Source organism: Catharus ustulatus, chromosome 23 (genome assembly GCF_009819885.2).
Source record: "Catharus ustulatus isolate bCatUst1 chromosome 23, bCatUst1.pri.v2, whole genome shotgun sequence".
Classification (NCBI taxonomy): domain Eukaryota; kingdom Metazoa; phylum Chordata; class Aves; order Passeriformes; family Turdidae; genus Catharus; species Catharus ustulatus.
The window spans coordinates 4,377,796-4,446,853 of NC_046243.1; the positions used below are offsets into that span (position 1 = coordinate 4,377,796).

General features: G+C 47.3%; 5 protein-coding genes across 5 annotated transcripts; all 5 read left to right on the forward strand.

Annotated features, from left to right (window-relative positions):
* Positions 1-860: 860 nt before the first annotated feature.
* Positions 861-3,523, forward strand: LOC117006611 (cathepsin G-like). The gene is made up of 5 exons (XM_033079146.1): positions 861-1,048; positions 1,470-1,635; positions 2,132-2,270; positions 2,388-2,645; positions 3,161-3,523. Exons 1-5 carry the CDS (start codon positions 994-996, stop codon positions 3,338-3,340), a joined length of 798 nt encoding a protein of 265 aa, XP_032935037.1. The 5' UTR covers positions 861-993; the 3' UTR covers positions 3,341-3,523.
* Positions 3,524-19,003: 15,480 nt separating this feature from the next.
* Positions 19,004-21,306, forward strand: LOC117006276 (cathepsin G-like). Its single transcript, XM_033078651.1, has 5 exons — positions 19,004-19,058; positions 19,479-19,644; positions 20,138-20,279; positions 20,401-20,658; positions 21,127-21,306. Exons 1-5 carry the CDS (start codon positions 19,004-19,006, stop codon positions 21,304-21,306), a joined length of 801 nt encoding a protein of 266 aa, XP_032934542.1.
* Positions 21,307-26,977: 5,671 nt separating this feature from the next.
* Positions 26,978-29,378, forward strand: LOC117006277 (mast cell protease 1A-like). The gene is made up of 5 exons (XM_033078652.1): positions 26,978-27,092; positions 27,511-27,676; positions 28,170-28,311; positions 28,429-28,686; positions 29,199-29,378. Exons 1-5 carry the CDS (start codon positions 27,038-27,040, stop codon positions 29,376-29,378), a joined length of 801 nt encoding a protein of 266 aa, XP_032934543.1. The 5' UTR covers positions 26,978-27,037.
* A 14,808-nt stretch (positions 29,379-44,186) lies between these two features.
* On the forward strand, positions 44,187-46,533 carry LOC117006278 (cathepsin G-like). Its single transcript, XM_033078654.1, has 5 exons — positions 44,187-44,241; positions 44,663-44,828; positions 45,325-45,463; positions 45,581-45,838; positions 46,354-46,533. The coding sequence occupies exons 1-5, from the start codon at positions 44,187-44,189 to the stop codon at positions 46,531-46,533; spliced, it is 798 nt and encodes a 265-aa protein (XP_032934545.1).
* Positions 46,534-61,322: 14,789 nt separating this feature from the next.
* On the forward strand, positions 61,323-63,666 carry LOC117006279 (cathepsin G-like). The gene is made up of 5 exons (XM_033078655.1): positions 61,323-61,377; positions 61,799-61,964; positions 62,458-62,599; positions 62,717-62,974; positions 63,487-63,666. The coding sequence occupies exons 1-5, from the start codon at positions 61,323-61,325 to the stop codon at positions 63,664-63,666; spliced, it is 801 nt and encodes a 266-aa protein (XP_032934546.1).
* Positions 63,667-69,058: the final 5,392 nt, after the last annotated feature.

Sequence of the window (69,058 nt, forward strand, 5' to 3'; positions counted from 1 at the left end):
ATGGGAGCTCCTCCTCTCCACCCTCAGCCCTTCCAGCAGACAGCTTTCAGGAGGATCCCCATACACCTACCACAGTCCATTGTCTTTTTACAGCACAGGGCCAGGGGCAATGCCAGCATGCTCTAGAGGATTTATTTGTGGGCTTTCTCTAGGCCAAAGCCATGTAAAACTGGGAACATCCATCCAGGTTTCACTGGCTGGGCTCATGGCCAAGGAGGGTCAGGGAAGCCAGGGCTGAGTCCCTTGCAGCTTGTAACTCTGGAGCCAGAGGTGCCAGGGAGGGCTCAGAGAGGCTCAGGCAGGGCTGCTCCCCTTCTCCTGCACACACTGACCCTGCTCCTCCTGGCCTGCACCTGGCCAGGGCACCTGCTGATCTGGACCTGGGCCCACAGGCTGCCTTCCCAGCTGGACCTCAGCCTTTCCCATCACCATGGACTTGTCAGATCATCGAGAACACCAGTGCTTGAGGCTGTGAGGCTCCCCATGGCCTTGTCCCTTAGCTCCTCTGATTGGTGATTTCTGATTTCCCAAGGACATATCTGATGGCAGTCAGCCCCTCTGGTAAGAACCAGGATCTTTGCCTGGCCCTGGCCAGCTCTCCCCCTTCCTATCAGTTGAAAAGCTAGGGAAACAAAAAGTAAAAACTACAGACAGAACCAGCCCACATGCAGGGTCCCAGGGGCTCTCTCCCAAGGTCTCTGATGGGATATGCACTCAACAGATCACCCATTGCTGTCCCTGTGCACTGTGGGTGCTCTGAACAAGCCCAGATCTCTCCAGCTTTCTGATAAGATTGTTTCAAAACTACAGAGAATGTAATGAAACACTCTCCAAGCCACAGTCTGGGCTTGTGAAATCAAAAGCAGCAAATGACATGGCTGCAGGCAGGCTGAGGTTTCCTGTTTCAGCTCCACACCACATTTATAGAGGTCATCATTCTGTACCTATCTCCTGCCTGGCCACATCAACTGGTCATCAGGACAGTGGCAGAAGATGCTGCTTCTCCTTCTGATCTCAAGTGCTTTTGTCCTGCCCTGGGCTGGGGCTGGTGAGTACACAGAGAGGGGACTTAGACAAGAACCTGCAAGGGCACAGATGGACACTGAGTAGTCAATCTCAGGCAAGGTTCCTGCCTTGCCTTCTCTCCTATCTCTACTCTCCTACTTTCCTCTCTCCTCTTATCTCTCAGCTCAGGGTGTGCCTGAAACCAGTGAGGCATCACAGGCAGCAGAGCTGTGCCCTTTGCTGGCATTTCAGTTATCCAGAGCCAGAGGTGTTCAGGCACCCCAGACAGTGCTGCTTGTCTTTCTCTCCATTGCAGCAGCAATGCTTTGCACAGCCCCAGGAAGGAGAGTTGCTGCTATCACTGGCACATGACACCAGAGGATGACCCTCTCCCTTCATGCAGCCCCAAACTTGTCAGGAAATAACTGCAAACATCATATTAACATTTCCCATCTCTCTTCCAGGAAGGATCATTGGTGGGAAGGAAGTTGTGCCCCACTCCAGACCCTACATGGCTTATTTAAAAATAAAAGTTAAAGATCAGTCTGGCTCAAAGCCTTCTTCCTGTGGAGGGTTCCTGATTCGCCCAGATGCAGTGCTCTCAGCAGCTCACTGTGTGCCTAAAAAAGGGTGAGACCCTGTGTTTGTTGTCCAGGTGATTTTTTTGAGTCTCACATTTTCCCAAAGGGCCTCAGCCCTGGTCTGGGCTGAAACAGCATCCTGTGTCTCTTCAGCCACAGCAGGGATCTCTGGAGCTGAGTGATCCCTGTGAGTTGCAGGAATTGTCTGGCAGGAGCTGAGTGTCCTTGGGGACAGGAATGCTCACAGTGGTCTCCAGGGTCATGGATCCTAGCATGGCTTACAGCTACTGCTGGACAAGAGGGTCCAGTGTCTCCCCTGCCCTGCCTCCCTTTGCCTTCAGCAGGGGGCAGCTGCCACCCGTGTGAGTGTGGGGTGAGGGATCCTCAGCTGGGCTGTGGAAGGGAGCCAGGGACAGAGGACAACTTGCTGAGAGCTGCTCTCTGGGGAGGTTTATCCCAGCACCAGCTCCCTGCAGGCCCCTGCACTGGGGGCTGTGTTCCTGTGGCCAATGAAGCTGGAACATGTTGGTGTTTCCTGGCACTAGATTGAAAGTCACTGTGATTCTGGGAGCCCACAACATAAATGTCCAAGAATGGAGCCAGCAGAGGATCCATGTTACAGACTGGGTCATTCATCCCAACTATTCTTCTGCTAGTTTACAAAATGACATTGCGCTGCTGAAGGTATGGACCAACACATTCTTCCTTCCTGAGGGATCTCCCCCTGCTCACCTCCCCAAACCTCTGAAATTGTTCCTAATCCTTGGCTGGCACTAACCCTGTGTTCTCTCTGCCTGACAGCTGAGGTCAAGGGCCAGGATCAATGAGAATGTGACATTTATTTCCATACCCAGGAGTAATGAACATGTGAGAGTAGGAACTAGATGTAGGGTGGCTGGCTGGGGGGATACATCTGTGTACGGGAGCACAACTGATGTGATGATGGAGGTGGATCTGAAGGTGCAAAATGAGACACTATGTCAGCAGGAATTCCATGACTACCTGCGTCGGTCCATGATCTGTGTTGGTGATCAGAACAGTGGAAAGTCAACTTACGAAGTAAGTGTTGTTTTGGGCTGCAAGCTTTGGAGTAGGTTGGGACTGGAGATTCGACTTGGTTCTCTGGGGAAAGTAAAGGGATGCCAGAATAAACCAGGACTTTCAGAATGATGACCTGAAGTTCTGAAGATGATATGATCCCTGTATTGGGGTGCACTTTCCTAACTATCAACATCATTTGCCTCTTTGCTTACTTGGGGATCTTCTACACAGCCTAGCCAGTGCTACAGTGTGTAAATTATCTGTGATACCCTTGCTAGGATGGCTTAGACATTTCCCCATGTCTAAAGTAGGCCTATGTTCTTTTTGAGTTTTTGAATCTCAAAGAACCTCCAGCCTGAATTGTTTCATGGGTGGGCTCAGAGGAGTAGTGAGGCAGCTACAGACCCTGCAGAGCTGGAGGAGGGGGAGGTGGTTGGAACAGGAGGTTCTTCACATGGAGGGAGGGAAGAGGAAACTTGTTCCTTAAGGCAGGGAGAGCATGTCTGACCCCTCTCATTCCTTTCATGACACAGGGTGATTCTGGTGGCCCATTAGTCTGCAATAAGAAGGCTCATGGCATTGTTTCTTATGGACCTTCAGGCCGCCTCCTACCTTTGGTATTTACCAGAGTCTCCTATTTTGTGCCCTGGATACGTCAGCAGCTGAGGAGGTTTGCACTCCAAGAGCTGCCTGCCTCTCCATCCTCCCAATAAAATGCTCAGTGCCCCTTCTCCACAGTGCATCAAACACCTGCTGGTGCTCAGAAGCTCCCAGGGGCAGCTGAGCTGGGCTCAGAGAAGCCCCCGTGGTGCAGGCACAGGCTTTTGCAGCAAGGAGAGTCTCCGTGGCAAAGTGAAAATGCAGCTCCCAAGTCCACACAGCTTCCCATTGTTCCCTTTCTCCCATTGCTGCTCCAGCTCTGCTTTCTGGCATTCAATAAAAGCATCTTCAAACTTGCTCGTGTCTGCAGCCTTCTTGGGCACTGGATGCAAACCCTGAGGGTGAGAATGAGGAGATGACACTCCTTGGGAGAAGCTGGGTGAGACTGTAGGTGGGACAGTGCAGTACAGGTGTCAGTCCCCAGATGCTGCCAATGCTCCCCTTGCCTCCATCAGCCTCTTGCAGTCAAGGCAGCAGGTTGATCCAGCAGCCTGTACAGAACATTTATCCAGGCTGTCAGGAACAGAGGCATCTCCCCATGCAAGGGGAGATCAGGTGGTGTAAGAGCTGAAAGGAGGGATGTGGGACTTTAGACTGGCTTTTAAAATGCTGTTTATTGTATCCAGATGATTCAGCAATTCACAGGTTGTGGGTGACAAGAGCCCAGCTCACAGCCTGTCATCCTCAGCTGTGGGTTTGTCTGAAGCCAACTCTAATTCTGGTTACAATGCATTATTGTACTTTTCATTGCAGAGCATCTTAATAGATGACAACCCATCAATGCTTTTACTGTTACCTATAACCTGTCATAACTGCTAACATTACCATATTCATGTTACTATTCTCCAATCACATAAAGTTAGTATGTTACTGTTTAAGCTAGAAGTTGTCTTTCAGTTGTTTTGCAGTGGGAAATTCTGAGGCCTGTTTTTCTACTTTCAGCATGGCACTTTTTGTTTGCTTGTGAAATCTTTTTGCTTGGTTAAAATGTTTTCTTTTTCTGGAGCTGAAGTGGATTTATCCTTTGATTTGAGCTATGAAAACCCCTTCCAAATAATGTGCTGATTTATCCATTGGCTTCTCAGTAACCCAGTAATACTGGCTCAGGAATTCTTTTCGTCTATATCAAAACTTGCTGCCCTTTCTATTTCTTTTTCAGATTCTACATTCAAAGATCTTTCTGCTATACATACATATCTGTGAGACCTTCCTGTCAGATCCCTGTCTGTCCCAACCATGTTGGATTCCAGTACCAACTGGAAACCCTCTTAGGATGCTTAGCCAGACTAAAGACCAGCCTGTTCACACCCTGTCTCCCCTTCAATGTCCCTGAACTTCAGATGAAGCATTTTCTTTACAACTGTGAAATGCCTGTGGGTTGAACTGGAAACTTTCTCACTGATCTGGATCATCTGATCAGACCTGACTGGGCCAGGAGTGCCCTTGTGGTTTGGTGATGGGATAGAAAGTGTCAGATAAGGCTGAGGCAAAAGCAGTACTGCAGAGATCAGCCTGATCAGTTGGGGCAGGAAGAGTTGCATTACTTTTAGGGTTTTTTTTGGTTATCATTTATCTAAGAAGGCCTACAATATACCCTCAGCAAGTGTGCTGTTGTTGCAAAACAGGAGAAAGTGGGTGATACACCAGAAAGCTGTTGTGTCATTCAGTGGGACCATGAGAGGCCAGAGATTTGGGCAGAGAGAAACCTGCAGAGGTTCAACAAGGACAGGTGTGGGGTCCTGCACTGGGGGAAGAACAACCCCAAAGCCCAGGCTGGGGGCTGACCTACCAGAGAGCAGCTGTGCAGAGAAGGACCTGGGGGTTTTGGTGGGTGGAAGCTGAGCATGAGCTGGCAGTGTGCCCTCGGGGCCAGGAGGGCCAAAAGGATCCTGAGGTGCATCAGGCAGAGTGTGGCCAGCAGGTCCAGGAGGGGATTGTGCCCCCATCCTCAGCTCTGCTGAGGCACACTTGGGCTGCTGTGTCCAGGCCTGGTCTGCTCAGAACAGGAAAGAAAAGGAGCTGCTGGAGAGGGTCCAGCAGAGGCCACAAAATGATTGAGGGACTGGAGCATCTCTGATGGAAAAGACTGTGGGAGCTGGGCCTGTTCAGTCTGGGAAGGGAAGAATGAGAGGGAGTCTCCTAAATGCTTTTAAATATCTGAATTTGGTGTCAGAAGGATGTGGGCATGTCCAGAAGGGACCAAGTGATGCCCACAGTCTGGCACATGCCCCCTCCACACTTTCCATCCAGTCCTGCACCACATTGGCTTTGATCTGCCACTCAATAAAAGCTCTTTCCACCCAAATTCCACCTCCTAATACCTCTCCCTATGTGCACCACTTTCTTCTCTTTCATGCAGTCAATGTGTGCCAGGATGCCTTAGGGTTTTAACTTTTCTCTTTTTCAAATCTTGTACTGCATTAGTGTATAAATCTAAACACCATATACAGTGTGAGTTACTGTCTTCACATTCTGGTCTGACTAAACAATTTCTCAGGGTCTGATATCCAAGGACACTCTATAACCTTGAAAATTATAAACAAATGTGAGTTGGGGGGAGCAAACTGGAGGTAAATGACTTCATTTCCTGAAACTGTAATTGGAGGATTAATCCCTGAAATGCAAATGGACCAAACTGACAACTCTCTGAAAAATTTATGACCTTTGTCCATCTTGGGTGTGGCCTTGATAGACTAATCTTAAAGAAATTAGGATTTGAGTTAAAATTTAGAAGAAACTGGGCTTGAAATAGTTATATGAAACTTAAATACTTGATTGCCTGTCATTTTATGTTTGCTTAACTGTGCTTGCAATGGGAAAGGAGTGAAACTGGTAGGTAGGTCCAAAGAAGACAAAGAATTGAAACCAGAAACACATTCTTTGTAAAACTGGAGTTGCCCCAAAAGCCATTTGTATTGTCATTAATAGAAAATTTCAGGGCGAGGAAGACTCGCCTTACTTCCTCCATCTAAGACCCCTCCCCACAAAAACAACCCCCAATTAATTCAAGAAGCCAATTGCCAATGCTTAATAGCTATTCCAACTAATTGCCATAGGAAGTGAGCGACAGGAGGGACTGGTATAATGAATATGTATTTGTTTGAAGCTTTTGTCAATAAATAGACTCTGTGACCATCTGTAATTTCGCAGTGCATATTAGGGGGTTACCCCATGCAGCTGCCCAGCTCTGAATAAACATATGTTTTCTAACTTTAAATTGTTAGAGAGTCTTTTTTCCGTCAAAATTGAGTATCGGTATTAGACCAATACTCATATTTTGGTAAATCCATTGGAGAATATGCAGGGACTCTACTCTCTGGCCAAGGGGCCAGCAGGGTTCATGACCCTTCTAGTGTGCCCAGCTGGGATCTTCCAAGGAACAGGGCTCCTTTTCCTCACTGGCACCCTGGGGAGCAGTTCTAGATCTGCCAGAGGCACAGACAGAAAGTATTTTTAAAAATTAAAAATAGGTACCTTTAAGAGAGGCAGACTGGCAAGACGCTGCGAGACGTCGAGCGCAAACTGAAAGGCCTAAAGTGGATTTGTTTGCAAGTTTCTGTGGAATTTGGTAGTGGTTTGTGTTCCAGGTGAGGCTGGAACTCTTGCCCCATAGTGGGGGAGTAGCGGCGAGCCAGTAGCGGGCGCTGGGAGTAGAGCTCGCGTGGCACGGAGTCGGTGGAACTCGGGCAGCTGTAATAACAGTGTTTCCAGTACTGTTGTGGTACGGGAGCTGTGGTGGCTCCAGTTTTATTTGTAGTTTAAAGGCAGCACGGTGGTGATTTCCAGCTTGGGGCACTGGCTGTGGGCATTGGTGTGTGGTGACTGCATTTTTGGCTAGCAGAGTACAGTGATCACAGTTTGTGTGCACTGAATGTGTGTGTGTGTGTGTGTGTGTGTGTGTGTGTGTGTTTGTGCATGCAGCTTGTTTTTGTGAGGTTTCTGTGCTTAGACTGTGGATTAGTGGTGCGCTGTATGTGTTAGGGTTTGTGTGTTCTTGAGAGCGTGTTGGCAAACGTTTTTTACGTGTAGGTTGTGAAAGAATTTTAAGTTTAATGCCTGAGGAGTAGAAAAGATATTTACGCCTGAAAAAACGTAGTAATTTGGAACACTTGCCTTATGTGAATTGCGTGAGCTAGGCTGTGTGTGTGTAAGCAGCAGAATTGTGGACAATGTATTACTGAGTGAGAGCAGCAGTTGTGTGTGATTAAGCTGTTTGTTTTGTGTTTAAAAGAAGTGAGCGTTGCGAGGCGGTCTAAAAATTATGTCCAGCACAGTCCAGCGTAATCCCGACAAAAGACACTGGTGGAGTGATCCAAGCTTTTTCATGGACAACGTCTCTGTTTCTGCTCAACCTTGAAAAGTTTTAATTGTGGCGGTTTGTTTTAATTTGTGGGAAAAAAAATACAGTACTTTTACGATTATAAGCCGCACCATTTTGACTAAAGTTTGGGTCCATATCCGGAAGTGCAGCTTGAATTCCGGAGCGGCTTTTGTATGAACGATTTTCAGAAATTTTCAAACCCAGAAGGGAAAACCTGCAGCAGCAACGAGCCGAGCAGGAGCCCACGTGGCCCCGGGGACAGGGAGGCGCTGCCAATCTGAGCCTGTGATATTTCTCTGTATTTTTTTTCAGTGTTTTCAGTCTTGTGCGGCTGAGTTGCTGCCTGGCTCTCCACCCACCCAAGCGGCTGAGCGGCTCTCCGCCCACCCAAGTGGCTGCCCGGGTCGCCGCCCACCCCAGTGTCTGCCCTGCTCTCCACTCGCCCAAGCAGCTGCCTACTCTCCTCTTGCCCGAGTGGCTGCCCGGCTGTGAGGCTGAGTGGCTGTTTAAAGGCAACGCGATCCATTGGAAATGCTTGTAAAACGACCACACGATTGTTCGTATCTTTTTCTGCTTGTAAATAAAACCTGCAGGGTACACTGCCGCAGCTGTTGCCTGTATCTTTTTTCACTTGGAAATAATGTTTCCAAGGTCGGCACCTGCCAGTAAACCCCATGATCCTGCGATTCTGTTACTAATTGGCAACTTTGTGGATGTTGCATGGGGATCCTTGCTGCAAACAAAAGTGCGGCTTACAATCCGGTGCGGCTTGTATATGGAGGAAAAACGAAACGTTGCCAACACCCCGGAAGTGCAGCTTATAATCAGTGTGGCTTGTAATCGTGAAATTACTGTAGTTAGTGTTTTGTGTACTTTTAGAATTGTTGGTGTAGGGGGTTAGTTTCTAAGTGACATGAGTCCAGAGTTGCTCCCCCCGCCACTGCAGAGAAATTGTGTCTTGACCAAAGTTTGAGAGATTTTTTGTGAATATTTAACTGAAGGTATAACGAGAGAGGCTTGGTTTACTAGTGACCAGTGATGAAGAGAAGAGAAAGTAAAGTTTTACTTTGTTATTTTGTGTAAGTTTTGTAAGTGAAGTGTTCGAGAGTGTTTGGTTGTGATATGAGCTCCCTTAGAGGTGAATAAAAAGGAGTTTCTCCTTACTTGTGCAGTGAGTGTGGTGAACATTTTGAAAAAAATCTATTGCCAATTTGTGTTGAAAAAAATAACCATTTGTCTTGGTCAGTGACTTGAGCTTTAGATGATTTGGTTCATTGGTTTTTACTGTTAACCCTTTATTTTGTCGGTTGCTTTTATTTCTTTCCCTTTCTTTTTGCTGATAAAATTATATGCGAAGGAATAGAAGGTTCAGGGAGGTAGATCCCAGGACAAAGGACCTTCCCTGTCCAAGCAGGAGCTGTGACTCTAAACCGTGAGTTGTGTTTCGTTGTGCAGTTTGTTGTGAATTTTAAGTCCAATAAATATAAAAGTAAAATATCTATAAAAATGGAATTTATAGTAAACACAAGGGCAACATATTTGATGTTAAATAAGGCCCTGATACCTATCATAAATAGTTATGTTATAATAAAGGGGAGAGTGGCCGATCTGAAAAAGCAAATTTTTGCAAACCATTAAAGAATAAATTGGAGAAACAGTGGGGAACTAATCGATTTTTGTATATGCCTGAATCTCCGTCTGCACTTTTGGACAGGGATCTGCTAGAGCAGCTGTAAGCAGAAATAATATTGAAAGATGGGGAAATTAGTTTGGAAGTAAAAGATCAACAATATGTGGAACTGTTAAGCTTAATGCTAATAAGCAAAAAAAATTGAAGTTAAAAATGAAGAAGAAATTCTTAAGAAAATAACAGATCAGATCTTCCCTAGGGTTTGGGTCTCTAATATACCAGGGAGAGCAAAGAATGCTCTACCAGTACAAATCTGGCTTAAAGAAGGAAAACAATCGGTAAGGGCCAAACAATATCCCTTAAAAAGGGAAGAGAGAGAAGGAATTAGCCCAATCATTGAGAACTTTTTGCAAATAGGAGTATTAACAGAATGTCAATCTGATTTTAATACTCCTATTTTGCCCGTGAAAAAGACTGATGGATCATACAGGTTAGTATGAGATTTAAGAGCTGTTAATAAGATAACTGAAGATTTATACCCAGTGGTTGCCAACCCCTACACCTTGTTAACTCGTTTAACACCTTGATTTACTGAAATATGTGTATTGGTCTAATACCAATACTCAGCTGTGACGCACAAAAGACTCTCTAACAATCTAAAGTTAGAGAGTGTATGTTTATTCAGCGTTTGGCAGCAGCGTGGGATAACCCCTAATACGCACTGCAAAATCACAGGTGATCACAGAATCCATTTATTGACAAAAGATTCAAACAAATACATATTCATAATACCAGCCCCTCCCATTGCCCCCTTCCTATGGTAAATAGCTTGAATAGCTATTAAGCATGCGTGGTTGGCTTCTTAAATTAAGTGGGGGTCGTTTTTGAGGGGAGATGTCTTAAAAGGAGGAAGTAAGGTGAGTCTTCCTCGCCCTGAACTCTCGACATTTTCTACCAATGGCAATACAAATGGCTTTTTGGGCAACTCCAATTCTGCAAAGAATGAGTTTCTGCTTGCAGTTATTTGTGTTCTTTGGACCTACCTACTAGTTTCATCTTTTCCCATTGCAAGCACAGTTAAGCAAGCATAAAATGACACGCAAGCAATTATTTAAGTTTCAGGTAACTATTACAAGTCCAGTTTCTTCTAACTTTTAACGCGAATCCTAATTTCTTTAAGATTAGTGTTTCACCCAACTATCTGATCTTGTTCCTAATCCTTGGCTGGCTCTCACCCCATGTTCTCTCTGCGTCACAGATGAAATGAAGGGCCAGGATCAATAAGAATGTGCAAATTATCTCCATACCCATCCGCAATGAATGCATGACAGCAGGAGCTAAATGTGAGGTGGTTGGCTGGGGCCAGAGGTCTTTGACAGGGCACTCCACTAATGTGATGATGGAGGTGGAACTGAAGGTGCAAAATGAGAAGCTATGTAAGCAGCAATCCGGTACCTACCAACATCAGTCCATGATGTGTGTTGGTGATGAGAACAGAGGAAAGTCAACTTACCATGTAAGTGTTGTTTTGGGCTTCAAGCTTGGGAGGAGGTTGGGACTGTAGAGTCATCTAGGTTCTCAGGTGAAGGTAAAAAAACAACAGAGTGAACCAGGACCTAGAGAATGATGAGCTGAAGCTCTGAAGCTGATGTGCACCCTGAATTGGAGTGCATTTTCCTAACTATTAACATAATTTGCTTTTTCACTAATTTGGGAATGTTCTACCCAGTCTAGCCAGTGCTTCGGTGTGTAAATTTTTTGTGATACCCTTGCTAGGATGGCTTAAATATTTCCCCATGTCTAAAGTCGGTCTATGTTCTTTTTGACCTTCTGAATCTCAAAGAACATCCAGCCTTAATTGTTTCATGGGTGGACTCAGAGTAGTACAGTAATTTCACGACTATAAGGTGCACCCATTTGACAAAAATTTTGGCCCAAACACGGAAATGAGTCTTATAGTCCAGTGCGCCTTATATAATGGACAAAGTTCGGAAATTTGCCAACCTGGAAGTGTGAGCTGCAAGCCGCGGGGGCAGCCGGCAGGGCCGCGGCTCCTGGGTGGAGGCGGTGCTGTGAGGCTGTGACTGCTGGGTGCCCGCGGGGCCGAGGCTGCTTGATAGCCGCAGAACCATGGGGCTACGGCTTCCAGGTGCCCGCTTGGCTGGGGCTACTGGGTGTATGCGGGGCTGGGGCTGCTGGCTGGATGCGGGGCCGCAGCAGCTGGGTTGAGGAGGGGCCTCGGCCAGCAATCGTGCGGGATGAGCTGGGGGCAGATCCTCACTGCAAAAAAAAAGTGCATCCTATAGTCCGGTGCGCCTTATGGTTGTGAAATTACTGTGGTGAGGCAGCTACAGACCCTGCAGAGCTGGAGGAGGGGGAGGTGGTTGGAACAGGAGGCTCTTCACATGGAGGGAGGGAAGAGGAAACTTGTTCCTTAAGGCAGGGAGAAGTTGTCTGACCCCTCTGACTCCTTTCATGACACAGGGTGATTCTGGTGGCCCATTTGTCTGCAATCAGAAGGCTCATGTCATTGATTCTTATGGACCTTCAGGCTGACTCTTCACTAAGGTATTCATGAGAGTCTTCTATTTTGAACCCTGCATACGTCAACAGCTGAGAGGTTTGCACTCCAAGAGCTGCCTGCCTCTCCATCCTCCCAATAAAATGCTCAGTACCCCTTCTCCACAATGCATCAAACACCTGCTGGTGCTCAGAAGCTCCCAGGGGCAGCTGAGCTGGGCTCAGAGAAGCCCCCGTGGTGCAGGCACAGGCTTTTGCAGCAAGGAGAGTCTCCGTGGCAAAGTGAAAATGCAGCTCCCAAGTCCACACAGCTTCCCATTGTTCCCTTTCTCCCACTGCTGCTCCAGCTCTGCTTTCTGGCATTCAATAAAAGCATCTTCAAACTTGCTCGTGTCTGCAGCCTTCTTGGGAACTGGATGCAAACCCTGAGGGTGAGAATGAGGAAATGACACTCCTTGGGAGAAGCTGGGTGAGACTGTAGGTGGGACAGTGCAGTACAGGTGTCAGTCCCCAGATGCTGCCAATGCTCCCCTTGCCTCCATCAGCCTCTTGCAGTCAAGGCAGCAGGTTGATCCAGCAGCCTGTACAGAACATTTATCCAGGCTGTCAGGAACTGAGGCATCTCCACATGCAAGGGGAGATCAGGTGGTGTAAGAGCTGAAAGGAGGGATGTGGGACTTCAGACTGGCTTTTTAAAATGCTGTTTATTGTATCCAGATGATTCAGCAATTCACAGGTTGTGGGTGACAAGAGCCCAGCCCACAACCTGTCATCCTCAGCTGTGGGTTTGTCTGAAGCCAACTCTAATTCTGGTTACAATGCCTTCTCAGTTATCCAGACTATAAGACTGAGTGAGCAAATCTTTTTTTCTATATCAAAACTTGCTGCCATTTCCATTTCTTCTTCAGATTCTACATTCAAAGATCTTTCCACTGCACATTAATATCCCTCAGAACTTCCTGTCAGATCCCTTTCCATCCCAACAATGTTGGTTTACCGTCCCAATCTGAAACCCTCTTAGGATGCTTAGCCAGACTAAAGACCAGCCTGTTCACACCCTGTCTCACCTTCAATGTCCCTGAACCTCAGATGAAACATTTTCTTTACAACTGGGCAATGCCTGTGGGTTGAACTGGAAACTTTCTCGCTTATCTGGATCATCTGATCAGACCTGACTGGACCAGGAGGTGCCCTTGTGGTTTGGTGATGGGATAGAAAGTGTCAGATAAGGCTGAGGTAAAAGCAGTACTGCAGAGATAAGCCTGAGCAGTTGTGGCAGGAAGAGTTGCATTACTTTTTGGCTTTTTATTTGTTATCATTTATCTAAGAAGGCCTACAATATACCCTCAGCAAGTGTGCCGTTATTGCAAAACAGGAGAAAGTGGGTGATACACCAGAAAGCTGTTGTGTCATTCAGTGGGACCTTGAGAGGCCACAGAGTTGGGCAGAGAGAAACCTGCAGAGGTTCAACAAGGACAGGTGTGGGGTCCTGCACTGGGGGAAGAACAATCCCAAAGTCCAGGCTGGGGGCTGACCTACCAGAGAGCAGCTGTGCAGAGAAGGACCTGGGGGTTTTGGTGGGTGGAAGCTGAGCATGAGCTGGCAGTGTGCCCTCGGGGCCAGGAGGGCCAAAAGGATCCTGAGGGGCATCAGGCAGAGTGTGGCCAGCAGGTCCAGGAGGGGATTGTGCCCCCATCCTCAACTCTGCTTAGGCACACTTGGGCTGCTGTGTCCAGGCCTGTTCTGCTCAGAACAGGAAAGAAAAGGAGCTGCTGCAGAGGGTCCAGTAGAATCCACAAAATGATTGAGGGACTGGAGCATCTCTGATGGGAAAGACTGTAGGAGCTGGGCTTGTTTGGTCTGGGAAGGGAAGAATGTGATGGAATCTCCTAAATGCATTTAAATATCTGAGTTGGGTGTCAGGAGGATGTGGGCATGTCCAGAAAGGACCAAGGGATGCCCACAATCTGGCACATGCCTTCTCCATACTTTCCATCCAGTCCTGCACCACACTGACTTAGATCTGCCACCCAATAATATCTTTTTCCATCCAAATTCCACCTCCTAATATCCCTCTCTATGTTCAGCACCTTCTTCTCTTTCATGTTGTCAATGTGTGCCATGATGCCTTAGGATTTTAGCTTTTCTATTTTTCAAACCTTGTACCTCATTAGTGTATAAATCTAAACTCCATATACAGTGTGAGTTACTGTCTTCACATTCTGGTCTGACTAAACAATTCCTCAGGGCCTGAGATCCAAGGACTCTCTACAGTCTCAAAAATTATAAATACAATTGAGTTGGGGGGAGCAATCTGGTGGCATATGCCTTCAATACCTGATACTGCAATTAGAGGATTTGCCCCTGATATGGAAATAGACCAAACTGACAATTGTCTGAAAAACTCATGACCTTTGTCCACCTTGGGTGTGGCCTCTGAGAGGCTTCTGACTGCCCAAACTATAGCTCTTGAAGGCCTTTAATAAATACCAGCTTTGTTATCTTAGTCTGGTCCAGTCTCTCTTCCAGGTAGCCACTCCAAGGCATCAGCCATGAGAGGAGTCAGCAGATTCAGTGACCATGTGGAAGATGGACAGGATCTGCCCAGGGCACGTTCCTGTGTTCCTGCCCAGGGGCTCCTTGTCCACACAGGTTCTGAGGCTGGGACTCACCAGAACCAAGCAGGTCTGGCACAGTGTCAGATGGTGAGGATGGAGAGTTGGGCAAGGCAAGAACCAAGGATCTGCCTGCCTGGGTAAAGACATGAGAAATGAGGAAAATTAAAAGTGCTCTTTCATGGGAGTGTTATGAATGACATTCTATTTGTCCAGTTTATCAAACAAGAAGATTAAATGTAGCAGCAGATTTGTTTAATAGTAAGAATTGTATATACAGTAATTTCACGATTACAAGCCGCACCTAGTTATAAGCTGCTCTGTTGTTCACAGCGAGGACACGCGTTCAACATAGTTGCCAATTAGTAACGCAAATGCAGGATCGCGGGGTTTACTGGCTCGGCTCGGGGCCGGTTGGTTTCGGCCTGCTTGGGGGTGCTGATGGGTCCGGGTGGCCCAGCTCAGCACTGGTGCTCCGCTCAGGGCTGGCCGCTGCTGCCGCCGCCACTGGGCTCATTTGCCCCAGCCCGGCACTGCCCTGTGATAGCAGGCTGGAACGGAGCCCGCCGGCATTTGAAGCAGTGGCAGCAGGCGGGGATGGAGCCCCCTGGCACCCATGGTCCCACGGCGGCAGGAGGGGAAGGAGCCCCCCCCACTCCCGCGGCTGCAGGCGGGGGCGAGAACCCCCTGCTTCCCCCCCATGGCTGTGGAGCTAGCAGGAGGGAGTCCCCCACCTTCCCCCTCATCTACGGGGCTGGCAGGAGGGAGCCCCTGCCTCCCCTCCCTGCGCTGCTTGGCATGGAGCCCACCTCCACCTGCTGCGCAACAGAGTAACCAATTTGTAACAATTCCGCAATCCCGGGTTTTACTGGCAGTTGCTCGGCTCGGCAGCCTGGCTGGCACCTCCGGGGTTGGAAATTTCCAAACTTTTTCACATATTAGCCACTCCTGAGTGCAAGCTGTATTTCCGGGGTGGGAGCAAAATTTTAGTCAAAATGGTGCGGCTTATAATCGTGAAATTACTGTAAATGTATGCAATCCAAATATATATTGGGTACATATGTTTAAGTATATACAAAATTTCGCATTGATTAATTTAGTGTAATTGAGGTTTGAATAAAGCATAAGCAAAACTGACAGGGGGTACAGGGAGGGGCTCGCCTGTACTGAACATTCAAGCTAAAAATCTCACTTATCTACTCTTTGATAATAAGTATTAATACAGAAATTTCTGGAAAGCTCCTCCCACTTTCTATTCCTTAGATCTACATCACTATGTTTTGTTGCTCTATCAGGAGTTAGAGGTCTCTCATCCTTTCGGGCTCTTATTTCTGAGGAAGGCTCCTTGTCTTCATCATGTCTGCTGTGTAATCTTGCAGGTAGCGCAGCTGCACTAGGCTTGGGGTTATGTACAGTAGTTTCACGAATACAAGCCGCACGGATTATAAGCCGCACCCCCGGTGCCTCGGCAATGTTGCTGTCTTTGTCAATAGATAAGCCGCACCCCGAATATTAGCCGCACTTTCGTTCGTCGCGAGAATCCGTGCGCAGCTTTCACAAATTGGCCAATTAGTAACAGGATCGCGGCATAGCGGGCTTTACTGGCTCGGGGCAGGGCCAGGAAGGCTCAGCCCGCTCATGGTTGCCGACGGGGCCGGGTGGCCCAGCTCAGCGCCACGGCTTGGCGGGGCTGGCCGGGTGGTACTGCCGCCGCCGCCGGGCTCGCTGGCCCCCCTCTCCCGTCAGCACCGCCCCGCTGCCGCGTTCGCTCGCCCGGCCGGCGGGCTGCCGCCGCCGCCGCCGGGCTCGCCGGCCGCGCCTGCGCTGCGTTCGCTAGCCCTGCCAGGCGGGCTGCCGCCGCCGCCGCCGGGCTCGCCGGCCGCCCCCTCCCGTCTGCACCGCCGCCACGTTTCCTCGCCCTGGCCGGCACTGCAGGCCCCCGCACCGCAGGGCTCCCCCACGCTGCTGGCCCCGATTCTGCTGGGCTTCCCCCGCTGCCAGGCAGCCCCACCCGCCGGCCTTCCTGCTTCTGCCATGCTCCCCTGCACTGCTAGCCCCAGTTCTCCCGGGCTCCCCCGCCCTGCTGGCTCAGGCTCTGCCGCCCGCCCCCCACACCGCTGACCCCGCCTCTGCCAGGCTTTCCCACCTCTGCCGGGGCCGACTGGGCTCCAGCTTGGCTTGGGGCTGCCGCGGGCTCTCACTTCCGTGTTGGCAGCTTTTAGAATTTTGTTAATGTATTAGCCGCCCCGGAATATTGGCCGCACTTCCGGGTTTCCACCAAAATTTTGGTCAAATTGGTGCGGCTTGTATTCGTGAAATTACTGTAATTAAGTACATGTTCCCACAATAAAACCTTATCCAAGTTCCTTGCCTGGAATCATCCCAACTTGGGCCTTTCCAAGGTAAACTTTTTATTTGTAGTTGTTGCTTATAAAACCTACACACTTCTACTACTACATCCTTCTAGTCCCACATTTGGAGGGTTCCATCTGCTTTGTCCCGTTTCCTTTTTCCTTTTTGCTTTGTACAGTAAAATCAAGTAAAATCTTGTTAATATTGTTAAAATTTAGTTAGCACAAATCATATTTATCACACCCCTCCTCAGGATTTCTCCAATTTGCTGATGATTTGTACCCTCCCCTTGAACCTCACCCATATTTCAGCTGTTGTACCCTCGCATTTTCTGTCTTTTGCCCCCAAATTCCCCAGTGCAATAAAACCATACCTCCTTTCTCCAAGGTACCCACAGTGCTGGAGGAAAGGGATGGCTGGCCCTGAAGGCCACATGTCCATTCACAGCACAGCTGAGGCCAGGCTGCAGCACTGAGGGTGTGGATTACAGACCATGGTTGGGACAGGCAGAGTCACCTGTGGTTGTGAGCCAATGTCTTGGGGTGACTTGATGATGCTTGTATCTCCAATTATCTGTTCTGTTGGTGCTGAATATTGAGTTCTGCAGCTTTAAAACTGGTTCCAGGAGTGAAGCGGGAGAGAAGAGGTGCAGAGTTTGTTATCGTGGATGGCACTTGCTGTCCCACATCCTTCACACAGACTGTGTTTTCTGCAGTGGGCAGCAGGAGAGAGCTTTCCTTTGCTTTTGGTTAGTTTTTCTGGCTAGCTGAAGCAAAGAACTTCCATGGTCTGTAATATTTTGTAGGATTTTTTTCCCTTTTCTTAAAATTGTTTGAACCTGCTCTGCACTGAAAACACAGAAGAACACCGGGAACTCACAGCTGAGGCCCACCAGGCCTGACATGGGCTGCGACATTTCCAAATGTCAAAAGAATTTAAATCAGACTGAGTGAGCTTGGCTGCAACCCACAAAAGGTACTCTGTGGAATTTGTCATCCCTTCAGTGCAATGAGAGGTTTTATTACTTAATAGGGTTCATTTTTGTACTGGGAAGTGCTTTGCCTGTTAAATAAACAGAGATTTTTCCCTACTTCTCTCTGAAGAAATATTATCCTGAACCAAGTGGTGGAGGGACTGCTTGAATCTGTTTCATAGAGGAATACCATTCAAAAATTTTCTCCCAAATTTGCCCAAAACCAGGAGAGCCAGGCACACTCAAACTCTGGAGGATTGCTGCCTCTGCTCTGCAAGCTTTCATGGGAGCTCCTCCTCTCCACCCTCAGCCCTTCCAGCAGACAGCTTTCAGGAGGATCCCCATACACCTACCACAGTCCATTGTCTTTTTACAACACAGGGCAAGGGGCAATGCCAGCATGCTCTACAGGATTTATTTGTGGGTTTTCTTTAGGCCAAAGCCATGCAAAACTGGGAACATCCTGGAGGTTCCACTGGCTGGGCTCATGGCCAAGGAGGGTCAGGGAAGCGAGGGCTGAGTCCCTTGCAGCTTGTGACTCTGGAGCCAGAGGTGCCAGGGAGGGCTCAGACAGGCTCAGGCAGGGCTGCTCCCCTTCTCCTGCACACACTGACCCTGCTCCTCCTGGCCTGCACCTGGCCAGGGCACCTGCTGATCTGGACCTGGGCCCACAGGCTGCCTTCCCAGCTGGACCTCAGCCTTTCCCATCACCATGGACTTGTCAGATCATCGAGAACACCAGTGCTTGAGGCTGTGAGGCTCCCACTGGCCTTGTCCCTTAGCTCCTCTGATTGGTGATTTCTGATTTCCCAAGGACATCTCTGATGGCAGTCAGCCCCTCTGATAAGAACCAGGATCTTTGCCTGGCCCTGGCCAGCTCTCCCCCTTCCTATCAGTTGAAAAGGGTGGAAACAAAAACAAAAACAAAAAACAAAACAAAAGCAAAACCAAAAAAGTATAGAAAGAACCAGCCTATATGCAGGGTCTAATGGGCTCTCTCTAAAGGTCTCTGATGGGATATGCACTCAACAGATCACCCATTGCTGTCCCTGTGTGCTGTGGGTGCACTGAACAAGCCCAAATCTCTCCAGCGTTTTTGAGAAGATTGTGACAAAAACACAGAGAATGTCATAAACCACTCTCCAAACCAAAGTCTGGGCTTGTGAAATCAAAAGTAGCAAATGACATGGCTGCAGGCAGGCTGAGGTTTCCTGTTTCAGCTCCACACCACATTTATAGAGGTTATCATTCTGTACCTATCTCCTGCCTGGCCACATCAACTGCTCATCAGGACAGTGGCAGAAGATGCTGCTTCTCCTTCTGATCTCAAGTGCTTTTGTCCTGCCCTGGGCTGGGGCTGGTGAGTACACAGAGAGGGGACTTAGACAAGAACCTGCAAGGGCACAGATGGACACTGGGTAGTCAATCTCAGGCAAGGTTCCTGCCTCTCCTTCTCTCCTATCTCTACTCTCCTACTTTCCTTTGTCCCCTATCTCTCAGCTCAGGGTGTGCCTGAAACCAGTGAGGCATCACAGGTAGCAGAGCTGTGCCCTTTGCTGGCATTTCAGTTATCCAGAGCCAGGGGTGTTCAGGCACCCCAGACAGTGCTGCTTGTCTTTCTCTCCATTGCAGCAGCAATGCTTTGGACAGCCCCAGGAAGGAGAGTTGCTGCTATCACTGGCACATGACAGCAGAGGATGACCCTCTCCCTTCATGCAGCCCCAAACTTGACAGGAAATAACTGCAAACATCATATTAACATTTCCCATCTCTCTTCCAGGAAGGATCATTGGTGGGAAGGAAGTTAAGCCCCACTCTAGACCCTACATGGCTTATTTAAAAATCCAAGTTACAAATAAGACTGCTACGGATCGTTATTCCTGTGGAGGGTTCCTGATTCGCCCAGATGCAGTGCTCTCAGCAGCTCACTGTGTGGATGAAAATGGGTTAGAGGCTGTCTTTCTTATACTGGAGAATTTTTTGAGTCTCACATTTTCCTATAGGACCTCAGCCCTGGTATTGTCTGAAACAGCGCCCTTTGTCTCTTCAGCCAGAGCAGGTATCTCTGGAGCTTAGTGATCCCTGTGAGTTGCAGGAATTGTCTGGCAGGAGCTGAGTGTCCTTGGGGACAGGAATGCTCACAGTGGTCTCCAGGGTCATGGATCCTTGCATGGCTTAGAGCTACTGCTGGACAAGAGGGTCCAGTGTCTCCCCTGCCCTACCTCCCTTTGCCTTCAGCATGGGGCAGCTGCCACCCGTGTGAGTGTGGGGTGAGGGATCCTCAGCTGGGCTGTGGAAGGGAGCCAGGGACAGAGGACAACTTGCTGAGAGCTGCTCTCTGGGGAGGTTTATCCCAGCACCAGCTCCCTGCAGGCCCCTGCACTGGGGGCTGTGTTCCTGTGGCCAGTGCAGCTGGAACATGTTGGTGTTTCCTGGCAGGACGGTGAAGGTCACTGTGATTCTGGGAGCCCACAACATCCACGACGAAGAACAGAGCCAGCAGAGGATCCGTGCCAAAAAGTGGGTCATCCATCCCAACTTTCATCGTGAAGGCCATGTAAATGACATTGTGCTGCTGAAGGTTTGGCCCAAGAAATCCTTCCTTCCTTCCTGAGGGATCTCCCACTGCTCACCTCCCCCAACCTCTGAACTTACTCCTAATCCTTGGCTGGCTCTCACCCCATGTTCTCTCTGCCTGACAGCTGGAGACAAATGCCACGATCAATGCGTATGTGCGAACAATCTCCTTACCCAGACACAATGAAGGTGTGCGAGTAGGAACTGAATGTGAGGTGGCGGGTTGGGGCCTGACGTCTTTGGAAAGGAGAAAGACTGATGTGATGATGAAGGTGGTTCTGGAGGTGCAAAATGACACGCTATGTAAGCCACGATTCCGTAAATACCAGCGTCAGTCCATGATGTGTGTTGGTGATGAGAGCAGGAGAAAGTCAACTTACAAGGTAAGTGTAGTTTTGGGCTGCAAGCTTGGGAGGAGGTTGGGACTGGGCCATCACCTTGGTTCTGAGGTGAAGATAAAAGGATGCCAGAGTGACCCTGGGCTTTCAGAATGATGAGCTGAAGCTCTGAAGCTGATGTGTTCCCTCAATTGGGGTGCCTTTTCCTACCTATCAAACTGACTTGATTTTACTTCCTTGGGGACGTTCTATCCAGTCTAGCTAGGGCTACGATGTGTAAATTCTTAAATTGATCTATGTTCTTTTGAGCTTTTGAATGTCAAAGAGCCTCCAGCCTGAATTGTTTCATGGGTTGGCTCAGAGGAGTAGTGAGGCAGCTAGAGATCCTGCAGAGCTGGAGGAGGGGGAGGTGGTTGGAACAGGAGGTTCTTCACATGGAAGGAGGGAAGAGGAAACTTGTTCCTTAAGGCAGGGAGAGCATGTCTGACCCCTCTCATTCCTTTCATGACACAGGGTGATTCTGGTGGCCCATTAGTCTGCAATAAGAAGGCTCATGGCATTGTTTCTCGTGCACGTAAAAGACACATCTTCCCTGAGGTATTTACCAGAGTCTCCTATTTTGAGCCCTGGATACATGACCAGCTGAGGAGGTTTGCACTCCAAGAGCTGCCTGCCTCTCCATCCTCCCAATAAAATGCTCAGTGCCCCTTCTCCACAATGCATCAAACACCTGCTGGTGCTCAGAAGCTCCCAGGGGCAGCTGAGCTGGGCTCAGAGAAGCCCCCGTGGTGCAGGCACAGGCTTTTGCAGCAAGGAGAGTCTCCGTGGCAAAGTGAAAATGCAGCTCCCAAGTCCACACAGCTTCCCATTGCTCCCTTTCTCCCACTGCTGCTCCAGCTCTGCTTTCTGGCATTCAATAAAAGCATCTTCAAACTTGCTCGTGTCTGCAGCCTTCTTGGGAACTGGATGCAAACCCTGAGTGTGAGAATGAGGATGTGACACTCCTTGGGAGAAGCTGGGTGAGACTGTAGGTGGGACAGTGCAGTACAGGTGTCAGTCCCCAGATGCTGCCAATGCTCCCCTTGCCTCCATCAGCCTGTTGCAGTCAAGGCAGCAGGTTGATCCAGCAGCCTGTACAGAACATTTATCCAGCCTGTCAGGAACTGAGGCATCTCCACATGCAAGGGGAGATCAGGTGGTGTAAGAGCTGAAAGGAGGGATGTGGGACTTCAGACTGGCTTTTTAAAATGCTGTTTATTGTATCCAGATGATTCAGCAATTCACAGGTTGCGGGTGACAAGAGCCCAGCCCACAACCTGTCAGCCTCAGCTGTGGGTTTGTCTGAAGCCAACTCTAATTCTGGTTACAATGCCTTCTCAGTTATCCAGACTATAAGACTGAGTGAGCAAATCTTTTTTTCTATATCAAAACTTGCTGCCATTTCCATTTCTTCTTCAGATTCTACATTCAAAGATCTTTCCACTGCACATTAATATCCCTCAGAACTTCCTGTCAGATCCCTGTCCATCCCAACCATGTTGGATTCCAGTACCAATTTGAAACCCTCTTAGGATGCTTAGCCAGACTAAAGACCAGCCTGTTCACACCCTGTCTCCCCTTCAATGTCCCTGAACATCAGATGAAATATTTTCTTTACAACTGTGAAATGCCTCTGGGTTGAACTGGAAACTTTCTCACTGATCTGGATCATCTGATCAGACCTGACTGGACCAGGAGTGCCCTTGTGGTTTGGTGATGGGATAGAAAGTGTCAGATAAGGCTGAGGCAAAAGCAGTACTGCAGAGATAAGCCTGATCAGTTGGGGTAGGAAGAATTGCATTACTTTTTGGCTTTTTTTTGGTTATCATTTTTCTAAGAAGGCCTACAATATACCCTCAGCAAGTGTGCTGTTGTTGCAAAACAGGAGAAAGTGGGTGATACACCAGAAAGCTGTTGTGTCATTCAGTGGGACCATGATAGACCACAGAGTTGGGCAGAGAGAAACCTGCAGAGGTTCAACAAGGACAGGTGTGGGGTCCTGCACTGGGGGAAGAACAACCCCAAAGCCCAGGCTGGGGGCTGACCTACCAGAGAGCAGCTGTGCAGAGAAGGACCTGGGGGTTTTGGTGGGTGGAAGCTGAGCATGAGCTGGCAGTGTGCCCTCGGGGTCAGGAGGACCAAAAGGATCCTGAGGTGCATCAGGCAGAGTGTGGCCAGCAGGTCCAGGAGGGGATTGTGCCCCCATCCTCAGCTCTGCTGAGGCACACTTGGGCTGCTGTGTCCAGGCCTGGTCTGCTCAGAACAGGAAAGAAAAGGAGCTGCTGCAGAGGGTCCAGCAGAGGCCACAAAATGATTGAGGGCCTGGAGCATCTCTGATGGAAAAGACTGTGGGAGCTGGGCCTGTTCAGTATGGAAAGGGAAGAATGAGAGGGAATCTCCTAAATGCATTTAAATATCTGAGTTGGGTGTCAGAAGGATGTGGGCATGTCCAGAAGGGACCAAGGGATGCCCACAATCTGGCACATGCCCCCTCCACACTTTCTATCCAGTCCTGCACCACACTTGCTTTGATCAACCACCCAATAACATCTTTTTCCATCCAAACTCCACCTCCTAATACTTATCTGTAGGTGCAAAATTTCTTCTCTTTCACAATGCCAATGTATGCCATGATGCCTTAGTGTTTTAGGTTTTCTATTTTCCAAATCTTGTACTGCATTAGTGTATAAATCTAAACTCCATATACAGTGTGAGTTACTGTCTTCACATTCTGGTCTGACTAAACAATTCCTCTGGGCCTGAGATCCATGGACATACTTCAGTCTTGAAAAATACAGAGAAAATTGAGTTGGGTGGAGCAAACTGGGGGCGTATGACTGCACTACCTGAAACTGTAATTGTAGGAATAAGCCCTGATATGGAAATGGACCAAGCTGACAATTGTCTGAAAAACTCATGACCTTTGTCCACCTTGGGTGTGGCCTCTGAGAGGCTTCTGACTGCCCAAGCTATAGCTCTTGAAGGCCTTTAATAAATACCAGCTTTGTTATCTTAGTCTGGTCCAGTCTCTCTTCCAGGTACCCACTCCAAGGCATCAGCCATGAGAGGAGTCAGCAGATTCAGTGACCATGTGGAAGATGGACAGGATCTGCCCAGGGCACGTTCCTGTGTTCCTGCCCAGGGGCTCCTTGTCCACACAGGTTCTGAGGGTGGGACTCACCAGAACCAAGCAGGTCTGGCACAGTGTCAGATGGTGAGGATGGAGAGATGGGCAAGGCAAGAACCAAGGAGCTGCCTGCCACGGTAAAGACATGAGAAAGGAAAATTAAAGGTGCTCTTTCATGGGATTGTTTTAAATGACATTCTATTTGTCCAGTTGATCAAAGAATAAGATCAAATTTAGGAGCAATTTTGTTTAATAGTAAGAATTCTATATAAATGGATGCAATCCAAATATATGTTAGATAGATATGTTTAAGTATATACAAAATTAAGCAGTGAGTGATTTAGTATAACTGAGGTTCTTATAAAGCATAGGCAAAACTGACCTTGTGTACGGGGAGGTGCTCGCCCATAACGAACTATCAAGGTAAAAATCTCACTTATCTACTGTTTGCAAATATGTATTAATACAGAATTTTCAGGAAAGCTCCTCCTAGTTTCTATTCCTAAAATCTATGTCACTATGTTGTGTTGCTCTATTAGTAGTTAGGGGTCTCTCATCCTTTCGGGGGTCTTATTTCTGAGGAAGGCTCCTTGTCTTCATCGTGTCAACTGTGGAACCCTGCAGGTAGTGTGAGTGCACTGGGATTGGGGTTATGTAATTAAGCACATGTTCCCACAAGAACGCCTTATCCTAGTTCCTTGCCTAGAATCATCCCAGTTTTGACCATTCCAAGTTCAAACTTTTTATTTCTAGATGTTGCTTATCAAACCTACAGATTCTACCTCTAAATCCTTCAAGTCCCACATTTGGAGGGTTCCATCTGCTTTGTCCTGTTTCCTTTTTCCTTTTTTGCTTTGTAACAATCAAGTACAATATTGCTAATATAGTTACAATTTAGTTAGCACAAATCACATTGATCACACCCATCCCTAGGAATTCTCCAATTTACAGTAATTTCACGATTCTAAACCGCACTGAGTATAAGCCGTACTTCTGGGTTTCAGCAACTTTTCGTTCTTTGTCCATATATAAGCCACATCTGATTATAAGCCTCACTTTCGGTTCGGACCAAAATTTTAGTCAAAATGGTGCGGCTTATAATCGTGAAGTTACTGTACTGATGATTTGTACCCTAGCTTTGAACCCCCCCATATTTCAACTGTTGTACCCTTGCATTTTCTCTCTTTTGCCCCCAAATTTCCCAGTGCAATAAAACCGTACCTCCTTTCTCCAGGGTACCCACAGTGCTGGAGGAAAGGGTTGGCTGGACCTGAGGGCCACATGTCCATTCACAGCACAGCTGAGGCCAGGTTGCAGCACTGAGGGTGTGGATTACAGACCATGACTGGGACAGGCAGAGTCACCTGTGGTTGTGAGCCAATGTCTTGGGGTGACTTGATGATGTTTGTATCTGCAATCGTCTGTTCTGTGGGTGTTGAATTTTGAGTTCTGCATCTTTGAGTATGGTTCCAGGAGTGAAGGGGGAGAGAAGAGGTGCAGAGTTTGCACTTTCTCCCCTGCATGCTTCACACAGACCGTGTTGTCTCCAGTGGACAGCAGGAGAGAGCTCTCCTTTGCTCTTGGTTAGTTTTTCTGGCTAGCTGAAGCAAAGAAGTTCATTGGACTGTAAATTTTTGTAGAATTTTTTTCCTTTTTCTTAGAATTGTTTGACCCTACTCTGGACTGAAAACCCAGAAGAGCACTGGCAGCTCACACCAGGGGCACACCAGGCCTGGCCTGGGCTGTGACATTTCCCAACGTTAGAAGAATTAAAATCAGAGTACAGTAATTTCATGACTATAGGGCTTGCCCTCTTGACTAAAATTTTGGTCCAAACCCGGAAGTGCGCTTTATAGGCCAGTGTGTCTTATATAATGTACAAAGTAGCGAAATTTGCTGACTCCTGGAGGTACGCCTTATAGTCCGGTGCACCTTATGGTCGTGAAATTACTGTAAGTGTGTTGGGTTGAAACCCACAAAGGGATTCTACTGAATTTGAAAACTCGTCAGAGCAACGAGGGGTATTATTACTTAATAATGTTAATTTTTGTGCTGGAAATTGCTTTGCCTTGTGAATAAACCGGGCTTTCCCCCTATTTCTCTGAAGAAATATTTCCCTGAATCTGCTGGGCTTCGGACTACTTGAATCAGCTTCATAGAGGAATCCCATTCAAAAATTATCTCCCAAATTTGCCAAAAACTAGGACAGCCAGACACACTCAGGCTCTGGAGGATTGCTGCCTCTGTTCGGCAAGCTTTCATGGGAGCTCCTCCTCTCCACCCTCAGCCCTTCCAGCAAACAGCTTTCAGGAGGATCCCCATACACCTACTACAGTCCATTGCCTTTTTACAACACAGGGCAAGGGGCAATGCCAGCATGCTCTAGAGGATTTATTTGTGGGTTTTCTCTAGGCCAAAGCCATGCAAAACTGGTAACATCCTGGAGGTTTCACTGGCTGGGCTCATGGCCAAGGAGGGTCAGGGAAACCAGGGCTGAGTCCCTTGCAGCTTGTAACTCTGGAGCCAGAGGTGCCAGGGAGGGCTCAGAGAGGCTCAGGCAGGGCTGCTCCCCTTCTCCTGCACACACTGACCCTGCTCCTCCTGGCCTGCACCTGGCCAGGGCACCTGCTGATCTGGACCTGGGCCCACAGGCTGCCTTCCCAGCTGGACCTCAGCCTTTCCCATAACCATGGACTTGTCAGATCATCGAGAACACCAGTGCTTGAGGCTGTGAGGCTCCCCCTGGCCTTGTCCCTTAGCACCTCTGATTGGTGATTTCTGATTTCCCAAGGACATTTCTGATGGCAGTCAGCCCCTCTGATAAGAACCAGGATCTTTGTCTGGCCCTGGCCAGCTCTCTATTCCTGTCAGGGGAAAAGGGTGAAATAAAAAAACAAAAAGAAAAAAAAGTCCTGACAGAACCAGCCCACATGCAGGGTCCCAGGAGCTCTCTCCAAAAGTCTCTGATGGGATATGCACTCAACAGATCACCCATTGCTGTCCCTGTGCACTGTGGGTACTGTGAGCAAACCCAGATCTCTCCAGCTTTCTGATAAGATTGTGACAAAAGCACAGAGAATGTAATGAACTGCTCTCCAAGCCACAGTATGGGCTTGTGAAATCAAAAGTAGCAAATGACATGGCTGCAGGCAGGCTGAGGTTTCCTGTTTCAGCTCCACACCACATTTATAGAGGTCATCATTCTGTACCTATCTCCTGCCTGGCCACATCAACTGGTCATCAGGACAGTGGCAGAAGATGCTGCTTCTCCTTCTGATCTCAAGTGCTTTTGTCCTGCCCTGGGCTGGGGCTGGTGAGTACACAGAGAGGAGACTTAGACAAGAACCTGCAAGGGCACAGATGGACACTGAGTAGTCAATCTCAGGCAAGGTTCCTGCCTCTCCTCTCCTATCTCTACTCTCCTACTTTCCTCTCTCCTCTTATCTCTCAGTTCAGGGTGTGCCTGAAACCAGTGAGGCATCACAGGCACCAGAGCTGTGCCCTTGTCTGGCATTTCAGTTATCCAGAGCCAGGGGTGGTCAGGTACCCCAGCCAGTGCTGCTTGTCTTTCTCTCCATTGCAGCAGCAATGCTTTGCACAGCCCCAGGAAGGAGAGTTACTGCTATCACTGGCACATGACACCAGAGGATGACCCTCTCCCTTCATGCAGCCCCAGACTTGACAGGAAATAACTGCAAACATCATATTAACATTTCCCATCTCTCTTCCAGGAAGGATCATTGGTGGGAATGAAGTTGTGCCCCACTCCAGACCCTACATGGCTTATGTATTAATGCATGTTTCAAATCGGTCGGGCTCAAAGGCTTTTTACTGTGGAGGGTTCCTCATTCGCCCAGATGCAGTGCTCTCAGCAGCTCACTGTGTGCCTAAAAAAGGGTAAGACTCTGTCTTTCATGTTCAGGTGATTTTTTTGAGTCTCACCTATTCCCAAAGGGCCTCAGCCCTGGCCTGGGCTGAAACAGCATCCTGTGTTTCTTCATCCAGAGCAGAGATCTCTGGAGCTGAGTGATCCCTGTGAGTTGCAGGAATTGTCTGGCAGGAGCTGAGTGTCCTTGGGGACAGGAATGCTCACAGTGGTCTCCAGGGTTATGGATTCTAGCATGGCTTAGAGCTACTGCTGGACAAGAGGGTCCAGTGTCTCCCCTGCCCTGCCTCCCTTTGCATTCAGCATGGGGCAGCTGCCACCCGTGTGAGTGTGGGGTGAGGGATCCTCAGCTGGGCTGTGGAAGGGAGCCAGGGACAGAGGACAACTTGCTGAGAGCTGCTCTCTGGGGAGGTTTATCCCAGCACCAGCTCCCTGCAAGCCCCTGCACTGGGGGCTGTGTTCCTGTGGCCAGTGCAGCTGGAACATGTTGGTGTTTCCTGGCAGGACGGTGAAGGTCACTGTGATTCTGGGAGCCCACAACATCCGTGTCCGAGAATGGAATCAGCAGTGGATCAGTGTTAGAGACTGGGTTTTCCATCCCCGCTATTCCCCTGACAGCGTAAAATATGACATTGTGCTGCTGAGGGTATGGTCCAAGAAATCCTTCCTTCCTGAGGGATCTCCCCCTGCTCACTTCCTCAAACCTCTGAACTTGTTCCTAATCCTTGGGTGGCTCTAACCCCATGTTCTCTCTGCCTGACAGCTGATACGACGTGCCACGATCAATCAGAATGTTAAACCTATCTCCATACCCTGTAGAAATGAACGTGTGAGAGTGGGAACCAAATGTAGTGTGGCTGGCTGGGGCTGGACGTATTTGACAGGGCATTCCAGTAATGTGATGATGGAGGTGGATCTGAAGGTGCAAAATGATAAGCTGTGTCAGCAGCTATCCAGTACCTACCTGCGTTGGTCCATGATCTGTGTTGGTGATCAGAACAGTAGAAAGTCATCTTTTGATGTAAGTGTTGTATTGGGCTGTGAGCGTGGCAGGAGGTTGGGACTGGACAGTCACCTTGGTTCTCAGGGAAAAGTAAAAGGACACCAGAGTGAACCAGGACCTTCAGAATGATGAGCTAAATCTCTAAAGATGATGTGACCCTGAATTGGGGTGCATTTTCCTAACTATCAGCATCGTTTGTTTTTTTACTTACTGGGGGATGTTCTACACAGCCTAACCAGTGCTTCAGTGTGTAAATAGTTTGTGGTATCCTTGTTAAGATGGCTTAGACATTTCCCCATGTCAAAGTAGGTCTATGTCCTTCTGAGCTTTTGAATATCAAAGAACCTCCAATCTGAATTGTTTCATGGGTGGGCTCAGAGGAGTAGTGAGGCAGCTACAGACCCTGCAGAGCTGGAGGAGGGGGAGGTGGTTGGAACAGGAGGTTCTTCACATGGAGGGAGGGAAGAGGAAACTTGTTCCTTAAGGCAGGGAGAGCATATCTGACCCCTCTCATTCCTTTCATGACACAGGGTGATTCTGGTGGCCCATTAGTCTGCAATCAGAAGGCTCATGGCATTGTTTCTCATGGAATGGGACGCAGACTCTTCCCTGAAGTATTTACCAGAGTCTCATATTTTGAGCCCTGGATACGTCAGCAGCTGAGGAGGTTTGCGCTCCAAGAGCTGCCTGCCTCTCCATCCTCCCAATAAAATGCTCAGTGCCCCTTCTCCACAGTGCATCAAACACCTGCTGGTGCTCAGAAGCTCCCAGGGGCAGCTGAGCTGGGCTCAGAGAAGCCCCCGTGGTGCAGGCACAGGCTTTTGCAGCAAGGAGAGTCTCCGTGGCAAAGTGAAAATGCAGCTCCCAAGTCCACACAGCTTCCCATTGTTCCCTTTCTCCCACTGCTGCTCCAGCTCTGCTTTCTGGCATTCAATAAAAGCATCTTCAAACTTGCTCGTGTCTGCAGCCTTCTTGGGAACTGGATGCAAACCCTGAGTGTGAGAATGAGGATGTGACAGTCCTTGGGAGAAGCTGGGTGAGATTGTAGGTGGGACAGTGCAGTACAGGTGTCAGTCCCCAGATGCTGCCAATGCTCCCCTTGCCTCCATCAGCCTCTTGCAGTCAAGGCAGCAGGTTGATCCAGCAGCCTGTACAGAACATTTATCCAGCCTGTCAGGAACTGAGGCATCTCCCCATGCAAGGGGAGATCAGGTGGTGTAAGAATTGAAAGGAGGGATGTGGGACTTTAGACTGGCTTTTTAAAATGCTGTTTATTGTATCCAGATGATTCAGCAATTCACAGGTTGTGGGTGACAAGAGCCCAGCCCACAGCCTGTCATCCTCAGCTGTGGGTTTGTCTGAAGCCAACTCTAGTTCTGGTTACAATGCCTTATGTACTTTTCATTGCAGAGCATCTTAATACATGACAGCCAATCAATGCTTTTACTATTACCTACAGCCTGTCATAACTGCTAACATTACCGTATTCACTTTACTGCTTTCCAGTCACAAAAAGTATGTTACAGTTTAAGCTAGAAGTTGTCATTCAGTTGTTTTGCAGTGGAAAATTCTGAGACCTGTTTTTCTACTTACAACATGGTACTTTTTGTTTGCTTGTGATATCTTTTTGCTTGGTAAAAATATTTCCTTTTTCCTGGAGCTGAAGTGGATTTATCCTTTGATTTGAGCTATAAAAACCCCTTCCAAATAATTTGCTAATGTATCCATTGGCTTCTCAGTAACGCAGTAAGACTGGCTCTGCAATTCTTTTCTTCTATATCAAAACTTGCTGCCATTTCTATTTCTATTTCCAATTCTACATTCAAAGATCTTTCTGCTATACATACATATCTGTGAGACCTTCCTTTCAGATCCCTGTCTGTCCCAACCATGTTGGATTCCAGTACCAACTGGAAACCCTCTTAGGATGCTTAGCCAGACTAAAGACCAGCCTGTTCACAACCCGTCTCCCCTTCAAGGTCCCTGAACTCAGATGAAACACTTTCTTTACGACTGTGAAATGCCTGTGGGTTGAACTGGAAACTTTCTCACTGATCTGAATCTTCTGATCAGACCTGACTGGGCCAGGAGCGCCCTTGTGGTTTGGTGATGGGATAGAAAGTGTCAGATAAGGCTGAGGCAAAAGCAGTACTGCAGAGATAAGCCTGATCAGTTGTGGCAGGAAGAGTTGCATTACTTTTAGGTTTTTTTTTGGTTGTCATTTATCTAAGAAGTCCTATAATGTAGCCTCAGCAAGTGTGCTGTTGTTGCAAAACAGGAGAAAGTGGGTGATACACCAGAAAGCTGTTGTGTCATTCAGTGGGACCATGAGAGGCCAGAGATTTGGGCAGAGAGAAACCTGCAGAGGTTCAACAAGGACAGGTGTGGGGTCCTGCACTGGGGGAAGAACAACCCGAAAAGCCAGGCTGGGGGCTGACCTACCAGAGAGCAGCTGTGCAGAGAAGGACCTGGGGGTTTTGGTGGGTGGAAGCTGAGCATGAGCTGGCAGTGTGCCCTCGGGGCCAGGAGGGCCAAAAGGATCCTGAGGTGCATCACGCAGAGTGTGGCCAGCAGGTCCAGGAGGGGATTGTGCCCCCATCCTCAGCTCTGCTGAGGCACACTTGGGCTGCTGTGTCCAGGCCTGGTCTGCTCAGAACAGGAAAGAAAAGGAGCTGCTGCAGAGGGTCCAGCAGAGTCCACAAAATGATTGAGGACCTGGAGCATCTCTGATGGAAAAGACTGTGGGAGCTAGGCCTGTTCTGTCTGGGAAGGGAAGAATGAGAGGTAGTCTCCTAAATGCATTTAAATATCTGAGTTGGGTGTCAGAAGGATGTGGGCATGTCCTGAAGGGACCAAGGAATGCCCACAGTCTGTCACATGCCTCCTCCACACCTGCACCACATTGGCTTTGATCTGCCACCCAATAAAAGCTCTTTCCGCCCAAATTCCACCTCCTAATATCCCTCTGTAGGTGCGAAATTTCTTCTCTTTCATGTTGTCAATGTATGCCATGATGCCTTCGGATTTTAGCTTTTCTATTTTTCAAATCTTGTACTGCATTAGTGTATAAATCTAAACGCCATATACAGTTTGAGTTACTGTCTTCACATTCTGGTCAGACTAAACAATTCCTCAGGTTCTGAGATCCAAGGACACTCTATAACCTTGAAAATTATAAACAAATGTGAGTTGGGGGGAGCAAACTGGAGGTAAATTACTTCATTTCCTGAAACTGTAATTGAAGGATTTATCCCTGAAATGCAAATGGACCAAACTGAGAACTCTCTGAAAAATGTATGACCTTTGTCCATCTTGGGTGTGGCCTTGATAGACTAATCTTAAAGAAATTAGGATTTGAGGTAAAATTTAGAAGTAACTGGGCTTGAAATCGTTATATGAAACTTAAATAATTGATTACCTGTCATTTTATGTTTGCTTAACTGTCCTTGCAATGGGAAAGGTAGGTCCAAATAACAAAAATAATTGCAACCACAAACTCATTCTTTGCAAAACTGGAGTTGCCCCAAAAGCCATTTGTATTGTCATTACTAGAAAAAGTCAGGATGAGGAGGACTCACCTTACTTCCTCCATCTAAGACCCCTCCCCACAAAAACGACCCCCAATTATTTCAAGAAGCCAATTACCAATGCCTAATAGCTATTCAAACTAATTGCCATAGGAAGCGAGCATTGGGAGAGGCTGTTACAATGAATATGTATTTGTTTGAAGCTTTTGTCAATAAATAGACTCTGTGACCACCTGTAATTTCGCAGTGCGTATTAGGGGGTTACCCCATGCAGCTGCACAGCTCTGAATAAACATACGTTTTCTCAGTTTAAATTGTTAGAGAGTCTTTTTTCCGTCACAACTGAGTATCGGTATTAGACCAATACTCATATTTTGGTAAATCCATTGGAGAATATGCAGGGACTCTTCTCTCTGGCCAAGGGGCCAGCAGGGTTCATGACCCTTCTAGTGTGCCCAGCTGGGATCTTCCAAGGAACAGGGCTCCTTTTCCTCACTGGCACCCTGGGGAGCATTTCTAGATCTGCCGGAGACGTGGACAAAAAGGTATTTTTAAAAATTAAAAATAGGTACCTTTAAGAGAGGCAGACTGGCAAGACGCTGCGAGACGTCGAGCGCAAACTGAAAGGCCTAAAGTGGATTTGTTTGCAAGTTTCTGTGGAATTTGGTAGCGGTTTGTGCTCCAGGTGAGGATGGAACTCTTGCCCCGTAGTGGGGGAGTAGCGGCGAGCCAGTAGCGGGTGTCGGGAGTAGAGCTCGCGTGGCACGGAGTCGGCGGAGCTCAGGCAGCTGTAATAACAGGGTTTCCAGTACTGTTGTGGTATGGGAGCTGTGGTGGCTCCAGTTTTATTTTTAGTTTAAAGGCAGCACGGTGGTGATTTCCAGCTTGGGGCACTGGCTGTGGGCATTGGTGTGTGGCAACTGCATTTTTGGCTAGCAGAGTACAGTGATCACAATTTGTGCGCACTGAATGAGTGTGTGTGTGTGTGTGTGTGTGTGTGTGTGTGTGTGTGTGTGTTTGGGCATGCAGCTTGTTTTTGTGAGGTTTCTGTGCTTAGACTGTGGATTAGTGGTGTGCTGCATGTGTTTGGGTTTGTGTGTTCTTGAGAGCATGTTGGCAAAAGATTTATACGTGTAGGTTGTGAAAGAATTTTAAATTTTATGCCTGAGGAGTAGAAAAGATATTTACGCCTGAAAAAGCGTAGTAATTTGGAACACTTGCCTTATGTGAATTGCGTGAGCTAGGCTGTGTGTGTGTAAGCAGCAGAATTGTGGACAATGTATTACTGAGTGAGAGCAGCAGTTATGTGTAATTAAGCTGTTTGTTTTGTGTTTAAGAGAAGTGAGCATTGCGAGGCGGTCTAAAAATTATGTCCAGCACAGTCCAGCGTAATCCCGACAAAAGACACTGGTGGAGTGATCCAAGCTTTTTCATGGACAATGTCTCTGTTTCTGCTCAACCTTGAAAAGTTTTAATTGTGGCGGTTTGTTTTAATTTGTGGGAAAAAAAATACAGTACTTTTACGATTATAAGCCGCATCATTTTGACTAAAGTTTGGGTCCATATCCGGAAGTGTGGCTTGAATTCCAGAGCGGCTTTTGTATGAACGATTTTCAGAAATTTTCAAACCCGGAAGTGAGAGCCTGCAGCAGCAATGAGCTGAACCAGAGCCCATGTGGTCCCAGTGACCAGGTGGCACTACCGATCTGATTCCGTGATATTTCTCTGTATTTCTTTTGGTGTTTTCAGTCTTGTGAGGCTGAGTTGCTGCCTGGCTCTCCACCCGCCGAAGCGGCTGAGCGGCTCTCCGCCCAACGAAGCGGCTGCCCTAGTCTCTGCCTTCCCGAGTAGCTGAGTGGCTCTCTGCCTGCCCAAGCAGCTGCCCTGCTCTCCTCTCGCCCGAGTGGCTGCCTGGCTGTGAGGCTGAGTGGCTGTTTAAAGGCAACGTGATCCGTTGGAAATGCTTGTAAAATGACCCCGCTATTGTTCGTATCTTTTTCCGCTCGTAAATAAAACCTGCAGGGTACGCTGCCGCAGCTGTTGCCTGTATCTTTTTTCACTTGGAAATAATGTTTCCAAGGTCGGCATCTGCCAGTAAACCTCGTGATCCTGCGATTCTGTTACTAATTGGCAACTTTGTGAAAGTTGCACGGGGATCCTCGCTACAAACGAAAGTGCGGCTTACAATCCGGTGCGGCTTGTATATGGAGGAAAAACGAAATGTTGCCAACACCCCGGAAGTGCAGCTCATAATCAGTGTGGCTTGTAATCGTGAAATTACTGTAGTTAGTTTTTTGTGTGCTTTTAGAATTGTTGGTGTAGGGATTTAGTTTCTAAGTGTGGAGGGGTGAGGCAGTGACATGAGTCCAGAGCTGCTCCCCCCCGCCACTGCAGAGAAACTGTGTCTTGGCCAAAGTTAGACAGATTTTTGGTGTATCTTTACGAATATTTAACCGAAGGTATAACGAGAGAGGCTTGGTTTACTGGCGACCAGTGATGAGCAATTTAAAGAGAAGAGAAAGTAAAGTTTTGCTTTGTTATTTTGTGTAAGTTTTGTAAGTGAAGTGTTTGAGAGTGTTTGGTTGTGATATGTGAGTTCCCTTAGAGGTGAATAAAAAGGAGTTTCTCCTTACTTGTGCAGTGCATGTGGTGAACATATTGAAAAAAACTATTGCCAATTTGTGTTGAAAAAAATAACCATTTGTCTTGGTCAGTGACTTGAGCTTTAGAAGACTTATTTTAGATTATTTGGTTCATTGGTTTTTACTATTAACCCTTTATTTTGTCAGTTACTTTTATTTCTTTCCCTTTCTTTTTGCTGATAAAATTATATGTGAAGGAATAGAAGGTTCAGGGAGGTAGATCCCAGGACAAAGGACCTTCCCTGTCCAAGCAGGAGCTGTGACTCTAAACCGTGAGTTGTGTTTTGTTGTGCAGTTTGTTGTGAATTTTAAGTCCAATAAGTATACAAGTAAAAGACACATAAAAATGGAATTTATAGTAAACACAAGGGCAACATATTTGATGTTAAATAAGGCTCTGATACCTAGCATAAATAGTTATGTTATAATAAAGGGGAGAGTGGCCGATCTGAAAAAGCAAATTTTTGCAAACCCTTAAAGAATAAATTGGAGAAACAGTGGGGAATTCATCGATTTTGTATATGCCTGAATCTCCATCTGCACTTTCAGGTAGGGATCTGCTAGAGCAGCTGTAAGCAGAAATAATATTTAAAGATGGGGAAATCAGTTTGGAAGTAAAATATCAACAATATGTGGAACTGTTAAACTTAATGCTAATAAGCAAAAAAAAATTGAAGTTAAAAATGAAGAAGAAATTCTTAAGAAAATAACAGATCAGATCTTCCCTGGGGAGTGGGCCTGTAATATACCAGGTAGAGCAAAGAATGCTCTACCAGTACAAATCTGGCTTAAAGAAGGAAAACAATCAGTAAGAGTCAAACAATATCCCTTAAAAAGGAAAGACAGAGAAGGAATTAGCCTAATCATTGAGAACTTTTGCAAATAGGAGTATTAACAGAATGTCAATCTGATTTTAATACTCCTATTTTGCCCGTGAAAAAGCCTGATGGATCATACAGGTTAGTATGAGATTTAAGAGCTGTTAATAAGATAACTGAAGATTTATACCCAGTGGTTGCCAACCCCTACACCTTGTTAACTCGTTTAACACCTTGACTTACCGAAATATGTGTATTGGTCTAATATCGATACTCAACTGTGACGGACAAAAGACTCTCTAACAATCTAAAGTTAGAGAGTGTATGTTTATTGAGCGTTGGGCAGCAGCGTGGGATAACCCCTAATACGCACTGCGAAATCACAGGTGATCACAGAGTCCATTTATTGACAAAAGATTCAAACAAATACATATTCATAATACCAGCCCCTCCCATCGCCCCCTTCCTATGGTAAATAGCCTGAATAGCTATTAAGCATGCATCGTTGGCTTCTTAAATTAAGTGGGTGTTGTTTTTGTGGTGAGGTGTCTTAAAAGGAGGAAGTAAGGTGAGTCTTCCTCGCCCTGAACTCTCGACATTTTCTACCAATGGCAATACAAATGGCTTTTTGGGCAACTCCAATTTTGCAAAGAATGAGTTTCTGCTTGCAGTTATTTGTGTTCTTTGGACCTACCTACTAGTTTCATCCCTTCCCATTGCAAGCACAGCTAAGCAAACATAAAATGACACGCAATCAATTATTTAAGTTTCATATAAATATTACAAGTCCACTTTCTTCTAAATTTTAACTCAAATCCTAATTTCTTTAAGATTAGTGTTTCATCCAAATATCTCAACTTTTTCCTAATCCTTGGCTGCCTCTCACCCCGTGTTCTCTCTGCCTCACAGATGAAATGAAGGGCCAGGATCATTAAGAATATGCAACTTATCTCCATACCCATCAGCAATGAATGTATGACAGCAGGAGCTAAATGTGAGGTGGCTGGCTGGGGCCAGACGTCTTTGACAGGGCACTCCACTAATGTGATGATGGAGATGGAACTGAAGGTGCAAAATGAGAAGCTATGTAAGCAGCAATCCAGTATATATCTGCGTCAGTCCATGATCTGTGTTGGTGATGAGAACAGAGGAAAGTCAACTTACCATGGAAGTGTTGTTTTGCATTGCAAGCCTGGGAGGATGTTGGGACTGGGCCATCACCTTGGTTCTCAGGTGAAGGTAAAAGGATGCCAGAATGAACCAGGAATTTCAGAATGAAGAGTTGAAGATCTGAAGCTGGTGTGCTCCCTGAATTAGGCTCCATTTTCCTAACTATCAACATCATTTACTTTTTTACTTACTTGGGGATGTTCTACCCAGTCTACCCAGTGGTTCGGTGTGTAAATTCTTTGTGATACACTTGCTTGGATGGCTTAAATATTTCCCCATGTCTAAAGACGGTCTATGTTATTTTTGAGCATTTGAATGTCAAAGAGTCTCCAGCCTGAATTTTTTCATGGGTGGGCTCAGAGGAGTAGTGAGGCAGCTACAGACCCTGCAGAGCTGGAGGAGGGGAAGGTGGTTGGAACAGGAGGTTCTTCACATAGAGGGAGGGAAGAGGAAACTTGTTCCTTAAGGCAGGGAGAGCATATCTGACCACTCTCATTCCTTTCATGACACAGGGTGATTCTGGTGGCCCATTAGTCTGCAATAAGAAGGCTCATGGCATTGTTTCTCATTGAATAGGAGGCAGACTATCCCCTCAGCTATTTACCAGAATCTCCTATTTTGAGCCCTGGATACGTCAGCAGCTGAGGAGGTTTGCACTCCAAGAGCTGCCTGCCTCTCCATCCTCCCAATAAAATGCTCAGTGCCCCTTCTCCAGAGTGCATTAAACACCTGCTGGTGCTCAGAAGCTCCCAGGGGCAGCTGAGCTGGGCTCAGAGAAGCCCCCGTGGTGCAGGCACAGGCTTTTGCAGCAAGGAGAGTCTCCGTGGCAAAGTGAAAATGCAGCTCCCAAGTCCACACAGCTTCCCATTGTTCCCTTTTTCCCACTACTGCTCCAGCTCTGCTTTCTGGCATTCAATAAAAGCATCTTCAAACTTGCTCGTGTCTGCAGCCTTCTTGGGCACTGGATGCAAACCCTGAGGGTGAGAATGAGGAGATGACACTCCTTGGGAGAAGCTGGGTGAGACTGTAGGTGGGACAGTGCAGTACAGGTGTCAGTCCCCAGATGCTGCCAATGCTCCCCTTGCCTCCATCAGCCTCTTGCAGTCAAGGCAGCAGGTTGATCCAGCAGCCTGTACAGAACATTTATCCAGCCTGTGAGGAACAGAGGCATCTCCACATGCAAGGGGAGATCAGGTGGTGTAAGAGCTGAAAGGAGGGATGTGGGTCTTTAGACTGGCTTTTAAAAATGCTGTTTATTGTATCCAGATGATTCAGCAATTCACAGGTTGTGGGTGACAAGAGCCCAGCCCACAGCCTGTCATCCTCAGCTGTGGATTTGTCTGAAGCCAACTCTAGTTCTGGTTGCAATGCATTATGTACTTTTTACTGCAGAGCATCTTAATACATGACAACCCATCAATACTTTTAGTATTATCTATATCCTGTATAACTGCTAACATTACCATATTCACTTTACTGTTTTCCAATCACAAAAAGTAAGTATGTTACAGTTTAAGCTAGAAGTTGTCTTTCAGATGTTTTGCAGTGGGAAATTCTGAGACCTGTTCTTCTTCATTCAACATGGCACTTTTTGTTTACTTGTGAAACCTTTTTGCTTAGTTAAAGTATTTTCTTTTTTCTGGAGCTGAAGTGGATTTATCCTTTGATTTGAGCTATAAAAACCCCTCCAAAAAGTTTGCTAATGTATCCATTGGCTTCTCAGTAACCCAGTAAGACTGGTTCAGCAATTCTTTTCGTCTATACCAAAACTGGCTGCCATTTCTATTTCTTCTTCAGATTCTACATTCAAAGATCTTTCTGCTGTATATACATATCTGTGAGACCTTCCTTTCAGATCCCTGTCCTATCCCACGCTATGTTGAGTTCCAGTATCAACTTGAAACCCTCTTAGGATGCTTAGCCAGACTAAAGACCAGCCTGTTCACACCCTGTCTCCCCTTCAATGTCCCTGAACTCAGGTGAATCATTTGCTTTACAACTGTGAAATGCCTGTGGGTTGAACTGGAAACTTTCTCACTGATCTGGATCATCTGATCAGACCTGATTGGGCCAGGAGTGCCCTTGTGGTTTGGTGATGGGATAGAATGTGTCAGATAAGGCTGAGGCAAAAGCAGTACTACAGAGATCAGCCTGATCAGTTGTGGCAGGAAGAGTTGCATTACTTTTTGGCTTTTTTTTGGTTATCATTTATCTAATAAGGCCTACAATATACTTTCAGCTAGTGTGCTGTTGTTGCAAAACAGGAGAAAATGGGTGATACATCAGAAAGTGGTTGTGTCATTCAGTGGGACCTTGAGAGGCCAGAGATTTGGGCAGAGAGAAACCTGCAGAGGTTCAACAAGGACAGGTGTGGGGTCCTGCACTGGGGGAAGAACAACCCCAAAGCCCAGGCTGGGGGCTGACCTACCAGAGAGCAGCTGTGCAGAGAAGGACCTGGGGGTTTTGGTGGGTGGAAGCTGAGCATGAGCTGGCAGTGTGCCCTCGGGGCCAGGAGGGCCAAAAGGATCCTGAGGTGCATCAGGCAGAGTGTGGCCAGCAGGTCCAGGAGGGGATTGTGCCCCCATCCTCAGCTCTGCTGAGGCACACTTGGGCTGCTGTGTCCAGGCCTGGTCTGCTCAGAACAGGAAAGAAAAGGAGCTGCTGCAGAGGGTCCAGCAGATCCCACAAAATGATTGAGGGACTGGAGCATCTCTGATGGGAATGACTGTGGGAGCTGGGCCTGTTCAGTCGGGGAAGGGAAGAATGAAAGGGAGTCTCCTAAATGCATTTAAATATCTGAGTTGGGTGTCAGAAGGATGTGGGCATGTCCTGAAGGGACCAAGGGATGCCCACAATCTGGTACATGAGCCCTCCAGACTTTCCATCCAGTCCTGCACCACATTGGCTTTGATCTGCCACCCAATAAAAGCTTTTTCCATCCAAACTCCACCTCCTAATATCCCTCTGTAGGTGCAAAATATCTTCTCTTTCATGTTGTCAATGTATGCCATGATACCTTAGGGTTTTAGCTTTACTATTTTTCGAATCTTGTACTCAATTAGTGTATACATCCTAACTCCATATACAGTGTGAGTTACTGTCTTCGCATTCTGGTCTGACTAAGCAATTCCTCAGGGCCTGAGATCCAAGGACACTCTACAGACTCGAAAAATACAGACAAAATTGAGTTGGGGGAGCACACTGGGGGTGTATGACTGCACTACCTGAAACTGTAATTGTAGGATTAACTCCTGATATGGAAATCGACCAAACTGACAATTGTCTGAAAAACTCATGACCTTTTTCCACCTTGGGTGTGGCCTCTGAGAGGCTTCTCACTGCCCAAGCTATAGCTCTTGAAGGCCTTTAATAAATACCAGCTTTGTTATCTTAGTCTTGTCCAGTCTCTGTTCCAGGTAGCCACTCCAAGGCGTCAGCCATGAGAGGAGTCAGCAGATTCAGTGACCATGTGGAAGATGGACAGGATCTCCCCAGGGCATGTTCCTGTGTTCCTGCCCAGGGGCTCCTTGTCCACACGGGTTCTGAGGCTGGGACTCACCAGAACCAAGCAGGTCTGGTACAGTGTCAGATGGTGAGGATGGAGAGATGGGCAAGGCAAGAACCAAGGAGCTGCCTGCCTGGGTAAAGACATGAGAAATGAGGAAAGTGAAAAGTGCTCTTTCATGGGATTGTTATGAATGACTTTGCATTTGTCCAGTTTATCAAACAATAAGATCAAATTTATGCGTAATTTTGTGTAATAATAAGAATTGTATAGAAATGTATGCATTGGAAATATATGTTAGATAGATATGTTCAAGTATATAAAAAATTAAGCAGTGGGTGATTTAGTATAACTGAGGTTCTTATAAAGCATTGGCAAAACTGACCGTTTGTACGGGGAAGTACTCGCCCACACCGAACAGTCAAGGTAGAAATCTCACTTATCTACTGTTTGCTAATACGTATTAATATGGAATTTTCTTGAAGTCTCCTCCTAGTTTCTATTCCTAAAATCTATGTCACTATGTTGTGTTGCTCTATTAGTAGTTAGGGGTCTCTCATCCTTTCGGGGGTCTTATTTCTGAGGAAGGCTCCTTGTCTTCATCGTGTCAACTGTGTAACCCTGCAGGTAGTGTGAGTGCACTGGGTTTGGGGTTATGTAATTAAGCACATGTTCCCACAAGAACGCCTTATCCTAGTTCCTTGCCTAGAATCATCCCAATTTTGACCATACCAAGTTCAAACTTTTTATTTCTAGATGTTGCTTATCAAACCTACAGATTCTACCTCTAAATCCTTCTAGTCCCACATTTGGAGGGTTCCATCTGCTTTGTCCCATTTCCTTTTTCCTTTTTGCTTTGTAACAATCAAGAACAATCTTGCTAATATAGTTACAATTTCGTTAGCACAAATCACATTGATCACACCCATCCCTAGGAATTCTCCAATTTGCTGATGATTTGTACCCTCCCCTTGAACCTCCCCCATATGTCAGCTTTTGTACCCTCACATTTTCTGTCTTTTGCTCCCAGATTCCCCAGTGTAATAAAACCGTACCTCCTTTCTCCTGGGTACCCACAGTGCTGAAGGAAAGGGATGGCTGGCCCTGAAGGCCACATGTCCATTCACAGCACAGCTGAGGCCAGGCTGCAGCACTGGGGGTGTGGATTACAGACCATGGTTGGGACAGGCAGAGTCACCTGTGGTTGTGAGCCAATGTCTTGGGGTGACTTGATGATGTTTGTATCTGCAATCGTCTGTTCTGTGGGTGTTGAATTTTGTGTTCTGCATCTTTGAGAGTGGTTCCAGGAGTGAAGGGGGAGAGAAGAGGTGCAGAGTTTGCACTTTCTTCCCTGCATGCTTCACACAGATGGTGTTGTCTCCAGTGGACAGCAGGAGAGAGCTCTCCTTTGCCCTTGGTTGGTTTTTCTGGCTAGCTGAAGCAAATAAGTTCATTGGACTGTAACTTTTTGTAGAAATTTTTTCTTTTTTCTTAGAATTGTTTGACTCTACTCCGGACTGAAAATGCAGAAGAGCACCGGCAGCTCACACCAGGGGCACAGCAGGCCTGGCCTGGGCTGTGACATCTCCCAGCGTTAGAAGAATTAAAATCAGAGTACAGTAATTTCACGACTATAAGGTGCGTCCTTTGACTAAAATTTTGGTCCGAACCCGGAAGTGCGCCTTATAGTCTGGTGTACCTTATATAATTTACAAAGTTTCGGAATTTGCCAGCCCGGAAGTGCAAACCGTGAGCTGAGCTGCGAGGAGGGGCGGCACCACGGGAGCACCGGGCCGTGCAGGGTGGGTGGGACCAGGCAGCCCCCGACCAGCAGCAGCTGCACGGGGAGAGAGGGAGCGGGCGACCCCGAGGTGCCTCGAGCCACCCGCAGTCCCCAGCCGCCCTGAGCCCGGCGGGTGTGTGGCAGCGCCGATCTGAGTCGCTATGGACCTGGCAGGGAAAAGCGGGGCAGATCCGAGCCTGCACAGCCCCGGTAGGGGAACAGCAGGGCCAATCCAAGCTTGCCTGGCCCCAGCAGGGGAAAAGCGGGACCGATGCAAGCCCACCCGGCCCTGAAGTGCCCCGAGCTTACCGCGGTCCCGAGCTGCCACGTGACATGGCCAGTCCGGAGCCACTGCGAGCCATGTCGGCCCTGAGCCACCCTGAACCCCAGCAACCCTGAGGTGTGAGCTGTGGCCACCCGGAGCCGCGGCAGACCTGAGCAGCCCTGAGCCCCGCCTCGCAAACTGGGGGCGGGCGGCAGTGCCAGGCCCTGCACATGGGGAGGGCGCTTGGGGCTGCATTTAAAGGCTACGCCAATCTGTGAAAAATGTTTGCAAATGGAGCACCTGCCAGTAAGCCCCACGATCATGGGATTCCGTTACAAATTCGTTACTTTGTTACGTGCAACACAGGATCTTCACGTGGCAAAAAAAAATGTGCACCTTATAGTCCGGGGCAGCCTTATATAATGTACAAAGTAGCGAAATTTACTGACTCCTGGAGGTTCGTCTTATAGTCCGGTGCACCTTATGCTTATGGTCGTGAAATTACTGTAAGTGTGTTGGGCTTGAAACCCACAAAGGGATCCTGCTGAATTTGTAATCTCTTCAGAGCAACGAGGGGTATTATTACTTAATATTGTTAATTTTTGTGCAGGAAATTGCTTTGCCTATTGAATAAACAGGGCTTTCCCCCTATTTCTCTGAAGAAATATTTCCCTGAATCTGCTGGGTTTGGGACTACTTGAATCAGCTTCATAGAGGAATCCCATTCAAAAATTATCTCCCAAATTTGCCCTAAAGCAGGAGAGCCAGGCACACTCAGGCTCTGGAGGATTGCTGCCTCTGTTCTGCAAGCTTTCATGGGAGCTCCTCCTCTCCACCCTCAGCCCTTCCAGCAGACAGCTTTCAGGAGGATCCCCATACACCTACTACAGTCCATTGTCTTTTTACAGCACAGGGCCAGGGGCAATGCCAGCATGCTCTAGAGGATTTATTTGTGGGTTTTCTCCAGGCCAAAGCCATGTAAAACTGGGAACATCCTGGAGGTTTCACTGGCTGGGCTCATGGCCAAGGAGGGTCAGGGAAACCAGGGCTGAGTCCCTTGCAGCTTGTAACTCTGGAGCCAGAGGTGCCAGGGAGGGCTCAGAGAGGCTCAGGCAGGGCTGCTCCCCTTCTCCTGCACACACTGACCCTGCTCCTCCTGGCCTGCACCTGGCCAGGGCACCTGCTGATCTGGACCTGGGCCCACAGGCTGCCTTCCCAGCTGGACCTCAGCCTTTCCCATCCCCATGGACTTGTCAGATCATCGAGAACACCAGTGCTTGAGGCTGTGAGGCTCCCACTGGCCTTGTCCCTTAGCTCCTCTGATTGGTGATTTCTGATTTCCCAAGGACATTTCTGATGGCAGTCAGCCCCTCTGATAAGAACCAGGATCTTTGCCTGGCCCTGGCCAGCTCTCCCCCTTCCTATCAGTTGAAAAGCTAGGGAAACAAAAAGAAAAAAACTACAGACAGAACCAGCCCATATTCTGGGTCCCTGGGGCTCTCTCCAAAGGTCTCTGATGGGATATGCACTCAACAGATCACCCATTGCTGTCTCTGTGCACTGTGGGTGCTCTGAACAAGCCCAGATCTCTCCAGCTTTCTGATAAGATTGTTTCAAAACTACAGAGAATGTAATGAAACACTCTCCAAGCCACAGTCTGGGCTTGTGAAATCAAAAGCAGCAAATGACATGGTTGCAGGCAGGCTGAGGTTTCCTGTTTCAGCTCCACACCACATTTATAGAGGTCATCATTCTGTACCTACCTCCTGCCTGGCCACATCAACTGGTCATCAGGACAGTGGCAGAAAATGTTGCTTCTCCTTCTGATCTCAAGTGCTTTTGTCCTGCCCTGGGCTGGGGCTGGTGAGTACACAGAGAGGGGACTTAGACAAGAACCTGCAAGGGCACAGATGGACACTGAGTAGTCAATCTCAGGCAAGGTCCCTGGCTCTCCTTCTCTCCTATCTCTACTCTCCTACTTTCCTCTCTCCTCTTATCTCTCAGCTCAGGGTGTGCCTGAAACCAGTGAGGCATCACAGGCAGCAGAGCTGTGCCCTTTGCTGGCATTTCAGTTATCCAGAGCCAGAGGTGTTCAGGCAGCCCAGACAGTGCTGCTTGTCTTTCTCTCCATTGCAGCAGCAATGCTTTGCACAGCCCCAGGAAGGAGAGTTGCTGCTATCACTGGCACATGACACCAGAGGATGACCCTCTCCCTTCATGCAGACCCAAACTTGACAGGAAATAACTGCAAACATCATATTAACATTTCCCATCTCTCTTCCAGGAAGGATCATTGGTGGGAAGGAAGTTGTGCCCCACTCCAGACCCTACATGGCTTATTTAAAAATAAAAGTTAAAGATCGGTCTGGCTCAAAGCCTTCTTCCTGTGGAGGGTTCCTGATTCGCCCAGATGCAGTGCTCTCAGCAGCTCACTGTGTGCCTAAAAAAGGGTGAGACTCTGTGTTTGTTGTCCAGGTGATTTTTTTGAGTCTCACATTGTCCCAAAGGGCCTCAGCCCTGGTCTGGGCTGAAACAGCGCCCTGTGTCTCTTCAGCCAGAGCAGGGATCTTTGGAGCTGAGTGATCCCTGTGATTCGCAGGAATTGTCTGGCAGGAGCTGAGTGTCCTTGGGGACAGGAATGCTCACAGTGGTCTCCAGGGTCATGGATCCTAGCATGGCTTAGAGCTACTGCTGGACAAGAGGGTCCAGTGTCTCCCCTGCCCTGCCTCCCTTTGCCTTCAGCATGGGGCAGCTGCCACCCGTGTGAGTGTGGGGTGAGGGATCCTCAGCTGGGTTGTGGAAGGGAGCCAGGGACAGAGGACAACTTGCTGAGAGCTGCTCTCTGGGGAGGTTTATCCCAGCACCAGCTCCCTGCAGGCCCCTGCACTGGGGGCTGTGTTCCTGTGGCCAGTGCAGCTGGAACATGTTGGTGTTTCCTGGCACTAGATTGAAAGTCACTGTGATTCTGGGAGCCCACAACATAAATGTCCAAGAATGGAGCCAGCAGAGGATCCATGTTACAGACTGGGTCATTCATCCCAACTATTCTTCTGCTAGTTTACAAAATGACATTGCGCTGCTGAAGGTATGGCCAAACACATCCTTCCTGCCTGAGGGATCTCCCCCTGCTCACCTCCCCAAACCTCTGAAATTGTTCCTAATCCTTGGCTGGCACTAACCCTGTGTTCTCTCTGCCTGACAGCTGAGGTCAAGGGCCAGGATCAATGAGAATGTGACATTTATTTCCATACCCAGGAGTAATGAACATGTGAGAGTAGGAACTAGATGTAGGGTGGCTGGCTGGGGTGATACATCTGTGTACGGGAGCACAACTGATGTGATGATGGAGGTGGATCTGAAGGTGCAAAATGAGACACTATGTCAGCAGGAATTCCATGACTACCAGCGTCTGTCCATGATCTGTGTTGGTGATCAGAACAGTGGAAAGTCAACTTACGAAGTAAGTGTTGTTTTGGGCTGCAAGCTTTGGAGTAGGTTGGGACTGGAGATTCGGCTTGGTTCTCTGGGGAAAGTAAAGGGATGCCAGAATAAACCAGGACTTTAAGAATGATGGCCTGAAGTTCTGAAGATGATATGATCCCTGTATTGGGGTGCACTTTTCTAACTATCAACATCATTTGCCTCTTTGCTTACTTGGGGATCTTCTACACAGCCTAGCCAGTGCTACAGTGTGTAAATTATCTGTGATACCCTTGCTAGGATGGCTTAGACATTTCCCCATGTCTAAAGTAGGACTATGTTCTTTTTGAGTTTTTGAATCTCAAAGAAACTCCAGCCTGAATTGTTTCATGGGTGGGCTCAGAGGAGTAGTGAGGCAGCTACAGACCCTGCAGAGCTGGAGGAGGGGGAGGGGGTTGGAACAGGAGGTTCTTCACATGGAGGGAGGGAAGAGGAAACTTGTTCCTTAAGGCAGGGAGAGCATGTCTGACCCCTCTCATTCCTTTCATGACACAGGGTGATTCTGGTGGCCCATTAGTCTGCAATAAGAAGGCTCATGGCATTGTTTCTTATGGACCTTCAGGCCGCCTCCTACCTTTGGTATTTACCAGAGTCTCCTATTTTGTGCCCTGGATACGTCAGCAGCTGAGGAGGTTTGCACTCCAAGAGCTACCTGCCTCTCCATCCTCCCAATAAAATGTTCAGTGCCCCTTCTTCACAATGCATCAAACACCTGCTGGTGCTCAGAAGCTCCCAGGGGCAGCTGAGCTGGGCTCAGAGAAGCCCCTGTGGTGCAGGCACAGGCTTTTGCAGCAAGGAGAGTCTCCGTGGCAAAGTGAAAATGCAGCTCCCAAGTCCACACAGCTTCCCATTGTTCCCTTTCTCCCACTGCTGCTCCAGCTCTGCTTTCTGGCATTCAATAAAAGCATCTTCAAACTTGCTTGTGTCTGCAGCCTTCTTGGGAACTGGATGCAAACCCTGAGGGTGAGAATGAGGAGATGACACTCCTTGGGAGAAGCTGGGTGAGACTGTAGGTGGGACAGTGCAGTACAGGTGTCAGTCCCCAGATGCTGCCAATGCTCCCCTTGCCTCCATCAGCCTCTTGCAGTCAAGGCAGCAGGTGGATCCAGCAGCCTGTACAGAACATTTATCCAGGCTGTCAGGAACAGAGGCATCTCCCCATGCAAGGGGAGATCAGGTGGTGTAAGTGCTGAAAGGAGGGATGTGGGACTTTAGACTGGCTTTTAAAATGCTGTTTATTGTACCAGATGATTCAGCAATTCACAGGTTGTGGGTGACAAGAGCCCAGCCCACAGCCTGTCATCCTCAGCTGTGGGTTTGTCTGAAGCCAACTCTAGTTCTGGTTACAATGCATTATTGTACTTTTCATTGCAGAGCATCTTAATAGATGACAACCCATCAATTCTTTTACTATTACCTACAGCCTGTCATAACTGCTAACATTACCATATTCACTTTACTGTTTTCCAATCACATAAAGTTAGTATGTTACAGTTTAAGCTAGAAGTTGTCTTTCAGATGTTTTGCAGTGGGAAATTCTGAGGCCTGTTTTTCTACTTTCAGCATGGCACTTTTTGTTTGCTTGTGAAATCTTTTTGCTTGGTTAAAATGTTTTCTTTTTCTGGAGCTGAAGTGGATTTATCCTTTGATTTGAGCTATGAAAACCCCTTCCAAATAATGTGCTGATTTATCCATTGGCTTCTCAGTAACCCAGTAATACTGGCTCAGGAATTCTTTTCGTCTATATCAAAACTTCTGCCCTTTCTATTTCTTTTTCAGATTCTACATTCAAAGATCTTTCTGCTATGTATACATATCTGTGAGACCTTCCTGTCAGATCCCTGTCTGTCCCAACCATGTTGGATTCCAGTACCAACTGGAAACCCTCTTAGGATGCTTAGCCAGACTAAAGACCAGCCTGTTCACACCCTGTCTCCCCTTCATTGTCCCTGAACTTCAGATGAAGCATTTTCTTTACAACTGTGAAATGCCTGTGGGTTGAACTGGAAACTTTCTTGCTGATCTGGATCATCTGATCAGACCTGACTGGGCCAGAAGTGCCCTTGTGGTTTGGTGATGGGATAGAAAGTGTCAGATAAGGCTGAGACAAAAGCAGTACTCTAGAGATCAGCCTGATCAGTTGTGGCAGGAAGAGTTGCATTAGTTTTAGGTTTTTTTTTGTTATCATTTATCTAAGAAGGCCTACAATATACCCTCAGCAAGTGTGCTGTTGTTGCAAAACAGGGGGAAGTAGGTGATACACCAGAAAGCTGGTCTGTCATTCAGTGGGACCATGAGAGGCCAGAGAGTTGGGCAGAGAGAAACCTGCAGAGGTTCAACAAGGACAGGTGTGGGGTCCTGCACTGGGGGAAGAACAACCCCAAAGCCCAGGCTGAGGGCTGACCTACCAGAGAGCAGCTGTGCAGAGAAGGACCTGGGGGTTTTGGTGGGTGGAAGGTGAGCATGAGCTGGCAGTGTGCCCTCAGGACCAGGAGGGCCAAAAGGATCCTGAGGTGCATCAGGCAGAGTGTGGCCAGCAGGTCCAGGAGGGGATTGTGCCCCCATCCTCAGCTCTGCTGGGGCACACTTGGGCTGCTGTGTCCAGGCCTGGTCTGCTCAGAACAGGAAAGAAAAGGAACTGCTGCAGAGGGTCCAGTAGAATCCACAAAATGATTGAGGGACTGGAGCATCTCTGATGGGAAAAACTGTGGGAACTGGACCTGTTCAGTCTGGGAAGCGAAGAATGAGAGGGAATCTCCTAAATGCATTTGAATATCTGAGTTGGGTGTCAGAAGGATATGGGCATGTCCAGAAGGGACCAAGGGATGCCCACAGTCTGGCACATGCCCCCTCCACACTTTCCATCCAGTCCTGCACCACATTGGCTTTGATCTTCCACCCCATAAAAGCCCTTTTCCCCCAAATACCACCTCCTAATATCCCTCTCCATATTCAGCACATTCTTCTCTTTCACGATGCCAATGTGTGCCTTGATGTCTTAGGATTTTAGCTTTTCTATTTTTCAAATCCTGTACTGCATTAGTGCGTAATTCTCACGTCCATATACAGTGTGAGTTACTGTCTTCATATTCTGGTCTGACTAAACAATTCCTCTGGACCTGAGATCCCAGGACATCCTACAGCCTTGAAAAGTATAAGCAAATGTGAGCTGGGGGGAGCAAACTGGAGGTAAATGACTTCATTTTCTGAAACTGTAATTGGAGGATTAATCCCTGAAATGCAAATGGACCAAACTGACAACTCTCTGAAAAATTTATGACCTTTGTCCATCTTGGTTGTGGCCTTGATAGACTAATCTTAAAGAAATTAGGATTTGAGTTAAAATTTAGAAGAAACTGGGCTTGAAATAGTTATATGAAACTTAAATACTTGATTGCCTGTCATTTTATGTTTGCTTAACTGTGCTTGCAATGGGAAAGGAGTGAAACTGGTAGGTAGGTCCAAAGAAGACAAAGAATTGAAACCAGAAACACATTCTTTGTAAAACTGGAGTTGCCCCAAAAGCCATTTGTATTGTCATTAATAGAAAATTTCAGGGCGAGGAAGACTCGCCTTACTTCCTCCATCTAAGACCCCTCCCCACAAAAACAGCCCCCAATTAATTCAAGAAGCCAATTGCCAATGCTTAATAGCTATTCCAACTAATTGCCATAGGAAGTGAGCGACAGGAGGGACTGGTATAATAAATATGTATTTGTTTGAAGCTTTTGTCAATAAATAGACTCTGTGACCATCTGTAATTTCGCAGTGCGTATTAGGGGGTTACCCCATGCAGCTGCACAGCTCTGAATAAGCATATGTTTTTTAACTTTAAATTGTTAGAGAGTCTTTTTTTGTCAAAATTGAGCATTGGTATTAGACCAATACTCATATTTTGGTAAATCCATTGGAGAATATGCTGGGACTCTTCGCTCTGACTGAGGGGCCAGCAGGGTTCAGGACCGCTCTAGTGTGCCCAGCTGGGATCTTCCGAGGAACAGGGCTCCTTTTCCTCACTGGCACCCTGGGGAACAGTTCTAGATCTGCCAGAGGCACAGACAGAAAGTATTTTTAAAAATTAAAAATAGGTGCCTTTAAGAGAGGCAGACTGGCAAGATGCTGCGAGATGTCGAGCGCAAACTGAAAGGCCTAAAGTGGATTTGTTTGCAAGTTTCTGTGGAATTTGGTAGTGGTTTGTGTTCCAGGTGAGGCTGGAACTCTTGCCCCATAGTGGGGGAGTAGCGGCGAGCCAGTAGTGAGTGTCGGGAGTAGAGCTTGCGTGGCACGGAGTCAGCGGAGCTCAGGCAGCTGTAATAACAGGGTTTCCAGTACTGTTGTGGTACAGGAGCAGTGGTGGCTCCAATTTTATTTGTAGTTTAAAGGCAACACAGTGGTGATTTCCAGCTTGGGGCACTGGCTGCGGGCATTGGTGTGTGGTGACTGCATTTTTGGCTTGCAGAGTACAGACATCACAATTTGCGCACGCTGAATGTGTGTGTGTGTGTATGTGTTTGAGTGTGCAGCTTGTTTTCTGTGCTTAAACTGTGGATTAGTGGTGCGCTGTATGTGTTAGGGTTTGTGTGTTCTTGAGAGCATGTTGGCAAAATTTTTATACGTGTAGGTTGTGAAAGAATTTTAAGTTTTACGCCTGAGTAGTAGAAAAATTATTTATGCCTGAAAAAGTGTAGTAATTTGGAACACTTGCCTTATGTGAATTGCGTGAGTTAGGCTGTGTGTGTGTAAGCAGTAGAATTGTGGACAGCGTATTACTGAGTGAGAGCAGCAGTTGTGTGTGATTAAGCTGTTTGTTTTGTGTTTAAAAGAAGTGAGCGGTGTGAGACGGTCTTAAAATTATGTCCAGCACAGTCCAGCGTAATCCTGGCAACAGAGGTTGGTGGGGTGATCCAGATTTTTTCATGGACAACGTCTCTGTTTCTGCTTAACCTTGAAAAGTTTTAATTGTGGCTGTTTGTTTTAATTTGTGGGAAAAAAAATACAGTAATTTCATGATTATAAACTGCACCATTTGGACTAAAGTTTTGGTCAGTACCTGGAAGTGTGGCTTGAATTCCAGAGCGGCTTATGTATGAATGATTTTCAGAAATTTTCAAACCCGGAAGTGAGAGCCTGCAGCAGCAATGAGCTGAGCCAGAGCCCATGTGGCCCCGGTGACAGGGCGGCGCTGCCGATCTGAGTCCATGATATTTCTCTGTATTTTTTTCAGTGTTTTCAGTCTTGTGAGGCTGAGTTGCTGCCTGGCTCCCTGCCCGCCGAAGCGGCTGAGCGGCTCTCCGCCCACCCAAGCGGCTGCCCTGCTCTCTGCCTGCCCGAGTAGCTGAGTGGCTCTCTGCCTGCCCAAGCAGCTGCCCTGCTCTCCTCTCGCCCGAGTGGCTGCCTGACTGTGAGGCTGAGTGGCTGTTTAAAGGCAACGCGATCCGTTGGAAATGCTTGTAAAATGACCACACTATCATTCGTATCTTTTTCCGCTCGTAAATAAAACCTGCAGGGTACGCTGCCGCAGCTGTTGCCTGTATCTTTTTTCACTTGGCAATAGTGTTTCCAAGGTCGGCACCTGCCAGTAAACCCCATGATCCTGCGATTCTGTTACTAATTAGCAACTTTGTGAAAGTTGCACGGGGATCCTCGCTACAAACGAAAGTGCGGCTTACAATCCGGTGCGGCTTGTATATGGAGGAAAAACGAAATGTTGCCAACACCCCGGAAGTGCAGCTTATAATCAGTGCGGCTTGTAATCGTGAAATTACTGTAGTTAGTTTTTTGTGTGCTTTCAGAATTGTTGGTGTAGGGGGTTAGTTTTTAAGTGTGGAGGGGTGAGGCAGTGACATGAGTCCAGAACTGCTCCCCACCGCCACTGCAGAGAAACAGTGTCTTGGCCAAAGTTAGACAGATTTTTGGTGTATCTTTACGAATATTTAACCGAAGGTATAACGAGAGAGGCTTGGTTTACTGGCAACCAGTGGTGAGCAATTTAAAGAGAAGAGAAAGTAAAGTTTTGCTTTGTTATTTTGTGTAAGTTTTTTAAGTGAAGTGTTTGAGAGTGTTTGGTTGTGATATGAGTTCCCTTAGAGATGAATAAAAAGGAGTTTCTCCTTACTTGTGCAGTGCATGTGGTGAACATATTGAAAAAAACTATGGCCAATTTGTGTTGAAAAAAATAACCATTTGTCTTGGTCAGTGACTTGAGCTTTAGAAGAGTTATTTTAGATTATTTGGTTCATTGGTTTTTACTGTTAACCCTTCATTTTGTCGGTTACTTTTATTTCTTTCCCTTTCTTTTTTCTGATAAAATTATATATGAAGGATTAGAAGGTTCAGGGAGGGAGATCCCAGGAGAAAGGACCTTCCCTGTCCAAGCAGGAGTTGTGACTCTAAACCGTGAGTTGTGTTTTGTTTTGTAGTTTGTTGTGAATTTTAAGTCCAATAAGTATAAAAGTAAAAGACACATAAAAATGGAATTTATAGTAAACACAAGGGCAACATATTTGATGTTAAATAAGGCTCTGATACCTATCATAAATAGTTATGTTATAATAAAGGGGAGAGTGGCCGATCTGAAAAAGCAAATTTTTGCAAACCCTTAAAGAATAAATTGGAGAAACAGTGGGGAATTCATCGATTTTGTATATACCTGAATCTCCATCTGCACTTTCAGGTAGGGATCATCTAGAGCAGCTGTAATCAGAAATAATATTTAAAGATGGGGAAATCAGTTTGGAAGTAAAAGATCAACAATATGTGGAACTGTTAAGCTTAATGCTAATAAGCAAAAAAAAATTGAAGTTAAAAATGAAGAAGAAATTCTTAAGAAAATAACAGATCAGATCTTCCCTGGGGAGTGGGCTTCTAATATACCAGGGAGAGCAAAGAATGCTCTGCCAGTACAAATCTGGCTTAAAGAAGGAAAACAATCGGTAAGAGTCAAACAATATCCCTTAAAAAGGAAAGACAGAGAAGGAATTAGCCTAATCATTGAGAACTTTTGCAAATAGGATTATTAACAGAATGTCAATCTGATTTTAATACTCCTATTTTACCTGTGAAAAAGCCTGGTGGTTCATACAGGTTAGTATGAGATTTAAGAGCTGTTAATAAGATAACTGAAGATTTATACCCAGTGGTTGCCAACCCCTGCACCTTGTTAACTCGTTTAACACCTTGACTTACCGAAATAATTGTATTGGTCTAATACCAATACTCAACTGTGATGGACAAAAGACTCTCTAACAATCTAAAGTTAGAGAGTGTAAGTTTATTCAGCGTTGGGCAGTAGCGTGGAATAACCCCTAATACGCACTGCAAAATCACAGGTGATCACAGAGTCCATTTATTGACAAAAGATTCAAACAAATACATATTCATAATACCAGCCCCTCCCATCGCCCCCTTCCTATGGTAAATAGCTTGAATAGCTATTAAGCATGCATGGTTGGTTTCTTAAATTAAGTGGGTGTTGTTTTTGTGGTGAGGTGTCTTAAAAGGAGGAAGTAACGTGAGTCTTCCTCGCCCTGAACTCTCGACATTTTCTACCAATGACAATACAAATGGCTTTTTGGGCAACTCCAATTTTGCAAAGAATGAGTTTCTGCTTGCAGTTATTTGTGTTCTTTGGACCTACCTAGTAGTGTCATCCCTTCCCATTGCAAGCACAGATAAGCAAACATAAAATGACACGTAATCAATTATTTAAGTTTCATATAAATATTACAAGTCCACATTCTTCTAAATTTTAACTCAAATCCTAATTTCTTTAAGATTAGTGTTTCACCCAAATATCTCAACTTTTCCTAATCCTTGGCTGCCACTCACCCCATGTTCTCTCTGCCTCACAGATGAAATGAAGGGCCAGGATCAATCAGAATATGCAACTTATCTCCATACCCATCAGGAATTAATGTATGACAGCAGGAGCTAAATGTGAGGTGGCTGGCTGGGGCCAGACGTCTTTGACAGTGCACTCCACTAATGTGATGATGGAGATGGAACTGAAGGTGCAAAATGAGAAGCTATGTAAGCAGCAATCCAGTACCTACCAGCATCAGTCCATGATGCATGTTGGTGATGAGAACAGAGGAAAGTCAACTTACCATGTAAGTGTTGTTTTGTATTGCAAGCCTGGGAGGATGTTGGGACTGGGCCATCACCTTGGATCTCAGGTGAATGTAAAAGGATGCCAGAATGAACCAGGAATTTCAGAATGAAGAGTTGAAATCTGAAGCTGATGTGCTCCCTGAATTAGGCACCATTTTCCTAACTATCAACATCATTTACTTTTTTACTTACTCTGGGTTGTTCTACCCAGTCTAGCTAGTGGTTCGGTGTGTAAATTCTTTGTGATACACTTGCTTGGATGGCTTAAATATTTCCCCATGTCTAAAGACGGTCTATGTTATTTTTGAGCATTTGAATGTCAAAGAGTCTCCAGCCTGAATTGTTTCATGGGTGGGCTCAGAGGAGTAGTGAGGCAGCTACAGACCCTGCAGAGCTGGAGGAGGGGGAGGTGGTTGGAACAGGAGGTTCTTCAGATAGAGGGAGGGAAGAGGAAACTTGTTCCTTAAGGCAGGGAGAGCATATCTGACCCCTCTCATTCCTTTCATGACACAGGGTGATTCTGGTGGCCCATTAGTCTGCAACCAGAAGGCTCATGGCATTGATTCTCATTGAACTGGAGGCAGACTATCCCTTCAGCTATTTACCAGAATCTCCTATTTTGAGCCCTGTATACGTCAGCAGCTGAGGAGGTTTGCACTCCAAGAGCTGCCTGCCTCTCCATCCTCCCAATAAAATGCTCAGTGCCCCTTCTCCAGAGTGTATCAAACACCTGCTGGTGCTCAGAAGCTCCCAGGGGCAGCTGAGCTGGGCTCAGAGAAGCCCCCGTGGTGCAGGCACAGGCTTTTGCAGCAAGGAGAGTCTCCGTGGCAAAGTGAAAATGCAGCTCCCAAGTCCACACAGCTTCCCATTGTTCCCTTTCTCCCACTGCTGCTCCAGCTCTACTTTCTGGCATTCAGTAAAAGCATCTTCAAACTTGCTCGTGTCTGCAGCCTTCTTGGGCACTGGATGCAAACCCTGAGGGTGAGAATGAGGAGATGACACTCCTTGGGAGAAGCTGGGTGAGACTGTAGCTGGGACAGTGCAGTACAGGTGTCAGTCCCCAGATGCTGCCAATGCTCCCCTTGCCTCCATCAGCCTCTTGCAGTCAAGGCAGCAGGTTGATCCAGCAGCCTGTACAGAACATTTATCCAGCCTGTCAGGAACAGAGGCATCTCCACATGCAAGGGGAGATCAGGTGGTGTAAGAGCTGAAAGGAGGGATGTGGGACTTTAGACTGGCATTTTAAAATGCTGTTTATTGTATCGAGATTATTCAGCAATTCTCAGGGAGTGGGTGACAAGAGCCCAGCCCACAGCCTGTAATCCTCAGCTATGGGTTTGTCTGAAGTCAACTCTAGTTCTGGTTACAATGCATTATTGTACTTTTCATTGCAGAGCATCTTAATAGATGACAACCCATCAATGCTTTTACTATTACCTAAATCCTGTCATAACTGCTAACATTACCATATTCACTTTACTGTTTTCCAATCACAAAAAGTAAGTATGTTACAGTTTAAGGTAGAAGTTGTCTTTCAGATGTTTTGCAGTGGGAAATTCTGAGACCTGTTCTTCTTCATTCAACATGGCACTTTTTGTTTACTTGTGAAACCTTTTTGCTTAGTTAAAGTATTTTCTTTTTTCTGGAGCTGAAGTGGATTTATCCTTTGATTTGAGCTATAAAAACCCCTCCAAAAAGTTTGCTAATGTATCCATTGGCTTCTCAGTAACCCAGTAATACTGGCTCAGCAATTCTTTTCGTCTATACCAAAACTGGCTGCCATTTCTATTTCTTCTTCAGATTCTACATTCAAAGATCTTTCTGCTATATATACATATCTGTGAGACCTTCCTTTCAGATCCCTGTCTATCCCAACCATGTTGGATTCCAGTATCAACTTGAAACCCTCTTAGGATGCTTAGCCAGACTAAAGACCAGCCTGTTCACACCCTGTCTCCCCTTCAATGTCCCTGAACTCAGGTGAATCATTTTCTTTACAACTGTGAAATGCCTGTGGGTTGAACTGGAAACTTTCTCACTGATCTGGATCATCTGATCAGACCTGACTGGGCCAGGAGTGCCCTTGTGGTTTGGTGATGGGATAGAATGTGTCAGATAAGGCTGAGGCAAAAGCAGTACTACAGAGATAAGCCTGATCAGTTGTGGCAGGAAGAGTTGCATTACTTTTTGGCTTTTTTTTGTTTATCATTTATCTAAGAAGGCCTACAATATACTTTCAGCTAGTGTGCTGTTGTTGCAAAACAGGAGAAAATGGGTGATACATCAGAAAGCTGTTGTGTCATTCAGTGGGACCATGAGAGGCCAGAGAGTTGGGCAGAGAGAAACCTGCAGAGGTTCAACCAGGACAGGTGTGGGGTCCTGCACTGGGGGAAGAACAACCCCAAAGCCCAGACTGGGGGCTGACCTACCAGAGAGCAGCTGTGCAGAGAAGGACCTGGGGGTTTTGGTGGGTGGAAGCTGAGCATGAGCTGGCAGTGTGCCCTCGGGGCCAGGAGGGCCAAAAGGATCCTGAGGTGCATCAGGCAGAGTGTGGCCAGCAGGTCCAGGAGGGGATTGTGCCCCCATCTTCAGCTCTGCTGAGGCACACTTGGGCTGCTGTGTCCAGGCCTGGTCTGCTCAGAGCAGGAAAGAAAAGGAGCTGCTGCAGAGGGTCCAACAGATCCCACAAAATGATTGAGGGACTGGAGCATCTCTGATGGGAATGACTGTGGGAGCTGGGCCTGTTCAGTCGGAGAAGGGAAGAATGAAAGGGAGTCTCCTAAATGCATTTAAATATCTGAGTTGGGTGTCAGAAGGATGTGGGCATGTCCTGAAGGGACCAAGGGATGCCCACAATCTGGTACATGAGCCCTCCAGACTTTCCATCCAGTCCTGCACCACATTGGCTTTGATCTGCCACCCAACAAAAGCTTTTTCCATCCAAACTCCACCTCCTAATATCCCTCTGTAGGTGCAAAATTTCTTCTCTTTCATGTTGTCAATGTATGCCATGATGCCTTAGGGTTTTAGCTTTACTATTTTTCAAATCTTGTACTCAATTAGTGTATACATCCTAACTCCATATACAGTGTGAGTTACAGTCTTCGCATTCTGGTCTGACTAAGCAATTCCTCAGGGCCTGAGATCCAAGGACACTCTACAGACTCGAAAAATACAGACAAAATTGAGTTGGGGGAGCACACTGGGGGTGTATGACTGCACTACCTGAAACTGTAATTGTAGGATTAACTCCTGATATGGAAATCGACCAAACTGACAATTGTCTGAAAAACTCATGACCTTTTTCCACCTTGGGTGTGGCCTCTGAGAGGCTTCTCACTGCCCAAGCTACAGCTCTTGAAGGCCTTTAATAAATATCAGCTTTGTTATCTTAGTCTTGTCCAGTCTCTTTCCCAGATAGCCACTCCAAGGCGTCAGCCATGAGAGGAGTCAGCAGATTCAGTGACCATGTGGAAGATGGACAGGATCTCCCCAGGGCACGTTCCTGTGTTCCTGCCCAGGGGCTCCTTGTCCACACGGGTTCTGAGGCTGGGACTCACCAGAACCAAGCAGGTCTGGCACAGTGTCAGATGGTGAGGATGGAGAGCTGGGCAAGGCAAGAACCAAGGAGCTGCCTGCCTGGGTAAAAACATGAGAAATGAGGAAAGTGAAAAGTGCTCTTTCATGGGATTGTTATGAATGACTTTGCATTTGTCCAGTTTATCAAACAATAAGATCAAATTTATGCGTAATTTTGTGTAATAATAAGAATTGTATAGAAATGTATGCATTGGAAATATATGTTAGATAGATATGTTCAAGTATATAAAAAATTAAGCAGTGAGTGATTTAGTATAACTAAGGTTCTTATAAAGCATAGGCAAAACTGACCGTGTGTACGGGGAAGTACTCGCCCACACCGAACAGTCAAGGTAAAAATCTCACTTATCTACTGTTTGCAAATACGTATTAATACGGAATTTTCTTGAAGTCTCCTCCTAGTTTCTATTCCTAAAATCTATGTCACTATGTTGTGTTGCTCTATTAGTAGTTAGGGGTCTCTCATCCTTTCGGGGGTCTTATTTCTGAGGAAGGCTCCTTGTCTTCATCGTGTCAACTGTGTAACCCTGCAGGTAGTGTGAGTGCACTGGGATTGGGGTTATGTAATTAAGCACATGTTCCCACAAGAACGCCTTATCCTAGTTCCTTGCCTAGAATCATCCCAATTTTGACCATACCAAGTTCAAACTTTTTATTTCTAGATGTTGCTTATCAAACCTACAGATTCTACCTCTAAATCCTTCTAGTTCCACATTTGGAGGGTTCCATCTGCTTTGACCCATTTCCTTTTTCCTTTTTGCTTTGTAACAATCAAGAACAATCTTGCTAATATAGTTATAATTTAGTTAGCACAAATCACATTGATCACACCCATCCCTAGGAATTCTCCAATTTGCTGATGATTTGTACCCTCCCCTTGAACCTCCCCCATATTTCAGCTGTTGTACCCTCACATTTTCTGTCTTTTGCCCCCAGATTCCCCAGTGCAATAAAACAGTACCTCCTTTCTCCTGGGTACCCACAGTGCTGAAGGAAAGGGATGGCTGTCCCTGAAGGCCACATGTCCATTCACAGCACAGCTGAGGCCAGGCTGCAGCACTGAAGGTGTGGATTACAGACCATGGTTGGGACAGGCAAGAGTCACCTGTGGTTGTGAGCCAATGTCTTGGGGTGACTTGATGATGTTTGTATCTGCAATCGTCTGTTCTGTGGGTGTTGAATTTTGTGTTCTGCATCTTTGAGAGTGGTTCCAGGAGTGAAGGGGGAGAGAAGAGGTGCAGAGTTTGCACTTTCTTCCCTGCATGCTTCACACAGACCGTATTGTCTCCAGTGGACAGCAGGAGAGAGCTCTCCTTTGCTCTTGGTTAGTTTTTCTGGCTAGCTGAAGCAAATAAGTTCATTGGACTGTAACTTTTTGTAGAAATTTTTTATTTTTTCTTTGAATTGTTTGACCCTACTCCGGACTGAAAATGCAGAAGTGCACCGGCAGCTCACAGCAGGGGCACACCAGGCCTGGCCTGGGCTGTGACATTTCCCAACGTTAGAAGAATTAAAATCAGAGTACAGTAATTTCATGACTATAGGGCTTGCCGTTTTGACTAAAATTTTGGTCTGAACCCGGAAGTGCGCTTTATAGTCTGGTGTACCTTATATAATTTACAAAGTTTCGGAATTTGCCAACCCGGAAGTGCAAGCCATGAGCCGAGCTGCGAGGAGGGGCGGCACCATGGGAGCGCCGGGCTGTGCAGGGTGGGTGGGACCGGGCAGCCCCCGACTAGCAGCAGCTGCACGGGGAGAGAGGGAGCGGGCGACCCCGAGGTGCCTCGAGCCGCCCTTGGTCCCCAGCCGCCCCGAGCCCGGCGGGTGTGTGGCAGCGCCGATCTGAGTCTGTATGGACCTGGCAGGGAAAAGCGGGGCAGATCTGAGCCTGCACAGCCCCGGCAGGGGAACAGCAGGGCCGATCCAAGCTTGCCTGGCCCCAGCAGGGGAAAAGCGGGACCGATGCAAGCCCACCCAGCCCTGAAGTGCCCCGAGCTTACCGCGGTCCCGAGCTGCCACGTGACATGGCCAGTCCAGAGCCACTGCGAGCCATGTCGGCCCTGAGCCACCCTAAACCACAGCAACCCTAAGGTGTGAGCTGTGGCCACCCAGAGACGTGGCAGACCTGAGCAGCCCTGAGCCCCGCCTCGCAAACCGGGGGCGGACGGCAGTGCCAGACCCTGCGCATGGGGAGGGCGCTTGGGGCTGCATTTAAAGGCTACACCAATCTGTGAAAAATGTTTGCAAATGGAGCACCTGCCAGTAAGCCCCAGGATCATGGGATTCCGTTACGAATTCGTTACTTTGTTACGTGCAACACAGATCTTCATGGCAAAAAAATGTGTGCCTTATTGTCCGGGGCACCTTATATAATGTACAAAGTTGTGAAATTTGCTGACTCCTGGAGGTGCGTCTTATAATCCGGTGCGCCTTATGGTCGTGAAATTACTGTAAGTGTGTTGGGTTGAAACCCACAAAGGGATTCTGCTGAATTTGTAAACTCTTCAGAGCAACTAGGGGTATTATTACTTAATATTGTTAATTTTTGTGCTGGAAATTGCTTTGCCTTTTGAATAAACAGGCCTTTCCCCCTATTTTTATGAAGAAATATTTCCCTGAATCTGCTGGGTTTGGGACTACTTGAATCAGCTTCATAGAGGAATCCCATTCAAAAATTATCTCCCAAATTTGCCAAAAATCAGGACAGCCAGGCACACTCAGCCTCTGGAGGATTGCTGCCTTTGTTCTGCAAGCTTTCATGGGAGCTCCTCCTCTCCACCCTCAGCCCTTCCAGCAGACAGCTTTCAGGAGGATCCCCATACACCTACCACAGTCCATTGTCTTTTTACAACACAGGGCCAGGGGCAATGCCAGCATGCTCTAGAGGATTGATTTGTGGGCTTTCTCTAGGCCAAAGCCATGTAAAACTGGGAACATCCTGGAGGTTTCACTGGCTGGGCTCATGGCCAAGGAGGGTCATGGAAACGAGGGCTGAGTCCCTTGCAGCTTGTAACTCTGGAGCCAGAGGTGCCAGGGAGGGCTCAGAGAGGCTCAGGCAGGGCTGCTCCCCTTCTCCTGCACACACTGACCCTGCTCCTCCTGGCCTGCACCTGGCCAGGGCACCTGCTGATCTGGACCTGGGCCCACAGGCTGCCTTCCCAGCTGGACCTCAGCCTTTCCCATCCCCATGGACTTGTCAGGTCATCGAGAACACCAGTGCTTGAGGCTGTGAGGTTCCCCCTGGCCTTGTCCCTTAGCACCTCTGATTGGTGATTTCTGATTTCCCAAGGACATCTCTGATGGCAGTCAGGCCCTCTGATAAGAACCAGGATCTTTGCCTGGCCCTGGCCAGCTCTCCATTCCTGTCAGGGAAAAAGGGTGGAACAAAAAAACAAAAAGAAAAGAAGTCTTGACAGAACCAGCCCACATGTAGGGTCCCAGAGGCTCTCTCCAAAGGTCTCTGATGGGATATGCACTCAACAGATCACCCATTGCTGTCCCTGTGCACTGTGGGTGCTCTGAACAAGCCCAGATCTCTCCAGCTTTCTGATAAGATTATGACAAAACCACAGAGAATGTAATGAAACACTCTCCAAGCCACAGTATGGGCTTGTGAAATCAAAAGTAGCAAATGACATGGCTGCAGGCAGGCTGAGGTTTCCGGTTTCAGCTCCACACCACATTTATAGAGGTTATCATTCTGTACCTATCTCCTGCCTGGCCACATCAACTGGTCGTCAGGACAGTGGCAGAAGATGCTGCTTCTCCTTCTGATCTCAAGTGCTTTTGTTCTGCCCTGGGCTGGGGCTGGTGAGTACACAGAGAGGGGACTTAAACAAGGACCTGCAAGGGCACAGATGGACACTGAGTAGTCAGTCTCAGGGAAGGGTCCTGCCTCACCTTCTCTCCTATCTCTACTCTCCTACTTTCCTCTCTCCTCTTATCTCTCAGCTCAGGGTGTGCCTGAAACCAGTGAGGCATCACAGGCAGCAGAGCTGTGCCCTTTGCTGGCATTTCAGTTATCCAGAGCCAGGGGTGTTCAGGCACCCCAGACAGTGCTGCTTGTCTTTCTCTCCATTGCAGCAGCAATGCTTTGCACAGCCCCAGGAAGGAGAGTTGCTGCTATCACTGGCACATGACACCAGAGGATGACCCTCTCCCTTCATGCAGACCCAAACTTGACAGGAAATAACTGCAAACATCATACTAACATTTCCCATCTCTCTTCCAGGAAGGATCATTGGTGGGAATGAAGTTGTGCCCCACTCCAGACCCTACATGGCTTATGTATTAATGCATGTTTCAAATCGGTCGGGCTCAAAGGCTTTTTACTGTGGAGGGTTCCTGATTCGCCCGGATGCTGTGCTCTCAGCAGCTCACTGTGTGCCTAAAAAAGGGTAAGACTCTGTCTTTCATGTTCAGGTGATTTTTTTGAGTCTCACATATTCCCAAAGGGCCTCAGCCCTGGTCTGGGCTGAAACAGCATCCTGTGTCTCTTCAGCCAGAGCAGGGATCTTTGGAGCTGAGTGATCCCTGTGACTCACAGGAATTGTCTGTCAGGAGCTGAGTGTCCTTGGGGACAGGAATGCTCACAGTGGTCTCCAGGGTCATGGATCCTAGCATGGCTTAGAGCTACTGCTGGACAAGAGGGTCCAGTGTCTCCCCTGCCCTGCCTCCCTTTGCCTTCAGCATGGGGCAGCTGCCACCCGTGTGAGTGTGGGGTGAGGGATCCTCAGCTGGGCTGTGGAAGGGAGCCAGGGACAGAGGACAACTTGCTGAGAGCTGCTCTCTGGGGAGGTTTATCCCAGCACCAGCTCCCTGCAAGCCCCTGCACTGGGGGCTGTGTTCCTGTGGCCAATGCAGCTGGAACATGTTGGTGTTTCCTGGCAGGAGAGTGAACATCACTGTGATTCTGGGAGCCCACAACATCCGCATCCGAGAATGGAGTCAGCAGTGGATCAGTGTTAGAGACTGGGTTTTCCATCCCCGCTATTCCCCTGACAGCGTAAAATATGACATTGTGCTGCTGAGGGTATGGTCCAAGAAATCCTTCCTTCCTGAGGGATCTCCCCCTGCTCACTTCCCCCAACCTCTGAACTTGTTCCTAATCCTTGGGTGGCTCTAACCCCATGTTCTCTCTGCCTGACAGCTGATACGACGTGCCACGATCAATCAGAATGTTCAACCTATCTCCATACCCTGTAGAAATGAACGTGTGAGAGTGGGAACCAAATGTAGTGTGGCTGGCTGGGGCCGGACGTATTTGACAGGGCATTCCAGTAATGTGATGATGGAGGTGGATCTGAAGGTGCAAAATGATAAGCTGTGTCAGCAGCTATCCAGTACCTACCTGCGTCGGTCCATGATCTGTGTTGGTGATCAGAACAGTAGAAAGTCATCTTTTGATGTAAGTGTTGTTTTGGGCTGTGAGCATGGCAGGAGGTTGGGACTGGACAGACACCTTGGTTCTCAGGGAAAAGTAAAAGGACACCAGAGTGAACCAGGACCTTCAGAATGATGAGCTAAATCTCTGAAGATGATGTGACCCTGAATTGGGGTGCATTTTCCTAACTATCAACATCATTTACTTTTTTACTTACTGGGGGATGTTCTACACAGCCTAAGCAGTGCTTCAGTGTGTAAATAGTTTGTGGTATCCTTGTTAAGATGGCTTAGACATTTCCCCATGTCAAAGTAGGTCTATGTCCTTCTGAGCTTTTGAATATCAAAGAACCTCCAGTCTGAATTGTTTCATGGGTGGGCTCAGAAGAGTAGTGAGGCAGCTACAGACCCTGCAGAGCTGGAGGAGGGGGAGGTGGTTGTAACAGGAGGTTCTTCACATAGAGGGAGGGAAGAGGAAACTTGTTCCTTAAGGCAGGGAGAGCATGTCTGATCCCTCTCATTCTTTTCATGACACAGGGTGATTCTGGTGGCCCATTAGTCTGCAATCAGAAGGCTCATGGCATTGTTTCTCATGGAATGGGACGCAGACTCTTCCCTGAAGTATTTACCAGGGTCTCCTATTTTGAGCCCTGGATACGTCAGCAGCTGAGGAGGTTTGCACTCCAAGAGCTGCCTGCCTCTCCATCCTCCCAATAAAATGCTCAGTGCCCCTTCTCCACAGTGCATCAAACACCTGCTGGTGCTCAGAAGCTCCCAGGAGCAGCTGAGCTGGGCTCAGAGAAGCCCCCGTGGTGCAGGCACAGGCTTTTGCAGCAAGGAGAGTCTCCGTGGCAAAGTGAAAATGCAGCTCCCAAGTCCACACAGCTTCCCATTGTTCCCTTTCTCCCACTGCTGCTCCAGCTCTGCTTTCTGGCATTCAATAAAAGCATCTTCAAACTTGCTCGTGTCTGCAGCCTTCTTGGGCACTGGATGCAAACCCTGAGGGTGAGAATGAGGAGATGACACTCCTTGGGAGAAGCTGGGTGAGACTGTAGGTGGGACAGTGCAGTAGACGTGTCAGTCCCCAAATGTTGCCAATGCTCCCCTTGCCTCCATCAGCCTCTTGCAGTCAAGGCAGCAGGTTGATCCAGCAGCCTGTACAGAACATTTATCCAGTCTGTGAGGAACAGAGGCATCTCCCCATGCAAGGGGAGATCAGGTGGTGTAAGAGCTGAAAGGAGGGATGTGGGACTTTAGATTGGCTTTTAAAATGCTGTTCATTGTATTGACATGATGCAGCAATTCACAGGTTGTGGGTGACAAGAGCCCAGCCCACAGCCTGTCAGCCTCAGCTGTGGGTTTGTCTGAAGCCAACTCTAGTTCTGGTTACAATGCATTATTGTACTTTTCATTGCAGAGCATCTTAATACATGACAGCCAATCAATACTTTTACTATTACCTACAGCCTGTCATAACTGCTAACATTACCATATTCACTTTACTGCTTTCCAGTCACAAAAAGTATGTTACAGTTTAAGCTAGAAGTTGTCATTCAGTTGTTTTGCAGTGGGAAATTCTGAGACCTGTTTTTCTACTTACAACATGGCACTTTTTGTTTGCTTGTGATATCTTTTTGCTTCGTAAAAATATTTCCTTTTTCCTGGAGCTGAAGTGGATTTATCCTTTGATTTGAGCTATAAAAACCCTTCCAAATAATTTGCTAATGTATCCATTGGCTTCTCAGTAACGCATTAAGACTGGCTCTGCAATTCTTTTCTTCTATATCAAAACTTGCTGCCATTTCTATTTCTTCTTCCAATTCTACATTCAAAGATCTTTCTGCTATACATACATATCTGTGAGACCTTCCTGTCAGATCCCTGTCTATCCCAACCATGTTGGATTCCAGTACCAACTGGAAACCCTCTTAGGATGCTTAGCCAGACTAAAGACCAGCCTGTTCATACCCTGTCTCCCCTTCAATGTCCCTGAACTCAGATGAAACACTTTCTTTACAACTGTGAAATGCCTGTGGGTTGAACTGGAAACTTTCTCGCTGATCTGGATCATCTGATCAGACCTGACTGGGCCAGGAGTGCCCTTGTGGTTTGGTGATGGGATAGAAAGTGTCAGATAAGGCTGAAGCAAAAGCAGTACTGCAGAGATAAGCCTGATCAGTTGTGGCAGGAAGAGTTGCATTACTTTTTGGCTTTTTTTTTGTTATCATTTATCTAAGAAGGCCTACAATATACTTTCAGCTAGTGTGCTGTTGTTGCAAAACACGGAGAAAGTAGGTGATACACCAGAAAGCTGTTGTGTCATTCAGTGGGACCATGAGAGGCCAGAGATTTGGGCAGAGAGAAACCTGCAGAGGTTCAACACGGACAGGTGTGGGGTCCTGCACTGGGGGAAGAACAACCCCAAAGCCCAGGCTGAGGGCCGACCTACCAGAGAGCAGCTGTGCAGAGAAGGACCTGGGGGTTTTGGTGGGTGGAAGCTGAGCATGAGCTGGCAGTGTGCCCTCGGGGCCAGGAGGGCCAAAAGGATCCTGAGGTGCATCAGGCAGAGTGTGGCCAGCAGGTCCAGGAGGGGATTGTGCCCCCATCCTCAGCTCTGCTGAGGCACACTTGGGCTGCTGTGTCCAGGCCTGGTCTGCTCAGAACAGGAAAGAAAAGGAGCTGCTGCAGAGGGTCCAGCAGAGGCCACAAAATGATTGAGGACCTGGAGCATCTCTGATGGAAATGACTGTAGGAGCTAGGCCTGTTCAGTCTAGGAAGGTAAGAATGAGAGGGAATCTCCTAAATGCATTTAAATATCTGAGTTGGGTGTCAGAAGGATGTGGGCATGTCCTGAAGGGACCAAGGAATGCCCACAGTCTGTCACATGCCCCCTCCACACCTGCACCACACTGGCTTTGTTCTGCCACCCAATAAAAGCTCTTTCCGCCCAAATTCCACCTCCTAATATCCCTCTGTAGGTGCGAAATTTCTTCTCTTTCATGTTGTCAATGTATGCCATGATGCCTTCGGATTTTAGCTTTTCTATTTTTCAAATCTTGTACTGCATTAGTGTATAAATCTAAACGCCATATACAGTTTGAGTTACTGTCTTCACATTCTGGTCAGACTAAACAATTCCTCAGGTTCTGAGCTCCAAGGACACTCTATAACCTTGAAAATTATAAACAAATGTGAGTTGGGGGGAGCAAACTGGAGGTAAATTACTTCATTTCCTGAAACTGTATTTGGAGGATTAATCCCTGAAATGCAAATGGACCAAACTGAGACCTCTCTGAAAAATGTATGACCTTTGTCCATCCTGGGTGTGGCCTTGATAGACTAATCTTAAAGAAATTAGGATTTGAGTTAAAATTTAGAAGTAACTGGGCTTGAAATTGTTATATGAAACCTAAATAATTGATTACCTGTCATTTTATGTTTGCTTAACTGTCCTTGCAATGGGAAAGGTAGGTCCAAATAACAAAAATAATTGCAACCACAAACTCATTCTTTGCAAAACTGGAGTTGCCCCAAAAGCCATTTGTATTGTCATTACTAGAAAAAGTCAGGATGAGGAGGACTCACCTTACTTCCTCCATCTAAGACCCCTCCCCACAAAAATGACCCCGAATTATTTCAAGAAGCCAATTACCAATGCCTAATAGCTATTCAAACTAATTGCCATAGGAAGCGAGCATTGGGAGAGGCTGTTACAATGAATATGTATTTGTTTGAAGCTTTTGTCAATAAATAGACTCTGTGACCATCTGTAATTTCACAGTGCGTATTAGGGGGTTACCCCATGCAGCTGCACAGCTCTGAATAAACATACGTTTTCTCAGTTTAAATTGTTAGAGAGTCTTTTTTCCGTCACAACTGAGTATCGGTATTAGACCAATACTCATATTTTGGTAAATCCATTGGAGAATATGCAGGGACTCTTCTCTCTGGCCAAGGGGCCAGCAGGGTTCATGACCCTTCTAGTGTGCCCAGCTGGGATCTTCCAAGGAACAGGGCTCCTTTTCCTCACTGGCACCCTGGGGAGCAGTTCTAGATCTTCCGGAGACGTGGAGAAAAAGGTATTTTTAAAAATTAAAAATAGGTACCTTTAAGAGAGGCAGACTGGCAAGATGCTGCGAGATGTCGAGTGCAAACTGAAAGGCCTAAAGTGGATTTGTTTGTAAGTTTCTGTGGAATTTGGTAGCGGTTTGTGCTCCAGGTGAGGCTGGAACTCTTGCCCCATAGTGGGGGAGTAGCGGCGAGCTGGTAGCGGGCGCTGGGAGTAGAGCTCGCGTGGCACGGAGTCGGCGGAGCTCAGGCAGCTGTAATAACAGTGTTTCCAGTACTGTTGTGGTACAGGAGTAGTGGTGGCTCCAGTTTTATTTGTAGTTTAAAGGCAGCACGGTGGTGATTTCCAGCTTGGGGCACTGGCTGTGGGCATTGCTGTGTGGTGACTGCATTTTTGGCTAGCAGAGTACAGTGATCACAGTTTGTGCGCACTGAATGAGTGTGTGTGTGTGTGTGTGTGTGTGTGTGTGTGTTTGGGCACGCAGCTTGTTTTTGTGAGGTTTCTGTGCTTAAACTGTGGATTATTGGTGTGCTGCATGTGTTTGGGTTTGTGTGTTCTTGAGAGCGTGTTGGCAAACGTTTTTTACGTGTAGGTTGTGAAAGAATTTTAAATTTTATGCCTTAGGAGTAGAAAAGATATTTACGCCTGAAAAAGCGTAGTAATTTGGAACACTTGCCTTATGTGAATTGCGTGAGCTAGGCTGTGTGTGTGTAAGCAGCAGAATTGTGGACAATGTATTACTGAGTTAGAGCAGCAGTTGTGTGTGATTAAGCTGTTTGTTTTGTGTTTAAAAGAAGTGAGCATTGCGAGGCGGTCTAAAAGTTATGTCCAGCACAGTCCAGTGTAATCCTGAGAAAAGACACTGGTGGGGTGATCCAAGTTTTTTCATGGACAACGTCTCTGTTTCTGCTCAACCTTGAAAAGTTTTAATTGTGGTTGTTTGTTTTAATTTGTGGGAAAAAAAATACAGTACTTTTACGATTATAAGCCGCATCATTTTGACTAAAGTTTGGGTCCAAACCCGGAAGTGCAACTTGAATTCCGGAGCAGCTTTTGTATGAACGATTTTCAGAAATTTTCAAACCCAGAAGGGAAAACCTGCAGCAGCAACGAGCCGAGCAGGAGCCCATGTGGCCCCGGTGACAGGGAGGCGCTGCCAATCTGAGCCCGTGATATTTCTCTGTATTTTTTTTTGGTGTTTTCAGTCTTGTGCGGTTGAGTTGCTACCTGGCTCTCCGCCCGCCCAAGCGGCTGCCCTGCTCTCCACCCACCCAAGCGACTGCCCGGGTCACCGCCCGCCCCAGTGTCTGCCCTGCTCTCCACTCGCCCAAGCGGCTGCCCTGCTCTCCTCTCGCCCGAGCGGCTGCCCGGCTGTGAGGCTGAGTGGCTGTTTAAAGGCAACGCGATCCATTGGAAATGCTTGTAAAACGACCACACTATTGTTCGTATCTTTTTCCGCTCGTAAATAAAATCTGCAGGGTACGCTGCCGCAGCTGTTGCCTGTATCTTTTTTCACTTGGAAATAATGTTTCCGAGGTCGGCACCTGCCAGTAAACCCCATGATCCCGCAATTCTGTTACTAATTGGCAACTTTGTGGATGTTGCATGGGGATCCTTGCTGCAAACAAAAGTGCGGCTTACAATCCGATGCGGCTTGTATATGGAGGAAAAACGAAACGTGGCCAACACCTCGGAAGTGTGGCTTATAATCAGTGCGGCTTGTAATCGTGAAATTACTGTAGTTAGTGTTTTGTGTGCTTTTAGAATTGTTGGTGTAGGGATTTAGTTTCTAAGTGTGGAGGGGTGAGGCAGTGACATGAGTCCAGAACTGCTCCCCCCCGCCACTGCAGAGAAACTGTGTCTTGGCCAAAGTTAGGCAGATTTTTGGTGTATCTTTACGAATATTTAACCGAAGGTATAACGAGAGAGGCTTGGTTTACTGGCGACCAGTGATAAGCAATTTAAAGAGAAGAGAAAGTAAAGTTTTACTTTGTTATTTTGTGTAAGTTTTGTAAGTGAAGTGTTCGAGAGTGTTTGGTT

Coding starts and splice junctions, on each gene's coding strand:
- LOC117006611 (XM_033079146.1), top strand. CDS start 994: ATGCTGCTTCTCCTTCTGATCTCAAGTGCTTTTGTCCTGCCCTGGGCT. Junction 1,049..1,469: donor CCTGCCCTGGGCTGGGGCTG/GTGAGTACACAG, acceptor TCTCTCTTCCAG/GAAGGATCATTGGTGGGAAG. Junction 2,646..3,160: donor GTGGAAAGTCAACTTACGAA/GTAAGTGTTGTT, acceptor TTCATGACACAG/GGTGATTCTGGTGGCCCATT.
- LOC117006276 (XM_033078651.1), top strand. CDS start 19,004: ATGCTGCTTCTCCTTCTGATCTCAAGTGCTTTTGTCCTGCCCTGGGCT. Junction 19,059..19,478: donor CCTGCCCTGGGCTGGGGCTG/GTGAGTACACAG, acceptor TCTCTCTTCCAG/GAAGGATCATTGGTGGGAAG. Junction 20,659..21,126: donor GGAGAAAGTCAACTTACAAG/GTAAGTGTAGTT, acceptor TTCATGACACAG/GGTGATTCTGGTGGCCCATT.
- LOC117006277 (XM_033078652.1), top strand. CDS start 27,038: ATGCTGCTTCTCCTTCTGATCTCAAGTGCTTTTGTCCTGCCCTGGGCT. Junction 27,093..27,510: donor CCTGCCCTGGGCTGGGGCTG/GTGAGTACACAG, acceptor TCTCTCTTCCAG/GAAGGATCATTGGTGGGAAT. Junction 28,312..28,428: donor ATGACATTGTGCTGCTGAGG/GTATGGTCCAAG, acceptor TCTGCCTGACAG/CTGATACGACGTGCCACGAT.
- LOC117006278 (XM_033078654.1), top strand. CDS start 44,187: ATGTTGCTTCTCCTTCTGATCTCAAGTGCTTTTGTCCTGCCCTGGGCT. Junction 44,829..45,324: donor CACTGTGTGCCTAAAAAAGG/GTGAGACTCTGT, acceptor TCCTGGCACTAG/ATTGAAAGTCACTGTGATTC. Junction 45,839..46,353: donor GTGGAAAGTCAACTTACGAA/GTAAGTGTTGTT, acceptor TTCATGACACAG/GGTGATTCTGGTGGCCCATT.
- LOC117006279 (XM_033078655.1), top strand. CDS start 61,323: ATGCTGCTTCTCCTTCTGATCTCAAGTGCTTTTGTTCTGCCCTGGGCT. Junction 61,965..62,457: donor CACTGTGTGCCTAAAAAAGG/GTAAGACTCTGT, acceptor GTTTCCTGGCAG/GAGAGTGAACATCACTGTGA. Junction 62,975..63,486: donor GTAGAAAGTCATCTTTTGAT/GTAAGTGTTGTT, acceptor TTCATGACACAG/GGTGATTCTGGTGGCCCATT.